Source organism: Lepisosteus oculatus, chromosome 12 (genome assembly GCF_040954835.1).
Source record: "Lepisosteus oculatus isolate fLepOcu1 chromosome 12, fLepOcu1.hap2, whole genome shotgun sequence".
NCBI lineage: Eukaryota > Metazoa > Chordata > Actinopteri > Semionotiformes > Lepisosteidae > Lepisosteus > Lepisosteus oculatus.
In genome coordinates, this window is record NC_090707.1 from 7,727,501 (window position 1) to 7,779,974 (window position 52,474).

The 52,474-nt window shown below is 45.2% G+C and overlaps 3 protein-coding genes across 6 annotated transcripts; all 3 read left to right on the forward strand.

The window, feature by feature from the left end:
* Positions 1-20,584: 20,584 nt before the first annotated feature.
* LOC107078729 (putative methyltransferase DDB_G0268948) lies at positions 20,585-28,176 on the forward strand. 2 transcript variants are annotated; one of them, XM_069196248.1, is made up of 7 exons: positions 20,585-20,779; positions 22,691-22,872; positions 23,935-24,095; positions 24,202-24,415; positions 24,884-24,984; positions 25,555-25,692; positions 26,146-28,176. In XM_069196248.1, the coding sequence occupies exons 2-7, from the start codon at positions 22,762-22,764 to the stop codon at positions 26,234-26,236; spliced, it is 816 nt and encodes a 271-aa protein (XP_069052349.1). In that variant the 5' UTR covers positions 20,585-20,779; positions 22,691-22,761; the 3' UTR covers positions 26,237-28,176. The 2 variants fall into 2 exon arrangements, with proteins under 2 accessions (XP_069052349.1, XP_069052348.1); XM_069196247.1 differs by lacking the exon at positions 20,585-20,779 and adding an exon at positions 20,794-21,829.
* Positions 28,177-32,165: 3,989 nt separating this feature from the next.
* LOC102685425 (uncharacterized) lies at positions 32,166-38,313 on the forward strand. 3 transcript variants are annotated; one of them, XM_069196252.1, is made up of 7 exons: positions 32,166-32,592; positions 33,907-34,053; positions 35,078-35,238; positions 35,352-35,565; positions 36,185-36,285; positions 37,214-37,351; positions 37,786-38,313. In XM_069196252.1, the coding sequence occupies exons 2-7, from the start codon at positions 33,943-33,945 to the stop codon at positions 37,874-37,876; spliced, it is 816 nt and encodes a 271-aa protein (XP_069052353.1). In that variant the 5' UTR covers positions 32,166-32,592; positions 33,907-33,942; the 3' UTR covers positions 37,877-38,313. The 3 variants fall into 3 exon arrangements, with proteins under 3 accessions (XP_069052353.1, XP_069052351.1, XP_069052352.1); XM_069196250.1 differs by having other exon boundaries at positions 33,915-34,053; XM_069196251.1 differs by having other exon boundaries at positions 32,166-32,588; positions 33,915-34,053.
* A 1,722-nt stretch (positions 38,314-40,035) lies between these two features.
* Positions 40,036-47,167, forward strand: LOC102685342 (putative methyltransferase DDB_G0268948). The gene is made up of 6 exons (XM_069196249.1): positions 40,036-40,686; positions 42,409-42,569; positions 44,537-44,750; positions 45,311-45,414; positions 46,001-46,138; positions 46,992-47,167. The coding sequence occupies exons 1-6, from the start codon at positions 40,576-40,578 to the stop codon at positions 47,089-47,091; spliced, it is 828 nt and encodes a 275-aa protein (XP_069052350.1). The 5' UTR covers positions 40,036-40,575; the 3' UTR covers positions 47,092-47,167.
* Positions 47,168-52,474: the final 5,307 nt, after the last annotated feature.

Consider the following 52,474-nt stretch of genomic DNA (forward strand, 5'->3'; position numbering starts at 1 on the left):
TGCCCTGGACCACAAGCTGTGCCAGAGTCCTGAAGGCAGGTACGCAGCTGATAACACAGCTTCTGCAGCCAATGTCTAATTGAATCAGCCCCTATTCATTTTGTGCAATGTGTGGTTTAATTGCATTACAGGCCAGGTCAGGAAGGCTGGTTCCCAGAAAGTGGTATTGGAGGCTGTTGACACTGGGCAGAGATTGTGTGCAGTTCGGTTGTTATAGTGATAACTGCATTATAGTGCATCTGGCCAAGGTTACAGATTGAGGAGAGGCCTGGGGGATGTGTGGGTTGAGTGTGGAGGGTTTGCGGTGGTGGGGGGGAGAAAAGCCAGGCTCACTGCAGAATCAAGAAGCGATGAAAAAGCTAGACATTCCAGCCTTTTTGAGCTGATTTGATTTGATGACACAGAGGAATATCAGGACTTTAATCGCGGTTCATAATCCTGACATGCACCAGCTTTCTCCCCTGCTGTCAGAGTGTCTGGTGCTTACAGGCTGATCATTGGCACCTCTTCACTATAAAGCACTTTTCATGGTTTCCACTTCTGCCTGCAAAGGGTCTGATTGAAATTTGCTGCAAAGTGATGGTTCTTGCATACTAAAAAGTACATTTACATGCCATTAGTTTGCATTCACTGAGGTGCGTCGTCAATTGGCAGGTTCTGGTTGAGGCAGTAACCCTTCGATGTATTTATTTTGTAAGAAAGCAGATCAATGGGAAACTGGGAATGAGCCGAGCAATTCTCCCAACAAGCCCAAAGTGCCAAAAACTGTCATATTCGAAATGAATGTGAAATTACAAGTACAGAAGTCACCAGCTAACGTTTTTTTTACCATCACGCTGAATTATCACACATTCTAGTTTTCAATGTGTTAAATGCAGAACATCTTGCTCAGTTATTTCTTTCCTTGCCTTTAAATTGAGTGGCTACCTTGATTTAACTTAGAGAGAAGTCCATGATTCTGAAGGAAGCTGCCGCAAACCTTGTAGAATAGGTTTCTGAATGAATGTGTTTCTGCCTTGAGAAGCATTTTTTAAAGTCATTTTCCAGAATCTTCACTAAAAATCTTGGCATGTCAAGCTTTAGAAAGTTATTGTAAACTGATTGTCAAATTACATATTTTCTACAACTGGGATCTCCAGTCCTGGGCCTGGAGGGTTGGTATGTTTGTAGCACTGTGGTGTCAACAGTGGCTGTTAAATTGGTTCCATTAAGCTGGTAATGAGCTTATTAAGGCTATGAAGAGCTGAGTAGGAATGAAAACCTGCAGAGACATCAGACCTCCAGGACCAGGACAGGACACTCCTGCTGCAGGCACACTGACCCTCCCTACAGGACAGGACTGGACACTCCTGCTGCAGACACACTGACCCTCCAGCACCAGGACTGGAGACTCCTGCTGCAGACACACTGACCCTCCCTACAGGACCAGGACTGGACACTCCTGCTGAAGACACACTGACCCTCCCTACAGGACCGGGACTGGACACTCCTGCTGCAGATACACTGACCCTCCCTACAGGACTGGACACTCCTGCTGCAGACACACTGACCCTCCCTACAGGACAGGACTGGACACTCCTGCTGCAGATACACTGACCCTCCCTACAGGACAGGACTGGACACTCCTGCTGCAGACACACTGACCCTCCCTACAGGACCAGGACTGGACACTCCTGCTGCAGACACACTGACCCTCCCTACAGGACCGGGACTGGACACTCCTGCTGCAGATACACTGACCCTCCCTACAGGACCGGGACTGGACACTCCTGCTGCTACACACTGACCCTCCCTACAGGACCGCGACTGGACACTTCTGCTGCAGACACACTGACCCTCCCTACAGGACCAGGACTGGACACTTCTGCTGCAGACACACTGACCCTTCCTACAGGACCAGGACTGGACACTCCTGCTGCAGACACACTGGCCCTCCCTACAGGACCAGGACTGGACACTCCTGCTGCAGACACACTGACCCTCCAGGACTAGGATTGCTACCTCTGGTCTTTTTCCCTGCTCTCCTTCTTGTTGAGGATTTTACCGTATGGAGGCTTAGAGTTGGAAGACAGATTGCAGTTTGAAAGCTCCTTTCTTCATTCAGGATATCTCAGAGAGGTAAACTGCTGATAGGAGGGAGAAGATGCCTGTGGAAGAGACTAATGTTGTAATAGGATCAGGCAGTTGTGTCTTAACATGCTGTGGTTACAATGCATGGAATCTCTTAGACAAATGTAAATGACAGCTGCCTTGACAACTGTCAAAATCTCTTCTGACAGCTGGGAAACAAATACGAAACTGCAGGAAACAGATGCAATCAACCTGCTTGCCTGTATGCAGCCTGCACAAATCCCTTCAAATGACAAATGTTCAGCAGAAAGGAGCACCTGAAATTCTAATAAATCAGATTGGTAATGGGAGCTGGGCTCTTACTGTTTATTTGAAATCCATGAGCTTGAAGTGTAATGAGAAAATGAGGATGATTAAATCGCACCTTTGCAAATTCGGCTCCTTTGTGACATAACAGTGGGCACAGAGATGCTTGTGCCATAATGCTGGTCTGTCTTATAGCAGATGTCAAAATCAATACACACAGGAGAAGGACCTCACTCTTTAATTTGAAGCTCATTAAGGCAGACAACCAGAAACCTGAGTGTATACTGTGCCTTTTATGTACACAGTTGCGGTCATTAGGAGGAGAAAAGAGGGAATGTGTGTTGTTTTAATTTCACGTTATTCAAAGACCACAATGGAAACACGCGCGCACATCCGTCAGGCGGGACGAGCCTCTTCTGGAGTGCGATTTCAGGCCCCGCAGCTGAAGCCTTCTGCTCTTAATGGAGCACTGGGTGTTCTCCCGTCTTTCATTTTGTGTGGGAATCAACCGGTCTCCAGCTCCCACATTGATGCTGCCACGTTCATGGCCACTCATTTTATTGTTATTTTGAGACCCATAAACCGATCATTAATTCTTTGTTCTGCGTGGGGAGCAGGGACTCCCCTGACCTTCACGATTGAGGAATAAACGCCCTTTCACAACCTCCTGCAGTGTGGACTTGAGATGAGTGAAATACGATACTGTTGGATGAGCTGTGGCTCTACTATTCTGTTCTCATAATAATGAATGATTCTGCTTCCAGACATCACGACATTTACGCAAGTGTGCTTAGAGCGTGTTACGGCTGAGCTAACGATGAAGCTAGAGTCTGGACAGGAGCTGGGATTATGGTTGAGGTTAGTAGGATCATGTATCTGTCTTTTGGAACAATACTCATAAACAATCAGAAAAGCTGTGAAGGTGTTTTGCAGACCAAGACCAGTGTGGGTACAAATTACTTTTAAGAAGTAATCCAGTACAGTTACAAGTTACTTGTGAAAAGGACCCCATTTTTTAATTAAAAGGAAGTCTGGGAAAATAATGCGTTCATTTTTAAAGCAATTTTTCATCCACAACATAGATCACTGTTACTGATCATGCTTTAAAATGACCCCCCCGCCCACAGCATCTCATTCAGTTTGAAAAAGTAATCCCTTGCATAAGTGACTTATAATCACAATGGATTACTTTTTTAAAAGGACTCAGTAAAACTGAGTAGACCCCTCATAAAATCAGGCGACAGCCACACCCCCCTGCACAAAACCAGAGGGGCACCCAACTCTGGCCGCACGTCGGCTCGCCTGCAAGAGGGGGGTGCCCACTGCCCCCCACCTCTGTCTCCCCCATTGTCACCTGTTGCCCTCTGCGCACCTCCTCTTTCCTGCTCCCAGTGCCCGAATCTCTCAGCCGTCCCGGACGCAGATTAATTAGCCTAGTAAATTAGAACAAGTCACCCAGCCCTTGTCATTTATGTGTGTGTGTATTTATTTTTATTATTTATTTTATATTTATTTTGTATAATTTTCCGTCTATTCTGATGTCTGTTTTTGCTCGTCTTGGGCTGGCCTGCTGTAACACATCAATTTCCCTTCGGGATCAATAAGGTCTTATCTATCTATCTATTTACGGGGATTTTATTATGTCACAAACAGAGCAGGGCAGATAAATGGCTGGCTCGTGTGTTTGAATTTCATGCGAGTGCAGAGGGTGGGAAATATCAGGCAGTAAAATGAAACAACAGTGGGGCCATCATTTTTCCAGCCTAATTGATCTAATTTTATTCTACAAATTAATTGGCCGGAAAATGTCTAATTGCTCCAGTGCATATCATAAAAAGTGGGTCAGTACTCCTGGACAGCCCAAGGCCATGTTTCACCATCCAAGCTTTGCATGAAGTCAATGCTCTATGATTCTGGCTGCCGGCCCAGTCTTGCACTGACCTACAAAGAGATACATTTGTGGAATCAGTTTCCTTAAGGTTCATTTTTTATTTCATATGCAGCGGAGTCAATTTTCTCTCGCTGTCGCGGAGAAATAAATAATTCCCCGGCGGAGGAAGAGGGAGAAAGCTGGTTTTGGTCTGGGAACAAATGCTAATTTAATCAATCTGCTATAAATCTGACTGGATGCTGACTCATGCATGTCTGCTGCCCCGCGGGGACTTGAACAAAACCCTGTTCCCGCAATTTGTTACTTCCGAATTTAAAGCCCACTCTGCCCGCCAGCACTCAGCACAGCTCCCTCCCCGACGCACACACTCACACCTGCAGACTGGCAGTGCATTCTGTGATCTGCAGGAGCGAGATGCTGAGACTGCGCCTCCGGAACAAAAGGATATTGTGCTCCATTCCCTTGATTTGCACTGAGCGAATTTCCCAGTGTGTGTGTGTACAGTACGTGTGTGTTTGACATCCGTCTCAACATCATGAACAGACTTCACTGACTATCACGATTTCCTAATAGGCTGTTGACAATGCTAACGTTTTTAGTGCTTAAAAAAAAACAAACAAGTTGGTGCCGTGGGTATGGGGAGCGACTCAGCCAGTACTGAGCAGAATAAAGTCTGGTAAAGCTGATCACAGGCTGTATAGGGGAGCCTTGCTTTCCCTTTCAGTAAATTGTCTGCTATTGTCGTTATATGAAATCTGTTTGGAAAACCTCTCCGTCCTGTAGTGCAGATGCTATTATGTGTGATTCTTGGAAAACAAATTCTGCACTTTGGTCCCAGAATCCTGTTTTTTTCCTGTTTCTTCCTTGTGGGACCCCAGTGCGGAGCTCCAAGATTTCTGCCCGAACAGAGCACAAAATCGACTGAGTTTGTAAACAGACCCTCAGCAGGAGGTCAGGCTCGAATCTCGCCCATGTCCACTCTGCTCACCTCCCGAACACAACTCTCTCACAACTCTCTCGCGGCCCTCGTCCACCCTGTCTCCACCCCTGCAGCGGCTCCCTGGCTCGTTCCTCAGGAAGAGAGGGGGGATCCTGTCAGTCTGGACAGGCAGGTGAGCTACTCCAAACATGCTCGCTACATGCCACCCCTGCAATCTCAATTAGAGTTCGATAGCACTGGTGATTATGGGATTCAGGTCCCAAATCAGTGTTTTGTTTATCAGACAAGCTTCTGTGGAGGCAGTGGTTACCGAGACACAGGAGTCTTTCAAAAAAAGAGCTTCAAAGGGGATCGTCTTATGACTTTCTGACATCAAATTTATACAATTTGAAGATTTCTCTTACTTTTTTCACACAAGGAAACTGTCATGGGACACTGTCCCACACGAAGACAAGCATCGCACAGACACACTGCATAGTTTCTCTGTTCCACCTGAGTCCTTAGGTTCAAAACCCAAGTGAATAAACAGCTAAACTAAAGCCTTTCAGTAGAACGTCCTTCAGATCCTACTGATCCTCACTTTATCTGTAACCAGCGTTAACCCTGACATAGCCTCAGGACTCCACTAGCACGGGTTACATAACCAGGATACACAGCATTGGTAGAATGAATACAGTAGTCATTGTAACCACTTTACTTTCTTTGACTCAAGAAGCAGATGAATTATGATCTTAAGGGTCAAAGCTAATGGTGTTGCTACTGTCTGCTGTCTGAGCTAGAGGGCTTTAAGCTGTTTGCTCTACATTCAGCAAATGGTTCCATCTGACAGATGTGTTATAGGCAAAAACGGCTCTGTCTGTATCAGTGAGTCCGAATGTCTGTTTGGATTAAATGGTGCTTATGAAGATGACATATTATGACAGGAAAGCACTAGCAGGAGTGATCACACCTCTTTTTCGAAAAGGGGAGGGTGGTCGTACTTCATCGGAGGCAAAGTGCTCTGGGGCTGTAAATAAGAGAGTGATGTCATGTCTGGCCATTGCTGATCCATCATACCCCTCTTCCCGGAGGCTCATTCCGATGAGGCCCAGCCCCTCCGAGCTCAGAGAGTACCGCCGCTGTCCCCGGCGCGCGGTGCAGTTCCAGTCGCCCGCCGTCCCTGCAGGCCTGCAAAACCTGGGACCGGGGACGGCCGCAGTCAGCGGGCTTCCTGCACCGCCAGCCTCTCAACACCCGAAAGAGGGCTAAACTGAACAGATCAGCGGACGGGTGGTGGGGAAGTAGCTCAGTGGGTTCCAAATGCGTGGCAGCAAACTTGGCAACCCTGGGGTGTATGAACAACCATTTAGCACGGGTGTGGGTTTGCACAATTAATCATCCTCCAGCGTCTGAGGGCAGACACAAAGCACAAACACCCATCAGCCCTCCATTTGCGTGGAGCAGTGAGTTTCTGGGCTGATCTCATCCAGAGCAGGGCAGCAGAAACTACAGGTGCCATCTGGGCACTAGCTGGTGGCATTTGCTTCGTGAGCAGGGGAGAAACCAGACCCGGAACACGGCCGTTTCCCACTAAACACGTCCACCTCTCTGGGGAAATGGGGGCTGGCGCTTCTGAAGTCTGGGGCGCACTGCTGCACTTGCGCACTTCTTCTGGGGACGGGCTCCCTGGCTTCCTCCGGGGGGGGAGAAACGTAGCTTTTATGATGGAGTGGGTTGAATTTTCAACGAGCTGCGACTGACAGCGCCGCCCGCCAGAAACTCGGGTCAGCAGATAACCGCTGCAGCGCTCATCACAAAACTGCCTCTTGGCAATTGTGTTCATCTCTGAGCTGAAATATTTAATAACGCCTCAGATCCGTCTTCCCCAGGCAGCGGCAGGCTTCCACAGGGCGTTTATACACTCTTTTCACGTGGCCCACACTGCCTCCCTCTGTTACATTGGCCAAACAGTATCTGGCCTAAGCAGGCGGGTTCCAGCTTAGGCAAAGGGAGAAGCCTTCACTCTGGGTTTGCTGTCTTCTATACTACACACAGTTACCCAGTGCTGAACCATGATGTGGATTCCACCCAGCAGATACCCAGAATACAATCGTTTGGGAAGAAAAACACTTAATAAAATCATGAATGGAGACCATTTGTAATTTGGAAATGATCGTTCTCAATGAGTTTATCCTTTCTCAGTTAATGGGAAATTAAGAAGGTTCATAGTGTACACTGTGCCTCTGGCCCTGTTTTTAAATCACTGTAAGGCTGGAACTGAAGACAGCGAATGCAATGAGGCAGGAGTACAGCAGATGTCTTTCAGGCATCTTATGCACAGCTGTCTTTCTGACTGGTCTGTGTCAGCTGATCAGATCAAAAGACTCAGGAAGAGCCACAGGTGGGAACTGGACCTTGCGGCATCAGAAACCACCACCCCCAACTTGTGTCACTCCGCTAAGAGCGGAGAAAATAATCCAGATCCCCGCTGAGGGCCGGATCGCTGGTTTGTCTTAACACAGACGCAGCTCCTGCGCGGCTGAAACACCACAGAGGCATTTTGTCTCACGGGAGGTGTGGGACGCCGACAGAAACACTCCAAAGAGCAGCAGTGTCAAAAACAGTAACGTTAGCTGTGAGCTGAACCAGGCCTCTGAAACACATCTCAGTGGCCAAGCCAGGTGCAGTAAGAGGGGCACAAGCGAAGAACGTCCGTGCTGTGTCCTGTAGGCAGAATATGGCACTAATCTCACGGACAGACTCGCTGTCTCTGTCCAATCCTTCAGAACGGCCGAGGACAGTAATTGTCATTCACATCTCATTTCAAGCAACAAATTATCTGACGTGCTTTGAGCATGCAAAAAGAATATGAAAAATAAAGCATGATACCCTTGCGATAAATTGGCCAGACAAGACGTACTTACTCACCTCACATTTGCTTTGCAGGCAAGTAAGAGGTAACACAACACATGAGACATTTAGCACAACATGAACCCATTAACAAATAAGAAACATCCAGGTATAAATCTGTCATTAGAGAGATGGGGGTTCCAAGGCAGGGGGTTTAGGGTTGGAGGGCAAATACTGCACGCATGTCTAACATTCAAATGTGAAGTTTGGTTTTCCAAAACCAAATATTAAACTAATCCATTCTCATGGAGCAGCCCGTGATGTGGTTATAAGATAGCAGCGCAGGGTCTTGAAACACCTCCTGATTGCAGAACGTCTACCGTCTTCAGGGTGATGACAAGCAACCAAACGACAAGTCATTGTTTCTGACCGAGCAGCCATCTCGCCTCCTGCCCTCACGGGCTCTCAGCGGCTGGCAGCACCCCCTGCTGGAGCTGGGAAGGGGGACCTGCGAGGGATTTGGAGAGAAGAAGCTGGCAGCAGGCCCTGACTGACTGTGCCGAGTCATGCTGACATCAGCAGCCGGCGCAATGATTATATTATTGATGATCTGTTCCGGGTGCTGAGAGCACAGCCCTGCCAAGGGATCAGCAGGCCGGGGAAGTGACACGTCTTTCTCGTCAGCGTTGCCGCCTCCCGCCTGCAGGTTTCGGGACTCGCGACCACGACATCATCAGGAGAAGATCTCCTGCGATTTGTGCGTGATGCCCGGAGATGATGAGGCTGGGACAAATATCCCAGCAACCAGCGCAGATGGGCTCTGAGGCACAGGCTGGGCCTCGGGACATGTCTTCACGTCCGCGCACAAACGCAGGGGCAGGAGAATAGCTGTCCGATGGGCCGGAGGCTCGGCTTGTTTCTCACCATGTCTCTCTGTTTTGATTTGTGTTTTATTATAGTAAACAACACGATGGCGGCATTCTTCACTTGTTACAGTATAACACCCCAAACATTTTTTCCATCTGAAAGTGAATTCGAAGCCTGGAGGTGTTGGCTCTGGCCTTCTCGCCTTGCAGAATTATCCACAACATCTTCCGATCGCTAGCTTAGGAGAAGACAGCAGGGTGTGATTAGAGCATAGTGTCTCTGCCCAGTGTTTGCCAGTGAGTCCCCTTGTAGAGTCATCGAGCTCTGGTCATGGTTATGCTCTTAACAAGCAATGATACAGAGAAGAGAGGTTGTGTTATTCACTGTGTACACAAATCCAGCAGATAATCACACACCACTTCACGAGTGAGTCAGGTTCTGTGAATCTGTGTATTGCCTACACTCCCTAAGTAAAAAGAGAGCAGTCCCATTATTAGACCACACTCCCAGCGACAGGCTTAGACAGCGAGTGCAGAGACCTATTTAAAGGACAGGGACTTTCCAGGAGGCTCGGGGAAGATCCTTCTGCAGCGTTTAAAGGGAAAAGTTAAATCACCAGAATTCCCTGCCCTCGTTCTTAAGGTAAACAGTTTCACTTCAATTGTGTGGTTCTGGGACATTCCATGTTACTTTCCCCTTTGTTTTATTATTGGAATTCCATCTTTAAGTATGGAGAATTGTTTTACTTTTCCTTTTGTTTTATTATGGGAATACCTTCCTAAGGACAAGGAATGTTTTTTCAGTTTGAACTTTCAGAGGCCCTCTATTGCTTAAAAGGATGCCCATTAAATTCCTCTATCTAGGTCAGCAAACACGTTTTTGTGGTCCACCAGCTCTCCCATTTTTACCTGCCTGGGAATCTGTCTGAGCTATTAGTTATTTTAGCCCAGCCTCTCTATCAGAGAGACTGTTTGCTTCTGTACCTGTATACTGTAGCTTGAAATAGCTCTGCCACACAGGCCTATCTCTTACCCAGACCTGTCAGGTTCCAGCGTTTCCATGGAGACAGAGGATTGTCATGGCAACAGTAGCGGATGCGAAAGAGGAAAAAAAAAATTCAATGGGAAAGTCAGATGATGGCAGTGTCTTTTCTCATTAAACGATAAAGAAACCGCAGCACCTTAATCTTGACTCCATGGCCGTTTTATCAGCAAGAAATCATTCTGCTTTCCTGGGAATAAATCACACAGTAGTGGCAGTCAATTTGGTAGTCTAATGTTGGTTGTCAATTAATACTGATGCCTGAACTCAATAAGGTCTATCCCGAAATGGGTTCGGTAAATGATAACTTGCAAACAACTCCAGTCTTGTTGAATTTTTTTCTCTCTTCTCATTTCCTTTCAGAATAAACAAGGTGCCTCGATAAGCCGTTATCAAAGGGGACTAAATCGACTTCAGAATCCCGAATAAGTGACTTTAATCTTGTGAAACAGTGAAAAGGGGGGAGTTTCTAGAACACTGCAAGCACAGTTTAAAAGGTGTCTCCAGCCTGTGGGGACGACCCGGCAGGAATAATGAAGAGGGGGCCATCAGTAATGTCTGTCGCTTCACAGTGAACACCACCTCCAGGCACCTAAGGGTGCAGCCTGTGTTACAAAGGAGGTGATAGAATTACCGTAGAATTATTACAAATGATATGCACATGGCTGTAGGTACAGTCAATGACACAGATACAGATATCATGTTTTGTTCAAATCAAAGCATGGTACTGTTAAATCCCAAAAGCACATTTAAAGCACAACAATGTTTTGTTGTCATAATCTCTTAATACATTGTGGGCCTGTATTATCTCAACATCAGTTGTGTATACTAAAATGTTTTTGCTAGGACCACCACTACATTCTATTCAAAATCCTAGAGTGTCTTTCAGACGCACAAAAATCAATCAAACGATGTTCTGTTTTCCTTGTGTTACAGGCCGCGCTCGCTTCATTTAGCCTCTTGTTAAAATGACATTGATCCAGGATTCGCCCGAGTGAATTTTATTTTTTTTCTGATCACCATTAAAGTCTGCTAAAAAGGGAATTAAGCCTACCGAACTCATAAGGTCAGGTCCCACCCATGCCTAATATGTTAACGAGGTCAGGGGGAAGGTTAAGAAAACACAGGGCAGGTTTTATTAAGTTTAAAAACACGGAGCTACTGAAGGATGTTATTGCAGTGAGTAATGGCTTCTATAGAACTTTATGGTGCTTGGGCTATTAGCAAGATTAGCTTCAGGGCAGCAGCGGTTTTTCTAGGCATACAGGCGTATATTTTGGCTGCAAAAAAATGATACGAGTGCGAATGTGTAACATTAGTCAACTTGTCATTGATCACATTGGTTCATTCACATATCTCTATTATATACTGAAACGCTTTAGAAAAGTACCGTGTATTGTAGTCCCTGAATATTAATCATGCAATGCAAACTGACTAATGTGCTTCAGTGCAGTGTCATGAGAGGCTGTGAAATGCCTTTCTAAAAATTCACATTCCCGTTTTGCTCTCCTCATTGCTCAGGCAGTACAAGGTAATTAAATGCGTGACAACACCTGAGTGATAGGAATGGCGAGCTCGAGCTCGCACTTGCATAGGTGCAGTTTGCACGTTTTTTTTTTTGCCAAGGTGCTGTTTGCACCTTGAAAGCATCCTAAACACAATTCAGTAAAGGCAAGAAAGAAAAATAGAAATCCAGCTCTGCAATCATTCAGCCTTCATTTTGATTTGTTCCATTAATACCCTGATGAAAATAAAAAAGCCTTCACCAGATTAGTTTTCATTCAACTGTCTGTTTCTCAAAAAAAAAAAAACCTTTTCAAAATGCCCTGTTTAATTGTCTGTGTTTGGGTTTTTTTTTATGAAGGAGGTTTTCCATTCATGAACCATTCTTGTAGCAGAGTGATTGAATGAATAAATTCAATTGCGTCTATATTGCACCTCATTGGGGATTTTTTTCAAAATAAGCTACATTGCTAATACCATTAATACCTGCGGCTTCCTGCTGTCTAATCAGGCATCGGAAACCAGTGATTTTTACCATGGAAACTGCCAGAGCTATATTGAAATGCTACGTGCCCTTCTAATCAAGTTTTTAATTAAAATAAAATAAGCATCCTGATTCAATTACACTTTTTTTTTCCCCTGCAATGAGGGAAGTTGATTTAACGTCTTTTACGGACTCCACAGAGAGACAGGGACCAAGGGGCATGGGTGGAAATTAATTGTAGCGAGCTGAGGATGAGCAGAGATGGCACGTCTTCCTGCGCAGGTGTAAGGAGAGCTCAGCACACCCTGCCCAGGGATGCTGAGTCACTGAGAGAAGAAAGCAATGGTCCTGTAGGGGTGGCAGCATCATTGCCATACAGCACAAGACAGGCCCCAGCGGTCTCCTGCCGCTGTGCTCTGCATTAATGTCCGGCTCTCTTTTACCTCAGATGGAAATCTGTCCCACTCTTCTCTAGTGGCCAAGCCTGATCACTGTAAACCCTCACTTCAGACATGATCCCCTATCACTCCTATCTTCCTAGTCACCCTTGAAAAGGAGTCTTCTCCTGGGGATCCCACATGGTTCAAGGTGGAGGCGGGATCGATCTGGGAGGGCACTCAGCTCCAGCAGCCAGTGCATTGATGTATTCATTGCAGCCGATCAATAACCAGTGCGTTCGTATAATGGCTCCCCACGTGGATGTGAGGTGCATGGACTGGGACTGGGTGTGTCTGGGCTGGGGTGCGAGCCTGTGTAGGGTTATGAGGCTTTTTATTGATTCAGACAAGGGCTTTGATCAGCAGTCAAGCATGCTCTTAACATGGAGGCTTCAGCGAGGGCTGATGGTAACAGTCTGTCATTTACAGTATTTGTTCGGGGGCCACAATGCTTTATTTCTTCAATGTTTTTAAAGACGTCTTGTTTTGAGAACGCCAGCCAGTTCCCCTGACAGAAAAGGGGCAGACGTTTCTGATCCCGCACAGGTGGTGTGGGGTGTGCTTGTCAGCTCTTTAGATTTGCAATGCGGGGAATGTTCTTATTTTTTTTATGTCATACAACAAAGAACATTTAAAAACCTCCAGACCAGGGATCGGTGTTTTTCTGATTCCTGTATTTTCAGAAAATGGTCTTCCAGGTGACGTTTAACTGGATGCCAGGCACTGTGGATTGGTTCAGCTGGACACATTCGTGTTTTATGTTAATTGTGGTAGAAGACCAAGGTTTCCTCTCCCCGCCCTGATTACTCTGACCTTTCCGTCTGTGTCCTTTTACAGGATTGCCAGGACTCCCAGACATTCTTTAGATTCTGGGTTTAAAACTACAATCACACCTTCCACCAGCTCTTGGTAACAGACTAGTTTCTTCTTAGAGATTCTCCATTCGCTGCCAGATTTCAGCTCCACTCAGCTCTCCTACAGTTCCCTTTCCCCCCTGTCTCTCTCTCTCTCTCTCCCTTGAGCCTGAAGAAGGCTGAGGGGCTGAAACATTGCCTTTTTTCATTCTTTCTGCTTTTGGACATGGAAATTGACCTCTTCCTGTTCCTTTGCAGCCCAGTCCACTGGTGCAGCTCCTCTCGAACCCGTTCTCTCACGGACCAGCCTTATTCTAGCTGCACGAAAGCTGTCTGACTTGATACTGCCCTGCATCCCGGCAGAAGGTGCTCCGTCAGGCTCTGCGAGGAAAGAGCTGTCTAATGGGTCGTATTGATCAAAGGGCCAGATAACCTCCCCCAACCACTTACACCAGCAGCACAGTTGCAGCCTGGAAGAAAAAAAATCCAAATATAAATAATTCGCTAGCACTCATCAGCTACATCTCCGAGCCTCTAAACAGAGTGCAATCTGCTCCCGCTTGTATCGGCTGGATCCCTGTCTGATCTGTGGGGTCAAATCAAATTGACTCACAATAGGGAACAGGGATGCAGCCCCTTAATTGCAGAGCGGATGGCCTGAAAAAGAATGTTAGTTTGATGACAAGGAAACAAACTGCACTTTGGCAGCTGCGCCGTCTTTTCCGCCATTTGGGTTTTGGAATTCTTCTCAGTCGCGAAGGCAGGTTTAGGATGTTTTGTGCTCGCTGGAGCAATACTGAAGTGCGGAGCCGAGATGTTCCAAATTGCACAGGCAGTGCCGTTCTGTGCGCAAGAGGATTCAGTTACATGGAAAATGCCTCTCCTCTACTTAAGCTGTCACTTTCAAATCACGGGCGGAAAGAGTCTTTAGTGGGGAGAGCAGCAGGGAGCCGCAGCGCACCTCCCCCGTGAATCCGGGGTCCCTGACTCCACAGCCAGCGCCGTGTTGGGCGTCCGGGGGAGGTCTGCGTCTGACTCTGCACTGCGAGCCCAGGAGGTGCTGAAATATCCCGTGGCCACGCCGCGTAACCAGCCACAAACACACCCAACACGACTCCTTCTGAACGGCCTCCAGCTTCCTTGCAAACAAAGAAAAACCCTGCCCTTCTCTTTACTCAGAAAAAAATAAAGGATTTCTCAGTCGGTCTTCACCGATACTCACAGGATTGCACAAGGAATTTCAGTCCGGCAGTCATCACAGATCTCTAAATATACTGTATCCTAATGGATTTTTTTTCCAGGAATCTTTGTGTGTGTATGTATGGGGGGGTGGGGGGGTATTGAGAATAGGAAACATCTGGAAAGATGATGAGTTTGTTAAATGGCTTTCTGTTCCACTTAACCTTTCATTAAAGACACCAACACACCCCCCTTTCCAAAGGCTTCTCTCTGCTGCTGCAGATGGCTTCATTTTCAAATGAAATTAGCAGAGGGTCATCTGCCCGACACCACACACACACAAGCAGACACGCCATGCCCCAAAACACGGACATCTCCGAATCCCCAATCAGAAGAAAACAGACCCCCGGTCAACATCATTACACCCCGCGGGCAAGACACTAACTTCCTCGGGTTTCACGGTAAGGAGGGATGCTGTTCCGTTTTAATAGCCCCGTGTGCTCAGGCAGCACCGAAAATCAATGTGGGGTCGTTTCTGCCGACGATCTCTGCAGCAGCAGCAGACTCTTCTACAAGGACCAGGGAGAGAAACGCGAGTTCGACACTGCCGGCAGAAATACTTTCCGGGGAAGAGGAGCGGGAGGAGGGAGGGGGAGAGGCAGAGGAAGAAAGAAGAGAGAACAGACAAAAGCAAGGAGCAATTATGCACTAGCAGCGCGGCAGGCAGTAGAATCCGGGGAAAGGGGAGAGGTAATCGTCTCCACAGAGATACGGCGGAGACACGATGGGGAGGAGAACGAAACGGGCATAATGATCCTTAATAGGCCGAAGACAGCTAACAACAAGGAATTCCGTGTCCTCTCCTGCAACTGGCATTAAAGATTCATTTGCTCAAACTGCCTGCAACCTGCACCGCATTCTGAGGGACGCGGGCTGGCTCAAAGAATTGGGCAGAAACTGAAAACTCCTTTATTCCTCATAATAATAATAATAATAATAATAATAATAATAATAATAATAATAATAATAATAATACAGACTTTAGGGGAAATTAGACAACGTGACATATTTCCATGTAAATCACGCGTGCTTCTGTTTCGCATTGTGTGTATTAAAAAACACACATTGTTTGAAGTTTCAAAGGTCCTCATTTTCTCCTCTTGCCCAATCCCCCGCTTTAAAATATCCAACTAGTCTCCAGTGGTTCACTCTCCCGGCGGAAACAATCGGACTAGAACCACTTTGGGCCTGTGCCGCGGCTGCTGGGAGAGTTTCCCCTTCCTCTGCCTGTGGCTGTATTCATGCCGCTGCCGACTGGTCTCCGGGACAGCGGCTCTCCTGCTCGGCTGCCGTGTCCGCCCGCTGGGGAGCAGGCAGGCGGGCTCAGAGCCTCGAGGTCTTAGCGTGACAGGTGGAATCAGTGGAACTTGTTTAGCACTTTGGGAAGGTTTTTGATTAAGCGTGCTGGCATGGTGCTGCTGTCTGAACACGCCTTTGGCCTGTACTGTACATAATCTTCCTAACAGTTCATTTGTTTAAAGAAAGGCTTGTATGTACGGTGTCTGCAGTTTATGAATACTCGCATAGACAATTGCTATAAATTTAGTTGGAAATTGTAGACTTATTAAATGCAATACAGTACAAGAGAAGTGGCGAATGGCTTAAGACAATGCTGCAGGAAACGACGTTTGTGAAGGAAAGTTTTTAAAAAGTTTTTTTTTAACTTGTCTAGTGTATTATTTTCAATCCCATGTAACACATTGTTACATAGCCGCACTTAACCATAATCGTAGTCAATTTACTTTAGAAATCTGACCCCAGGTGGGGAGTGAAATAAATATGTTACAGGTCACTTTTAACATACAGTTTCAGTGCACACGTTTAAAAACTTTATTTTTGCTCACGGCTTTTGTCACCTTGTTTCGAAATGTAATTTGCAGTGTGCGATAGCGAGCAGGAATCAAGCTGGGCAGAACGCACAGGAGTCCATTCTGATTCAGGCGCATGTTGCTTCTAGCCAGCTCAGCATGCAACGCCAAGATTAAACCTCCGCTTGGGTGCAATGTGTCCTAGAGACCGTGGGGGGCAGTGTAGAGCCACAGTTAGGGCTTTGGAACCCCATTCAGGGGGCTGTGGCTTCCTGACTCCATTGCAGATGCTACTGTTGTATCAAACACAGGTATTTCACCCTCAGTGCTCCAGACTATCCACCTGTATAAGTGGGTACCAGCTGCAAGTTTACAGCGTAAACCGTGTACCAGCGTTTACTATGGCCAAGGCAGTCTGTACATCTGATCGAGATGGACACCCCTGGGCATGGAGCAAAGATCTACAGACAGTTTCCGACTGCCTTAGCAATGATAACAACCTGATCAACAGTACAGTGAGAGCTTCTGAAGAAAATCTGCAGGAGAGGTACACGGAGAGTAGAGGGGAAGTAGACAGTCTCAGGGTGGAGTAGATGATTTCTAATAGGCCTCTGTTGGTTGAATAATGGCGAAGACTCCTTAGGACTCACAGATTATTCCAACGTTCAATATGTTGGACTGATTTGCAACGACACCTTACTGTCCCCTCTAACCTCAAACATAACTCTGCTGTTTAATGCACGTTCAGCATTCCCTTATCAATATAATGAGGCAGCTGGCCTTCAGTAAATAGGCTGCATTATTATTGAGCAGCAGAGAGGGAGGCCAGAGGAAAGGGGTAGGTCTAATAAGACTTTATAGCTCTTGATCAGTCTTGCATTTCTATCCAGACCAGGGCCAGTGTCTGACTCATTAGCCAAGCAAGGAAGGGATCCAAGTATTGCCCAGAACAGCACAGTCATTTCCAAGAAGGAGCTTTATTACTGGAAAAGCATTGCTTCGAAAAATTAATTAAAACACTGAGTGGAAAATCTCATCTTGAATTGTACAGGTCATCTATGTGCGTGGGTTGCCTTTGTGACACTGTGTGGATCCTGAGAGTTCATATCCTGATCTGATCAAACGCCTTGATGATGCATTCAGTGCTCCAGAAAGGAATTGCCGTCCTGCTGCTTCTGATTCTGTGGTTGCACCTGAGATGCCCCGAAACGCTACACTGGCTGGCAGTGATCGTAAATCCTGTCATATTAGAGCAACAGCTGCAGCTCATACACACACACACAAGCACGAGCCTGTGTGCTCAAACACACCCAGACTGACACCTGGGAAAAAGCCTGCAAAGGTATTAAGTGTCACGTATTAACAGTTAAAGGAAAGGACAGATCTCATCTGAAAGGAGCACTTCTCATTACTGCAGTTATTACAATAATGCTGCTGAAAATGTGCTTATTACAACTAGTCCTGATGTTGCCAGGCAGTTATAATTACCAGCATGGCACATACACATGTAGCTAAAGTTGGTCTATAGTATCCAGTGGCCAGCTCCATTAAACACCTTTTTATCTTAAATACCTTAAGCATAGTATATACCACTTTCAGATTGCTGGGCTAGGCACCAGAAAGTCAAGGATCGCTAAAGGATGCTCTATACAGGTGACCACAGTACAAATCAGGTAGAGCCTTTTCACCCAGACAGCTGTGTGAAAGCTCTCAATGATACTGATCGAAAGGATAACAAAACAAGTAGCAAAGCAGCTGCCAGCTAATTACAAAACGCCCCATCGAAACGAAGGCCAACATTTAAAAATATGCAAACTTTTAAAAATATATAAAGTGGAGCCACAGTAGTTGACTGAATTGCTTGTTCATTCTTTAGGTGAGTTGCACTGCGGTGCTTTGACTGAAGCCTTCCGGTTTCAGCATGAGATGCATGTTGATCAGGTCACTCTGCTGCTCTTCTGATTTTTCAGCGTCCCTACAGGTAGCCTTGTCAAACTGTCCATTAGGAAAACCCACTGGATCTGGGAGTTGAATCAGACAAAAAAAAAAATTCTCATGTAAAAAGCAGGGGATAACAAGATCAATGCATTGGCCACCTCTGTAGGCAGACTGGGGAGTCCAAGCACAAGACCTGCAGGATGTGCACAGCATGAATAAGCATTAATTAAATAACAGAGGCCTGGGTGTCTGCTCAAGGGAATTCACAATCCTATGTCTCTGTGTCCGTGAAGGCCCTCTACATTTGATTAATGTACGCGTGCTGTCTCTGCTGAAACTCAAGGTAATGCACGTGCCAGGAGAAGCAGCACAGTTATAAAGGATCAGGAAGAACCCCTGGTGTACAAGAGGAGCTGGGTGTTAGGCCACTATTCCTCTTGGAAGTCTCCTATTAAAAGAGAGCTTTGCTTACACTGCCACCAAGTGGTCGGTGTCCTCTGTGTTTTAGCTCCAGCACAATAGAACAGCAGAGAAGTCCCATATGTGGCACTACACCCATCATCGAATCTGGGTCTGTTTCTTCATACCTCATAGCCAGTGGTGGTTGTACTGGGAATACCCCCCAGATTGGGACAATCAAGCGATGTATATATGTTTTTAAAATCAAAATATACTTTATTTCCAAAAGCAACATCTTGCAATAGCAACATTCTCGGAATAAGTAAACATTCTAGCAGGGTTTGAATTTAACACGCAATATATACTTTCCGAACGGGGGTGATTGGCCATTATCGATCCATGCAAGCAAGCGATGTACATCCCACGCATAGCGGCCAATCAAACATCACCTGCATGTCTTTGGGAAGTCAGAGCAATCCAGCCAACAGCTGCGTGTGGCTGCAGCAGCCCACCCAACCGGGCTGCGGGGGCTTCAAAAGAGAGCAGAGGTGACCCTTGAACCAACAGCGTCTGGAGCAGGCGAGCTCTTGTTCCCAGCCTTCCGACTTCCTTGGGATCCGTGCAGGAGCTGTAGGATTACTGCACACGTCCTGCAGGAGCGCACCAGGAACAGCGCAGGGGAGGTCCTGCACTACTCAGTGCTCCAGAAAACTCAGAACCGATTCCCAGACGAGTCTTGTAGGGTTTGTTTTCTCCACAGGAATCTTGTGGGTTTTTTTTTAATAACAGGGAATAACCGTAATCATGTGGACAAAGACACATTTCTTTGAGTGTCGGCAACTGCAAAAGGAATATAGTGGAGTTGAGAAAGACAGGCAGCAATCAACTCCAGAACGTGTCCTGACCCTTAATAAAAAAAAAGTCCAGTTCTGCTCAGCTTCCCTCCAGTTTCCCTGACTCTGCTGTTAAGCCCCCAGAAAACATGAAAAAGTTCAGCTTGACAACAACAGCTTTATGTTGTCGAAGTGCTGAAATTCGGATTTAAAAGAAACAAGCGACACCACACACAGCAAACTCAGATGACGATCTGTGAACTTTAATAATAATTTATTGTACAACACTGCCCTCTTGTGGCTGCGCGTACAAGTGCGCTGACCTAGGTCAGGCGTCTGGGCCTTGTGTCTTTTTGTTCCAACCCTGGCTTAATCAATTAAACAATTGAACTAATTACTTTCTACATCAGACATATAAAGGCTTTTTCTTCTATGAGATTGAAGTTGTTTACACGCAACATTCACTTCAATAAAGAACAGTCACCTATACAACATCTCGGAGGCTGCTTCAAGATACTGCAATTGTTCCAGTTACTTAAATAATTAGACCAGCTTCATAACCGGGAAAATCACTGGACAAAAACCAAAACACACCGGTCCCCCTGCCTTAGACAATTGAGGACAGTATACACCACCCTGTTTAACTCTCCGTCTAAAGCACTGAGGAGTAATACCGTATCTAAGAGCACCAGGCAAAGACTAGGAGCTGCTGCTGTGTGCTTCAGGAATGCCCACATGCAAAGACGGTTTTCCAGAAATACAATATATAACCCTAGATCGCTTGCAAGCCCATTTCTTTCACAGTGGCAATAATTTTGGATGATAGCAGGAGTATGGAAGCCCGTTTCAGCCAGGAAGTAAAAAAAAAACCGCGCTATTTGAGATACTAAGTCGCAATTCTGAGATACTAAGTCGCAATTCTGAGATACCATAGCGCGTTTTTTTTTTACTCCCTGGCGGAAACGGGCTTCCATAGAAACAGGCTTCCATACAGGAGATTCTGGGAAATTTAGAAAATTGTCCTGTTATGTCGCTGCATCGCCTGGGCTCTATTCAGTGCACCCTCTCCGCCTCAACACTAGGGGACAGTCATGCTGTTTTCAGGACGAATCTTTCTGGGGGGTTAAGAGCTACCGACTTCCTGTAAGGTCGGAAGCGAGAAATCTTTAATTTTTGCGGTATTGGTATTTGTGATGTTGACTAAATCTTTTTGTGCGAGCAACTCTGTTCAACGGAACATTTCAGGGAACACAGAAACACCATATGAACATAAAGCAATATAAATGATGGAAGAATAGGCCAAAATCAGATCAGATATAGTGATGGAAACGCGACTTTAGGTCTGAGCTTGTTGCTTATTCACTGTGACGGACTGAAAAATGTCCCTTAAAAGCTTTTTCTAATTAAATATTTAGATAGTTTCAGTTTAAAAAATATTTTTGTAAATATTTTGAACCGGGATATTTTCAATTGTAAGGATATAGTCGGATCTAGATCTTGTCTTCTGATGAGTATCGGTGTGACATCAGGAAGAATATGTTGATATGTGGCTAAACTACCAGTTGTTTTGTGCATATATTTCCAGCCTTTTATCAGTCGTGTTTAACGATACTGCAGTCTTCAATATCGATCTTTTATTTTGTATTTGAAAGACATTGTGAATAATCAGATATAAAAATATAATACACGTATGTCGTTAACCCCCGTCAGTCTTTGTGAACTTCAAAATTCCGATAAGTTGTTGAATTTCATGTTTATATAAACAGCTATGTGTGTTTGCAAATCACTAGTTCCAAAATGTGTATAACATTTCACCCAAATTGCGTGCAAGTCGGTCTCAACTCATGTGTTTAAGAGAGGACTGTCTGGGTTTCATAAACAGCGTCTTGCACCAGCATCATCTGACCTGATCCGTTTTTTATCAACAGCAAACGAACCGCTACGTGAACCTATTTCGTACTTAAAAGCCCACCACCCACCTAATTATTACTGAAACATCAATGTGAAGGCGATTATTGTTATGGCACGGTGTAAGCGTTGTAATGTCAAGACGTTGAAGATGTAGAGATTTGGAAGTTGAAGGCTCGTAGGTGTTATTTCACGTTCTGATTTCTTTCATTGGAGCATTTCGGACAAGACGAAATCGACTTGTTTTGTCCGCTGCCTTGTTATATGCCCCTGGAGGGCAGTCCGGTGTTTGTAATGTTACCGGTCACTCGTCTGCGCATGACCGAGTGAGGTCACTGTACACTGTCCTGCCCGAGTGGCTCTCTGTACTGTACTGCCTCGCCTCGCCTCCCGCAGGTGAAGGCTCTCTGCACTGGTGTACTGTTCCCAGCTCTCTCCTGCGGCCTGTCAAATAGCTATTTCCGTGCCTTTTGAGTGTTCAGGTGAGGAATAGGAACCGCTCCACGACAGCTAGGGTGCGCGGAGTCGTTCAGACTCGTTTCATCGCCATGTTTGTTTTTTTGTAAACGCGAGGGGCGTTCAGAAAGATTATTTGATGTCCTGAAAATAAAGAAAAATCCTAAAATGATCGTCTGTGAAAAGAGTATAGTACCTGTGCCTTTTCCGCTTGCCGTTTTTAGGTCGCATTAACGTGGTGTGCTTCAAGCCGTAACGAAATGTAATGTGATTGTCAATGTTTGCTTTGTTGTGTTGTTGTTTTTAATAGTAATCATGTCCTCTGTGGACTGTCAGGTCTGCCTGTGTCCAGTGTTAATGGCCGGGCTGTGGTCACTGAGCCTGTCCTCTGTGGACTGTCAGGTCTGCCTGTGTCCAGTGTTAATGGCATGGCTGTGGTCACTGAGCCTGTCCTCTCTGGACAGTCAGGTCTGCCTGTGTCCAGTGTTAATGGCCGGGCTGTGGACACTGAGCCTGTCCTCTCTGGACAGTCAGGTCTGTGGGTGGGAATACACTTTAAATTATTCAGATTTTTGCAGGCATCTCGATGTTATAGGGCCTCTTTCTTATGGTGCGTATACATGGTGTTCAGTGTGAAGGGATTTGTTTTTACCTGATGCCTGCCTTTCTTCTGGAAACCCATGACTCTGGTCTTGTCCAGATTCACTGTCATCTCTGTTCCTCCACTGCCTCGCTCTGCTGCTCATGTTTATTGATATAGAAGTTGAACAGTGCTGCACTCAGACTACAGCCCTGCCTCACCCCAGAATGTACAGAATGAAGCTGGACCACTCAGAGAACACAAGGAAGACAAAGACCATCACAACCAGCTCTTTCTTTGTCAACAGAGCAAACGCTGACCGGGGCGCTTTGAAGATAGTCCCGTCTTCTTCTGCTGAGTCTCAGTCGCTGAGGAAAGATGGCCTTCCGCCTGTTCGAGGAGAAGCAGCATGCCTCTGTTTACCAGAAGTTCCGCTTCACCCCACCAGAAGAGGTCAAGACCATCATCCTCGACTACCTGGACAGAAAGGTGAGGGTCTCGGGGCCAAGCGGCTGCAAATCAGGGTGGAGATTTCAAGCAGAAGGTGTCCTGCAGTGCAGAAAGTCAGCTTCTTTCCTGGCTCTATTATGTTATTGAGCACTGCAAAGACGGACTTGACTTTATAAGAACTTAAGAACAGTTATAAACAAGTGTTGACCACCTGGCCCATGAAACTCCATTGCTAAATAGTCCCTCCCACTATTTGAGGCTTTGATGTTAAACAGGATTGGCCGTATCAAAATATTCTTTTAACAATGGTTTGCCATGTCTAATCTCTAGCTGTGGAATTAATGCTCAGCAACTCTGCTTCTAGCAAAGGGCTATCCATCTCTGAGCACATTTATCGGCAACACAACCTCTGATTTGATTGCAGACACTGATTTAATCTCTATAAAGTCTTTCCTGTCTGCCTCCATTGAATGGAAATCATGTTTGTCATGTCTCCACACCACACTCAATAATTTGTACTGTTAAATAAGGTCAATTTGAATCATACCCGCTTGTCCAGCAAGTGAATATATAAAAAGACAATAATAAAACACCCAGGTATTTAGGGAGTTAAAGAGACAGAAGATAGAAGATGCCAACATCTATTAATTTAGAAGACTAACAGATTAGAAACCACATGGACTGTTTTTACAATCAGTATGAGTACTGCCTTTTAAAAAATAAGAGAGAGAGACCTACTGTAGGTGGCTCAGTGACAGACAAGTTTCTGCACTAACAAGACACAAATTTAGGTTAAGAAATGTTAATCGGTTCTTATACCACTAAAGCCCCTACTGAGTAGATAACCGCTCTCTGAACTTATGCTAACGAGAGGGAACTTTTCTCCCTATGCCTAATGATGCATCCAAATATGATACAGAAAGGTTCCTCTAGTTTAGTGGACAGCACAAAAAGGAAATACTTCCCCAACTGTTAGAATACAACCCTTTAAGAATTTTGCCTTTCTGACAAGAATATGTTTTCTTAGCATTAACTCTCCACCCAAATGCTACTGCCTTTATCCATCTGTCTTTCAGCTATCTTCTGTGTGTCTTGCCCTAGAAAGAGAAGCCCCATGTGCTGGCTGTAGATCTGGGCTGTGGGACGGGCCAGAACACCAGGCTTCTGGCTCCTCATTTCCAAGAGGTGGTGGGTCTTGACATCAGCGAATCCCAAGTGGCAGAGGCAAGAGCCGTGCCTGGATTCTCCAACATCACCTACAGGTCAGTGCGGAGCGAGCACACTTCTGGAACACGTCTGCCAGTGTTCCACAAGACCCTCACAGGGAGAAACTATGCATGGATCTGATCTCTCCTTCTCGCCGTGCAGAGTTGGCGGTGCTGAGGAGATGCCTTTCCCAGACAGCTCAGTGGATCTGATCACAGCTGCAACAGCGGCACATTATTTTGACATTGAGAGGTTCCTGAAGGAAGCCCACAGGGTCCTCAAGCCACAGGGCTGCATGGCGCTGCTGGGCTACACTGACCGCTTTGAGTTCTACTATGGAAATTGTGAAGGACGACTCACTTCCATCTACAGAGAGGTAGGGGAGACTCAGGCAGACAGAACATCAAGGGTCTTATTTGTAACAGGACCTACTGTATATGGAAATTACATTGAATTATAACTTGCAATGAATGCATGAAGTAAACTGCTACGACTTTATAGTTAAGTGTTCTTCACCATCTTCGGTTTTCGATAGGTTTTTCATTGATGGACAGCTTAAGAATAAATCTGACAGACCGAAGTGTGAACAATGTATTTGGTTATAGTGTCATTTCTAAGGGACAGCGGTATGGACACACCAGTTCAGGAGATCTCAAGAAGTGAATCTGTAGACTATGCTTTAAACTGAACCACCTCTGAAAGCTAGATGTTAGATAGAAAGCTGCTAATGCTGCCCATGTCTTGAAAAACACTGAGTACAGATCCAAGCTGATCCACTGCGCTCGTAGGTGGATTTAAACATGTGCTCTCTTATTATACCTGAGCTCCTCGCTCTTTTTCACAGCTTGTGGATGCCCTGTTACCATACACCACCAAGCAGATCAACGTGGCCAATTCGATGTTACAGGACCTGTTTGAGGCTATTCCCTACCCTGACAAAGAAAGGTAGTGTGGAGAATGAGGTCGTGTGCTTAGAAAGTCACTGTTGAACCCTCATTGTATCCCAGGTCTGTGAGGAAACCCCCTTGTCCTGAGTTTAGTCCAGCTGTTCCCCTGTTGTTTCTACTGTAATTACATCAGCCATGAGGGTTGGCACATCAGAGGTGTAATCTCTGCGGGTGTTCTGTTGTGCAAGTAGCCAAGAGTGCTGGGATTTCAACTGAGGGTCCCAGGTCTACAAGAGAGAGTATTACTCCTATGCAAAAGTTTCAGGAAATAGTTTGCACTTCATTTTCCACTTATGTGGGCATTTTGTTTCCTTCAGAAGCTAACTCTTCCAGTGCTCTCTCCATGCAAGCATGATCATGAATCATCATGAGTGGTGGAATAGATGGCTCTGTGTTAGATTGCTTAGAAGGGGGTGTCATGTGACAAACTGCTGTGTCGTACACTGTATTGCTCACAGCTTCAGCTCTCTCTACCTAAGACCACTTCTGTCAAGAGTATAGTATTGGCTTTGAGTAGTGCACTGGTCATTTTGTAAATAAAATACAGCTATCGGTGTATTTTTTACAGGATTGAGAACATTATATTGAAGGAATTGAGACCGGTGAGCAGCGTTGTGGGGCTTTGTGAGTCCTTCTCGATGTACCAGGCGTATCAGAAGGCAGAGCCGGAGGCTGCGAGGGCGCTGCTCCAGACCACCCAGCAGAGGTAATGTGCACCCAGACACTCACACCCCCTGTCACCTTGTCACCCTCCTGCCACTCTTAGATCTGTACTGCCACAATAAAACCACAGGGGCCTGCTTTTCAAACTGAGAACAGGAGGCATGTGGGGCTGTGTGTGTCCGGATCAAGCTACACAGACACTTTGTATGAGCTGGCTCCTGGCTGACTATCATAATAGCAAACAAATGAGCTTTCTTACATTCGAGTTCTTGTGCTCATGTCTCTATGAACTGGGTACTGGAATTATATCTAAGTATATTGAAACACCTTTTCCTGTTTGTTTTTTTATCATTATTTAGAAAAGAAATGGGATCGTACTGTGTGCGGTGAAAGCTTGATTGTATTAGAACTGCAGGCAGCCAAGTGAAATGGAGAGCCCTGTAATTGTTAATGGGATTCATTCTTTCCTTGTGATCTGTGTGTGTTTTATCTGCAGGTTTCTAGAGGAGATTAAAGTCTCCTCCCCAGAGACGGAGGTGGAGGTCAGGATGAAGTATTTCTGCGTGCTGGCCAGCAAGCCGCGCTAACGAGCCAAGCAGTTCTGTTCTGAGCTCCCAGGGGCAGATTTCTTTTCTGTAACATTCCTGATTGTCTTATTTTCTTCCCAAAAGATTTGGAAAAGGCCAGATATTTATTCTTTCCATATCTTCCCCTCTTCCCCAGGGCACAGTTGCCAGCTGTACTGATGGACAAATCAGAGAGACTCAATCAATCCGTCAGTCGATCAGTCTACCCATAAATCAATTAATCTCTTCCTAAGACTTTCAATCAACCTACAGCCTTTCTGTCAGTCAGTCAGTCAGTCAGTCAGTCAGTCAGTCAGTCAGTCAGTCAGTCAGTCAGTCAGTCAGTCAGTCAGTCAGTCAGTCAGTCAGTCAGTCAGTCAGTCAGTCAGTCAGTCAGTCAGTCAGTCAGTCTACAGCCTTTAATTCCAGAGCATGCTCAAGGGTCTTATATATATTTACATAAATGTCAGAAATAGAGCAAATGAAAAATACTACAAAAAATCCATGATTGTGAAATCAAAAGAAATGGGTTAAAAATCTATGGCTGGTTCTGGGCTCCTCAGCGTTCCAAGGACTCTGCATCGTACAATATGGTACAGAGCCTTTTCAGAACATGCCCACCATCCATTAAAAATACACCCTCTGCTGGCGTTTTTAAATCTCGGCTCAAAACTTGCTTGTTTTCGTAAGTTGATATGCTGAGGAGCCCAGAACCAGCCGAATGAGTGGAGTGAATGAGCAGGGTCAGGTGGTGATACTGTAGGAAGATGCAGGCAGGCAGGAAACAGACTGTAGTGTCTGGAAGGTCAACACGACAGTGTTAAAGTCAGTGCTGTAAAAGAAAGGTAGCCATGAGAGGAGAAGGTTATTTGAGACTTTATTTTAGTTTTTTTTTTTAGTTGCAGTCAACACTGGAGCAACACAGTTCTGGACATATCGTAGATTCTGAAGTAATTTCTTGTCTAATCCAGCTAGGAAAGCATTTCAGTAATCCAGACTTCAGGAGTTGAAAGCTTGAACTAAATGGGATTTGTTCCGCTATTGGAAGAATGAAAAATTGGGGAGAGTCAGAAATCATCCCTTACCTTTTAACATATTTGATACAAAACAAGTTCTGTATCTCCAAAAGCGATTGAGACGGTCTAATTTTGAGACTTGATGGGGAGAGACTATTAAAATCTCTGTTTTATACCTGTTTAGTTGGAGATAATTTTGAGCCTTCCACAAATGTGGCCTGATGGCAACATTGAAATATTGGTAGGGTAAGGGCTGGGAGACGGCGGGGGCAGAGTCTGATTTAGTGTCTCCAGGGTGCAGTCGAAACGCGCCTAGAACTCAGGCCCTAACCATAACCAGAATCCAAGGAGGTCAGGAAATAGAGCAGGGGAAGAAAAACCCCAAAGGAGAAGGGGCTGCCAAGAAGCGTCGGCGTCCTCGCTCTCTCCAGCAGAACTCGGCAGGCGATAACGGGGTTCCCATGAGTGAGGCTCCTCCGCTCTCACTGGCGGTGCTGTGGCTTCACAGGGCTGCTGTTATATGGAGGTCCATGTGCCGGGCAGAGGATAGGGGATATTCGGGTTACTGTTCACATGGTGCTCCTGGGCTATGTTTGGGAGAATCCCACAGCTGGCTAATGACCTAAATGTCCCAGACTCTAACTTTTCATATTTTAAATAAATTGAAAGTATGAGCATATTTAGATGAAGGTTTCACATTTTTTCTTTTCTTTTTTTTTTTTAACTTTTCATCTGGGGGTTGACCACTAACTCTTCCTTTGCAGCTTGCTTACTTGTGCAGCTGTGTGCTCTAACCTCTGTACATAGGCATGACGCAGCGGGATGTGTACCTGCAGGAAAAATTCCAACTGTATACAGAACGTGTTTTTAAAACACTCGTCACAAATTGAAGTTTATTTTATCATGGGCGCCTGGTAAATTCAATTAAATGTAAATTTAACTTGTGCAGTTTTTGCTGTTTCATTCAGTATTTTCCTGTGTTAGCTGGTATGGGGGGAAACAGTGCTGGAGAGGACATACCCCCCTGTGATGGAAGAAAAAGGGAGAAGATAAAGTCTCAGAGGACCCCTCAGAGATACAGTCTGTCTGATTGCTAGAGAGATCGGGGGCTGGTGAGAGGGATCAGTTTAATACACTGATTACAATAATGAAAGTGACAAGCTGGTTTGTGGCATGGTTACCTTTTCCAACATCGCAGACAATATGTTCTACTGAGGAGGGGAGTTGATGCACAATTTATTTCAATTTCAATTTATTTTTATATAGCGCCATTCACAACAACGTTGCCCCCAAGGCCCTTAACAAAGCTGAGTGACACTATTTCATGGCATTACAATATGGAAAGAGAAAAGGCCAGAAGACAACGGAGGAGAGGAGCAAAAACTAAAGGAGGAGAAAAAACCTCTAGGGGTCCATGGTCAACTGGCTGCCCAACCCCTCTGGGCATGCTAACATTATACAATTTAAAAAAAAAGTACTAAATGTGGATTATGAAGTCTTCCATCATGTCCTTCTGTGTGCCAATACTCCATGCAGCTCTCTAGACTCGCAAACCCTTTTTAATCTGTACACAGGTTCAAAGTCCTATCTGGTGAATGGGATGTTAATGTTGTCCAGAGCCAGTCTCGCTGCTGTGGTATGAGAAAAGCCTCCTTCAGTGGTAACAGGCTAAGGTTACCCAATGTTCTGAGTTTTTGTTAGGACAAGTGTTGGGGGCAGACTACCTTTTAAAAAGTAACCCAGTGAAGTTACATATTACTTGTGTAAGGGAATACAGTTGTCAATGAGAAGTGGGAAGTAATTGCTTTTCAGTGGTAATGTATTTCTTTATGTTGTAAAGATACACACGTTGCATACATCACTTTAACAATTAACTTCTTAATATCATTTCCCCGAAACGTTTGCATTTCCTACAAGACCTAATCCTTTTAAACCATCCACCGTACGCAGGCAGTTTGAACATTATTGGACCACGTGTCAAATATAACTTTTTCCGACACTGGATTGGGACAGAAAAGAAAACTCCCAATAACTCTTGTACAAATCCAGACTGAAGACCTATTACTTCGGCCTATCCTAATGAGCGCCTTGGGGCATCCTTGCTGTGAAAGGCGCTATATAAAAATACATTGAATTGAACTGAACGAGATGGGGAGGACATTTTCCCATTTGAGAGTTGTTTTTTTAATGCATAAACAATAACAAACAAATAGAATACAAACTAGAGCACATATAACATTTCAAGCCAAAAACATCGTCAGGGGTACATATTACAAAATAAATTCAAATTGCGGAATAAAGTTTAAACAACTTAAATAAAGATAACGCCCGCACCGCTTTCATATTTTTACAGTTTGAAATAGTCTGTAGATATTCCTTTACATCCATTTTAAAACGCTCAAACGTTTTACTGTGTACTGTGTGAGAAGCTCTGCGGGAGACGCACAAGAACAGCTGTCTTCGGCTCTGGGCTGGCAGAATGTGACCCTGACAGTGCTGAGTGCGCGGGGCAGTCTAGCAGCTCCGTGAAGTTGGTCCCCCTACACACAGCACAGACCATGAAACCCACCTCATTCGTGTGCTGCTTTCGTTTCCGACATATAGCGCCTTGGATTTTCGGGTAATCACGTGAATATCTACAAGGAAGTTTACAGGTACCAACAAACTCGATACTTGAACTCCTGATTGTGACGAAAACAATGGGGGCAATTTGTTTTCCGAGTCTGTCTGCTCGGGTGGGGTGGATGTTTCCTCTGTCGCTCTGTGACGTACAGAACAGCAAAGTCACGACCACCAGATCTTTCAGTTGTGATCTTTTGATCAGTTGATCCCAGACTTTGCAGCCTTTACGCGAATAAACAGTCTTACATTTAGGGTGGAGTTACTATGTTAGTTTATTAGGTTAAGTATTTTATCTTAACCTAACTTACGTTTTCTAAAAGTTATTGTTTGTACTCTTTCCATTGGTGAAGAGACACCAGTTTCCAAATTACCGCTGGTACAACACGAGAGCCCATATTCATATTTTTAGGTATTAGTTTGAAGATCGATATAATGTAACAATAAAAAACAAAATTTAAAGCTTCGAGCATAATAATACTTTACATTTCTGTTTATTTTTTGAAGTACAAAGCAGAAGGTGTTTCCCCTACCTTAAATATACGATTAAAATTGTTCAAATACCATGTATTCATTACAGAAAGCAGCGGAGACAGTTATATTGTAAATTAAAAAATGTATTTATTTCGAAGAGTAAGGGACATTGTGAATCAATTAAGTCGATACAAAATAAAGCCGATGCATTTTAAAAATAGATTCTCATTGACAGTAAACAAGCCGATCCACCTGGCGCTGCTCGCTTGAACAGCTCTCAGACCCGTGATTGGCTAAACCCCCGAACAGCTCGGGTCGCGATTGGGTGAAGAGTGAGAATCGACACTCTGATTGGGTACAGCGCCACAGCGGAAGTTCCGAGAACATGTAGATACACAGGTGAGGATGTTCTTCTTGGTCCAAATACTGTAGCCCCGGTTAACCGTGTGTGCCGTATGAGCACGCTGGATATACAGTAACCCATCCATTGGTTTCCAATTACTGATCAATCTAAGAGAAGTCGCACTGAGGTCAAAACTGAATAGCAGACAAAGAATGTCATGGCATTTACGGTGGTCATGACTTCGATAGCATGTCACAATAGGAATGCGCGCATCACGATCACATCGCGATACCCATTGCGACTGGCGCATCACTGTCATGGCGCCACTGTCGCAACATTAAGTCCATATATCGGGATATGACATACCCCGACAAAACGCCCCGACTCCATGTCGCGACATGAAAGGCCTTATATCGCGATATGACATGACCAGCCAAAACGCCCACCCCCCATGTCGCGACATGGAGTCCATATATCGCGATATGACAAAAACCTGTCATGCCAATGTCACGATATGAAGCCCATATATCGTGATATGACATACCCTGACAAAATGCCCCGCCCCCATGTCGCGACATGGAGTCCATATGTTGTGATAGGACATACCCTGACAGGAGATGCTGACCCCATGTCGGGACACAAAGTACTATCTGGGTATATCATGTCCTGACATGAGACCTTTGTTGCGACAGAGGTGCCAGGGTAACGTGGAAGCAAGGCGCCAGTCGTGATATACACTGCCGCGCTATACATGCGATATACATGGGGTCCCTATCATGACTTGCTGCGGAGGTCTTGTCGCGATGGTATCCCACAGTTACGCGTTTGAGAACAGCGTGTCACAGAAGGGAAAGAAAGGAGACCGAGCCTCAGAAAATAAAAAGCATCGATCTTACAATTACGGTGATTTTACATACATTACAACCACAGGTTTATGTCATAGATGGTTAGTATTATTCACATCTAAGGAGGCTCATGTGTTTATAAATATTGATTGTCTTTAAAATGTTAAGGGTACGAGCTAAACTGTAACAGCTGTAACAAAAAAAAATGGACATCGTAATGAAAAACGTTCATGTTGTGTGCTGCTGTTAGTGTATGATGAAAAGTGACCAATTTACCTCAGTACTTAAACGAGTGTGTAAGAAGTCCTTTGGAGTAGACTTTTGGGGTCAGTTTTCAGAGGAGGAAATGAATTCGTTATTCCTATAGGCTGCAGTTTTTAAAGAACGCGTCCTCAATGTGTATCGCGGTACTCTAATAAGCTGGGCAGATTTTATTCGAAGCTGCTCCGCTTACTTCCTTACTTAAGAGGAGAGCGACAGCCGTCCACCAAGGCGCATCTGAACTCACAAGCTTGCACTACAGGATCGAGGCGCATGCAGCTCTCCCGGTGCGCGCAAAGACCTTTATTGGCACGACCGACGAACTGCAGTGTGGCCTACGCAAAAAACCTTAGATAGAAAAAAACATAGTTAGATATTTGAATACACATAATTATGCAAAGGAACAAGTAATAGGTTCATTCCATGCTGAAAAGAGAAGAGAGAAAACACATGGTTTCGGCTGTGAAGCCTTCTTCAGGTGTGGCTCACCTATGAACCTACTACTTGTTCTTTGGCAGACTGCGCATGCTGAAGCAGCTGCCTACCTAAACATGGTTACTGGGAGACACTCAGTTACTGGGAGACACTCTGTGCCTCAGGCTGTGACAGGAGCTCACACACTGGGCTACAGCTCTATTGAGCTCCCTTCCCCCCTCTCCCAGCAGGTTTGGGAGCTGTTCTGATCCTGGCAGTGGGAATTTTGTGTGGCTTAGTAAACAAAAGCTCACATAGTCGGCTCGCATAGTTTTGCAGAGAGCTCTCGTGCAGTTTTACAGGGCTTGCTGAGGTGCAGTTCCGGGGGGACTGGAGCTACTGTAGGTAACAAAACATAGTTTACTGATTTACATGTGAGAAACAACTGTTTTGTTTGTTTGTTTGTTTGTTTGTTTGTTTGTTTGTTTGTGATATCCTCACCATTCATAATGCAAAATGCACTCGGTTTGAAATATGGTGAGCGGCCACCATTGTTCCCTTTAAACAATTCTCTTTTTTTCCACATTTGTCCTTGAAAAACCCTCGATACTGAGAGTATCACTTAGACGAGTCATTAGTATTAAAATGCTTTAAAATGTACTGCTTTTTCAATCATATTTCAAATAATAGTGGGTCTGAATGCACCTCTGTTAGTCAAATGTGTTTGGATGTTTTGGACTAGAGTTGAAGAACCTGTGGCTACAATGTTAATGGGAAACTGGATGCAGGAGTTAAAGTTTGCTTTGGTGTTTTTTTAGATTGCTGTGGTGGTTTCTCGAGGTATAAAGTATGATTCTGTTTTTTTCTTCCTTGTTTTCAATGGATATGGTTCCTGTTGTTTGTTTAAGTCTGTGGCTATCAGATACTGTAGCCTCAGCAATATTTGTACTGGCCCCTGACTGCACACACATAACATGATGCTTGTGTATATTTACTTAAAGATAGTACTGAAAAGTTAAGATGTAGATTTATTTTTTGGAAAAAGCAGAGCTCATTTTCTGAAACCTTTTTACGTAAACCTTACAGGGTTCTTTATCTATCACAATGCATGGTATATGTTGGCATTTTTTTTTTCAGCTGTGAGATATATTTGTAAAATAAACTTCCTGGCAACTGCAAAAAGATCTCCGTCTCCTCACGCTGACAATGCATGTTAACTCATAAAGGACGCTTTCTAAAACTGCACAAACTACAACATACGGGCAGAGTGGTGGCTCTGTGGCTCAGGATCTGTGCCTGTGACTGGAAGATTGCCAGTTCAAGTCCTGCTGCTGGTAGAGGAATCCTACTCCGTTGGGCCCCTGAGCAAGGCCCTTAACCCCAACTGCTCCAGGGGTGCTGTACAATGGCAGACCCTGTGCTCTGACCCCCAGCTTCTCTCTCTGTCTGTGTGTCTCATGGAGAGCAAACTGGGGTATGTGAAAAGATGAATTCCTAATGCAAGAAATTGTATAGGGCTAATAAAGCAACATTATTATAAACATAGCATTGGAATAAGTGATGAATTTCTTCTTGTATTCACAGAAATACATGGGAGAATGAAACAAGCTTGATCAGGTTATATAAGGGAAGTGACGACACATCTTTTTCTATAAGGTCAGGGAGAATGATTAACAAGTCTGTTTAAAGATAATCCCGTCATTTTCTGCCGAGTCTCAGTTCCGTAGAAACTTTTTTTCCGAGCGCTGGGGAAAGATGGCCTTCCGCCTGTTCGAGGAGAAGCAGCATGCCTCCGTCTACCAGAAGTTTCGCTTCACCCCACCAGAGGAGGTCAAGACCATCATCCTCGACTACCTGGACAGAAAGGTGAGGGTCTCGGGGCCAAGCGGCTGCAAATCAGGGTGGAGATTTCAAGCAGAAGGTGTCCTGCAGTGCAGAAAGTCAGCTTCTTTCCTGACCCTATTACATTATTGAGCACTGCAAAGGCGGACCTGACTTTATAAGAACATAAGAACAGTTACAAACAAGAGGTGGTCACATGGCCCATAAAAACCTCTTTGATACATAGTCCCTCCCACTATTTGAGACTTTGATGTTGGCCGTATTGATATAGTTTGTCCTCTGATTCTGTTAACAATTGTTTGCCATGGCTAATCTCTAGCTGTGGAATTAATGTGCAGCCGCTCTGCACTGAGCAAGGGAGTGTCCATCTCTGAGCACATTTGTCAGCAGTGCAAGAAGCTGATACAATTCAAAATGCTTTAGTCCAGTACATTAGCATGTGCTTGCATGGCCTCCACTGACTTAATATCTTTACTTTGCTTTGTATGATGATGACCTCTTTGTCAGACGTCTCCACGCCACCTGAACATGTTTGTTAAATTAAAAAAGGCTCATGAATTCATGTGCATAAATTGTGTGGTCCTACTCTTTGGTGTTTTATAAAAATATTTTACTTTTTCTTTCTACTGTTGTTTTATTTCATGTGTTTTCTTGTGTCCCAGTGTACAAAATCATTAGATGTCTAATGTGTAATGAGGACAACGAGCACTTTAGCCCTTTAGTGCATCATCTTGCTGTCATTCTGTCCCAACATTAACACTAGACATTATGCATAATCTTGTGTACGACATGCCCTGGCTATCCGAATCCTTCTTGATTTCTGTTAATGTTAAAATTGTTAACCACACCTCCCAGTTATGTCTTTTATGTCAGGATCTAGGTTTTGTATTAAGATTATAAAGAGCAACTGTCCCTGCTGCACTGAGTAACCCTGCCTGATGATGCTGCTCAGACAAGAGTCTTTGTTTTCTTAGCAGGAGCTCCCAACCCAAATGCTACTGCCTTTATCCATCTGCCTTTCAGCTATCTTCTGTGTGTCTTGCCCTAGAAAGAGAAACCCCATGTGCTGGCTGTAGATCTGGGCTGTGGGACGGGCCAGAACACCAGGCTTCTGGCTCCTCATTTCCAAGAGGTGGTGGGTCTTGACGTCAGCGAATCCCAGCTGGCGGAGGCAAGAGCCGTGCCTGGATTCTCCAACATCACCTACAGGTCAGTGTGGATTGACCACCATCGCCCCCTACAGGTCGGCTTGTGCAGAGTCTCTCCTGTCAGTGCTCCACAGCAGCCTCACAGGGCCCTGACCTCTCCTTCTTGCCGTGCAGAGCTGGCAGTGCTGAGGAGATGCCTTTCCCAGACCGCTCGGTGGATCTGATCACAGCTGCATCTGCAGCACATTGGTTTGACGCTGAGAGGTTCCTGAAGGAAGCCCACAGGGTCCTCAAGCCACAGGGCTGCATGGCGCTGCTGGGCTTCGCTAGCAACATAGAGTTCCACTATGGAAACTGTGAAGGACGACTCACTTCCATCTACAGAGAGGTAGGGGAGACTCAGGCAGACACAGAAGATCAGAGGTCTGCAGAGGAACAGTTTATTCCAGGCTGAAAAGTAAACAGAAAAGACACAGAGTGTTTCTTTTCCTTTCAGCATGGGATGAACCTTTACCTTCTCCTCTGCAGCCTATGCATGCTGACGCAGCTCCCTATCCAAACTCAGATCAAGGGTCTTTTTTGTAACAGGACCTATGTAGACAGCTCCACTGAATCATGATTTACAATTAAAGCAAGAAGTATAATTGCTTCACGGGATATATAGTTCTATGTACAGTTATCCTTTCAGGAAAATATATAACTAGGTAAAGTTATATATTTTCCAGAAAGTATAACTTTAACTCAGGGGACATGATGTAAGAATTACATAAAGCACGAGTAAGGCCTAGTTTAGAATATTGTGTTATTTTGTTTTAAGCACAGCATTTTAGAAAAGACATTGCCAGAAGAGAAGAGCAACTACATGCTTTCTGGGGATAATGGGAATGTCCCAACATCAATATATTAAAGGGCATGTTTTTGCAAATTCATAGTAGAATGTACAGATCCAAGCTGAAGCTGCTGTCCTATGTGGATTTAAACAGGTACTCTTGTATTATTTTCCCTAGCTTGAGGACGCCCTGTTACCATACACCAGCCAGAAGGTCACTATGGCTAATTTGATGTTACAGGATCTGTTTGAGGCCATCCCCTACCCCGACAAAGCAAGGTAGTGTGGAGAATGAGGCCATGTGCTTAGAAAGTCAGTCTGGGTGCAGTGGTGTGGAGCCACTGTTGAACCCTCATTGTACCCCAGGCTCATGAACGTGTGAAACGTTGCGGTATAAAATGAGCAGAGCTGGGAAACCACTGGAGGTTGTCATCTAAGATCATTCTGCCACAGTAGTGCAGGTCTGATGTGGTAGGTTTCCCAGACCAGTGGATCTGCAGTCCTTTGTTTTGTGTGAAATGGCACGTTCAGCCAGGCCACACTTTAGCTGTGGCTGGAGTCCTGCTACATGCAGACATTCTGTAAGGCTTACAGTTCATGCAGGATCTCTGACCCCCCGAGTGATCACACAGCATCAAGCACATTGTTGTCCCGCTGAGCCCAGAACACAGCACCTCCCGCCTGCCTGATCCGTCCCTCTGTTCCCCTGTTGTTTTAACGGGAGTTTCATTTGAGGTCGGGGCTGGCTTACTGGAAGTGTGATCTTGGCAGGTTTTCTGTAGAGCAAGTATCCAATAGAAGTGGGATTTCAATTCATCTTCCCAGCACTACAAGAGAGAGTATAACTCCTCTGCAAAAGTGTCAGGAAATACTATGCACTTCATTTTCCACTTACTGTATGTGGGCATCCTGTCCCTTTAGAAGCTCCCTCTAACAGTGCCTCCTTCATGAAAGCATGATCACACGGGTGGACAGCAGAATGAAGAGCAGAGATAGTGGCTGTGTTAACACATTGCTTAGACACATGTCTCGTTACACAGTGCTGTGTCACTCACTACGTTGCTCACAGCTTCAAGTCTTATAGGACTGCCCAAGAGCGACTCTGTAAGGCAGGTTTAGTATTTGCTGTTTGCTGTTAGTGTAATGCATTCTTCAAATCTTTGCTTTTATCACAAAATAAACATGTGTCACTGTACTATGTGCATAGGGTTGGAGACATAGAAATGAACATTTTCAGACCGGTGAGCAGCGTTGTGGGTTTTTGTGAGTCCTTCTCGATGTACCAGGCGTATCAGAAGGCAGAGCCAGAGGCTGCGAGGGCGCTGCTCCAGACCACCCAGCAGAGGTAATGTGCACCCAGACACTCACACCCCCTGTCACCTTGTCACCCTCCTGCCACTCTTAGATCTGTACTGCCACAATAAAACCACAGGGGCCTGCTTTTCAAACTGAGAACAGGAGGCATGTGGGGCTGTGTGTGTCCGGATCAAGCTACACAGACACTTTGTATGAGCTGGCTCCTGGCTGACTATCATAATAGCAAACAAACGAGACATGCTCATGTCTCTATGAACTGGGTATTGGAATTATATCTAAGTATATTGAAACACCTTTTCCTGTTTGTTTTTTTACCATTATTTAGAAAAGAAATGGGATCGTACTGTGTGCGGTGAAAGCTTGATTGTATTAGAACTGCAGGCAGCCAAGTGAAATGGAGAGCCCTGTATTTGTTAATGGGATTCATTCTTTCCTTGTGATCTGTGTGTGTTTTATCTGCAGGTTTCTAGAGGAGATGAAAGTCTCCTCCCCAGAGACGGAGGTGGAGGTCAGGGTGAAGTATTTCTGCGTGCTGGCCAGCAAGCCGCGCTAACGAGCCCAACACTTTTGTCTTTAGCTCCAAGGGAAAGATGTCCTTTTCTTCTTCTTTGGAACACTTCTGATTTTAGGGAATTATTTGTCTTTCATGTTTCGCCTGTTCCCATTGCACAGGTTGTAAAACTCTTTGTCTAGCATGCTAAATGTTCAGTTCCCATGGGATTACATCACCCAGTAAGAAAACGTTTATTGAGCAATGAGGCAGAAGAAGCTTTAGCTTAATCTTTGCTGCAGAGGAGATGTGGTAGAGAGGGGATGGAGAGTTGAATGTGTGCAAGAGAGAGATTCTCACTGTGTTTTCCAGAAACTGGCATCATGGAAATTCATTTTACACACTGAACTTCCTCTACAGATATGCTCCCTCCAAGCCACGTTATTTCACCTCTAACATCCAGCGTGTGCAGACTCTCATTAAAGATTATTGTAAAGCGACTACAGCCACTTTTCTTTTTAGTTTTAATGTGTAGAGAAAAAATAGATATTTATATTCTGTCATTCTGCAAAGCGCTTTGAGAAGCCACCTTCAAAGAATGTTTGTTCTACATTCTTGATGTAGATGACATACCACGACAAAACGCCCCGACCCCATGTCGCGACATGGAGCCCGCATATCGCGATATGACATACCCCGGCAAAAATGCCCCCGCCCCATGTCGCGATATGACATGCCCAGCCAAAACACCCACCCCCCATGTCACAGAGTCCAAATATCGCGATATGCCAAAAACTGTCACCCCCATGTCACGACAGGAAGACCATATATCGCGATATGACATACCCCGACAAAATGCCGGACGTAGAGTCCATATGTTGTGATAGGACATACCGTGACAGGTCGCGACACAAAGTACTATCTGGGTCTTTCATGTCTTGACATGAGACCTTTGTTGCGACAGCGGTGCCAGGATGACATGGAAGCAAGGCGCCAGTCGTGATATACACTGCCGCGATATACATGCAATATACATCAGGTCCCTATCATGACATGCTGCGGAGGTCTTGTCGCACAGTTACGCGTTTGGTAACAGTGTCACGGTAAGGAAATAAAAGGAAAACCCTCAGAAAATAAAAAGCATCGATCTTCAATCACGGTGATTTTACATACATAACAAACACAGGTTTATGTCATTGATGGTTAACTTGTTGGTTTGCGTCATGTCTTAATTTTATTCACATCTAATCACGTCACATATCTTTATAAATATCGATTATCTTTAAAATGTTAAGGGTACGAGCTAAACTGTAACAGAGCTGTAACAAAAACAAAATGGACATCGTAATGAAAAACGTTCATGTTGTGTGCTGCTGTTAGTGTATGATGAAAAGTGACCAATTTACCTCAGTACTTATACGAGAGTATAAGAAGTCCTTTGGGGTAGACTTTTGGGGTCAGTTTTCAGACGAGGAACTGAATTCGTTATTCCTATAGGCTGCAGTTTTTAAAGAACGCGTCCTCAATGTGTATCGCGGTACTCTAATTAGCTGGGCAGATTTTATTCGAAGCTGCTCCGCTTACTTCCTTACTTAAGAGGAGAGCGACAGCCGTCCACCAAGGCGCATCTGAACTCACAAGCTTGCACTACAGCAGGGGTGGGGGACCTTTTTTCTGCCAAGGGCCATTTGGATATTTACAACATCATTCGCGGGCCATACAAAATTATCAATTTAAAAATTAGCCTGCTATATTTGGTCAAACATTTAATTAACTCACACCTAATGTGATGGCTGGAACTGCCTCTCTTTGGTGACAGGTTTTCCCTTCACCTCCCTGAACTGCTTGACTTCATCCCGCAGTTCGTAAAACACAGTGTGTTAACACTTTCGCAACGTGTACACTCCCGGCCTGCCTGGCACTGACTGCCCTCTGAGTGACCACAATACAGGCAGACGGGCCGCGGGCAGCCGGCGAGAAGCATGCGTGTCTGTCCCGTCATGTACTCGTATGTGTCCTGTCCATCCCGTAATGGACGTTCCTTGCTTGTCCCTCCAAATTAACGCTATTATTATCACTTAATATAAATGTATGTTGCTATGAAAAAAGCTCCTAGATTTATTGAATTTCAAGTCCCGCCTGCGTAGGGCTGGGCGATATGGCCCAAAACATTATCGCGATAAAAAAAAATCATATCAGTTGATATCGATAATTATCACGATAAATGTCAAAGCATTATTTATTTCAAGTTTAAAGGCAGATTTTTTTTCTCCTGAGTGAAAGTTGAAGAAACCAGACCGTTAATGGGTGAATTAAACAACTCTTCATTTTAAGAACACATCACTTGCCAAACAGCAGAAACATTAAACAAATCTGTTAGCTGCCCGGTCTGCAACACGCACGCGCACCCGCGCAGTATGTAGTGCGCAAGCGTACCACGCGTAAAAAGTTTTGTTAAAATTATATCGCGATAATTATCGTTATCGAATAATATCGAATAATAGAAAAAAACATACTGTTAGATATTTGCATGAACATAATTATGCATAGGAACAAGGAATGTGGAGGAACTGGAACTTGTTTTATTGAGTCTGATTGATGCTTGTGACCTGATTCTCTGAGAAGCAGACTTTGCTGTCTAACCTTTAACCAAAGTTAGTGCTGGGTTTTGAAGTTAATCAACAATAAGGGAGCTGAAGTTCTGGAATCGGCGAAAACTGCCGCTTCGCTGTCACACGTGTTTCTCACATCAGAAGAGCAAGATGGCTCATCGTCTCTTCGAAGGCAAGGAACATGCCTCAGCCTACAGGAAATACAGAATCTCCCTGTCTGAGGAGCTCGTAAACTGTATCCTCACCTTCCTGCATGAAAAGGTAGGACATTAACCTGGATTAACCAGGCACTGTTGAAAGCATGTGTTGTGCAAAAGACTCGCAGAGATATTAACTGATATAGTCCGATCTGTAATAATTTAAAGTAGATATAAATTGGTCCTGGGCTGTGCAGCCCTGCCAGATCCCTGCTGTCTGCCCATGTATTGTAGAAAAAGCAAATGTTTTGCCATTGGACTGACTAATACATTTTTTTGTGGTAAAGTTCACAAACATTGACAAAAGAGTTATTGATTTGTCTAATATAAGTTTTATTTCATGATAAAAGCTATCTTGCATGAATTTAATCATAGAATTGCATTGTTGTGTGTTAAAAATAGTTCTGCCCGTATTTGAATGCTCATAGAGAAGGCACTATTACTGCTTTTCGTTTTTAAGGGCGTGTTTGCTTGACTTTCAGAGATATTAGTACTACAGTATGTATCAGGAAATTCTTGATTTTATGGCTCTGTTGACTCTGGTCTCAGTTGCACTTGGTGACTTATCTTCCAGCCCTCAGCAGACAGAGCAGACACCTTAATAGCGGGTTTGTGTTACATCATCAACTTTTGGTCTAGCACAAACATAAACTCTGGATGGACCTTGGATTTAAGTGTCTTGCACTTGTTTAAATGCTGGGTCAGTGGCAGTACATTTGCAGAGCTCACTACAGGGCAAGGAAGTACACACATGCTGTGAAGCTGATCATGAGACAATTCAAAGCGTTGAGGTCCAGAATGTCTGCACACATCTGAAATTCTCACTACACAGAATCTGACTTCTGCAATGACAGTCTTTTCAGAAATTTGTTTAATTTTGCTTGTTTAACACACTTTAGTTCTACATTTTGCACAATTCTTTCTTTTTTTCTGCTGTGCATTAATACTTGCAATATTGCAGATATTATTCTTGATAGTTCTGTGAAACAAATAGTTTGTCATGGATAAATACCAAAGCTTATACATGTTCTAGAAGTGGTGAAACCCATGAATTTTTATTTTTCCTGTGTCCGTTTGGCCACGTATGAGCTCCTGTATCTTGGATGGACTCTGTGTGTTTCTGACAGTGGTTCAGTATATGCCCTGTAATGTTCTTCTGGGTCATACTGCCTACATGGCTGATGGTGCCAATCAACATATCTGTAAGCCTGTGTGCGCTGTGTGACCAAGCACCGGACTGTCTGTTTCCCAATGTCACTGTGAATCACAGCATGTCACTGTGAGTCTGTGAGTTTGTGTCCCGGAGAGTCACTGTGTGTGTCCTGTTAGTGATTGTGTGTGTCCTGGAGAGTCACTGTGTGCGTCCCTGACAATCACTGTGTGTCCCCCTGTGTCCCCCTGTGAGTCACTGTGTGTGTCCCTGTGAGTCACTGTGTGTGTGTCCTGTGAGTCACTGTGTGTGTCCCTGTGAGTCACTGTGTGTGTCCCTGAGAGTAACTGTGTGTGTCCCCATGTGTCCCTGAGAGTCACTGTGTGTGTCCGTGTGTGTCCCTGTGAGTCCCTGTGTGTCACCGTGTGAGTCCCTGTGTGTCACCGTGTGTGTCCCTGAGAGTCACTGCATGTGTCCCCGTGTGAGTCCCCGTGTGAGTCCCCGTGTGAGTCCCCGTGTGAGTCCCCGTGTGAGTCCCCGTGTGAGTCCCCGTGTGAGTCCCCGTGTGAGTCCCCGTGTGAGTCCCCGTGTGTGTCCCCGTGAGTCTGAGTGTCAGTGGAGCCATTGTCATTGCAGAAGGGGAAGCCTTTTGTCCTTGCCGTGGATGTGGGCTGTGGCTCTGGGCAGTCCACAGCCAGCCTGGCTCCTCACTTCCAGGAGGTGGTGGGCACCGACATCAGTCCGGCCCAGCTGGAGGAGGCCAGGGGACAGTCCCACCCCCCCAACGTCTCCTTCAGGTCAGAGGGAGTGGATGTGTACAGGCTGCATCGCGGTTCTGCCCCTGTATCACGCTTCACACTCAGCATCACTCAGGAATGTGAGTTACACTGCAAATACACTACACTGTACATGTAACACTCAGGTGAAGAAGGCTTCACAGCCAAAACATTGTGCTTTCTTCTCTTTTCAGCATGAAATAAACCTTTGCTTGTTTCTAAAAGAACCGTTTGCTTCTGCTTCAGTCATGTGCAGTACCCCCCCGGTTGGAACTCTGGGCTTGACCCTGCATCCCAGATCTGATGGCAAGGAATTTATTTCTTTAAAAAGAAAAAGGCCTTTCAGAGCCAAATTAATATTCTATTCTTGTGAGAAACAGCTCAATAATCAGAGGAAAGGGCATTGCTTTGTCCCTGGCTTCTTTCCATTCCAGTTTCCCACAGAACAGAATGACTGACCTTTCTCCCCATCTTCACCCACAGAAAAGAAATATTAATTGAACTAGATGTTAGGGTTAATATGAGCAAGTGATATACTGTATACTGTACTGGTAAAACGCCACAGTATCAATATAGTAGAACAGTATAGACAGTATATACAGTCTCATTACCTTAAATTGAATAAAGTTATTAGAAAATGGATAGATAATTTATAGTGTCTTTATTTCACTTCCTCACTCAATTCTAAGTCTAAATTCTAAGTCTACCCTCAACAGAAGTATCTAACCCTATCTCAAACACTCTTAACCCATAGTGAATTCTGATATAGTGAGCTGTATTCTGTTGCTCTGCATGCTGTGTGTGAGCTGTATTATGTATTGTGCTGTGTGTGAGCTGTATTATGTATTGTGCTGTGGGTGAGCTGTATTGTGTGCTGTGTGTGTCCTGTGTATGGGCTGCATTGTGTTGCTCTGTGTGCTGTGTGTGAGCTGTGTTGTGTATTGTGTCCTGTGTGTGAGCCGTATTGTGTGGCTGTGTGCTGTATGTGAGCTGTGTGTGTCCTGTGTGTGAGCTGTATTATGCTGCTCTGTGAGCTGTGTTATCTATTGTGCTGTGTGTGAGCTGTATAGTGTTGCTCTGTGTGGTGTGTGTGTGTGCTGTGCGTGAGCATTATTGTGTATTGTGTTGCTGTATGTTGCTGTGTGTGCTGTGTGTGAGCAGTGTTGTGTATTGTGTTGCTGTGTGTGCTGTGTGTGAGCAGTGTTGTGTATTGTGTGCTCTGTGTGAGCTGTGTGTGAGCAGTGTTGTGTATTGTGTTGCTGTGTGTGCCGTGTGTGTGCTGTGTTGTGTATTGTGTTGCTGTGTGAGCTGTGTTGTGTATTGTGTTGCTGTGTGTGCTGTGTGTGAGCAGTGTTGTGTATTGTGCGCTGTGTGTGAGCAGTGTTGTGTATTGTGTTGCTGTGTGACCAGTGTTGTGCTGTGTGTGACCAGTGTTGTGTATTGTGAGCTGTGTGAGCAGTGTTGTGTATTGTGTTGCTCTGTGTGCTTTGTGTGAGCAGTGTTGTGTATTGTGAGCTGTGTGTGCTGTGTGTGAGCAGTGTTGTGTATTGTGTTGCTGTGTGAGCAGTGTTGTGCTGTGTGTGAGCAGTGTTGTGTATTGTGTTGCTATGTGTGAGCAGTGTGTGCTGTGTGTGAGCAGTGTTGTGTATTGTGTTGCTGTGTGTGAGCAGTGTGTGCTGTGTGTGAGCAGTGTTGTGTATTGTGTTGCTGTGTGTGAGCAGTGTTGTGCTGGGTGTGCTGTGTGTGAGCAGTGTTGTGTATTGTGTTGCTGTGTGTGAGCAGTGTTGTGTATTGTGAGCAGTGTTGTGCTGCTGTGTGAGCAGTGTTGTGCTGCTGTGTGACCAGTGTGTGCTGTGTGTGAGCAGTGTTGTGTATTGTGAGCTGTGTGTGCTGTGTGTGAGCAGTGTTGTGCTGCTGTGTGACCAGTGTGTGAGCAGTGTTGTGTATTGTGCTGTGTGTGACCAGTGTGTGCTGTGCTGTTTGCACAGGAACTGCCCTGCGGAGGAGCTGCCGCTGGAGGACGGCTGCGCGGACCTGGTGACGGCGGTGTCTGCCGCGCACTGGTTCGACAGGCCGCGGTTCCTGCAGGAGGCGCACCGCGTCCTGAAGCCGCGCGGCTGCCTGGCGCTGCTCAACTACTCCACGGACATGGAGCTCCACTACGGCGACTGCTCCGGGCGGCTCATCGAAGTGTGCCGAGAGGTGAGCCCACTCCCGCTTCCACCTGGACCTCGCACACGAGCTCCTCTGGGGGCGTCCAGAGGGTGTGTTACAGTTAGCACCGCTGCCTTGATGCCCCTGGCTCCTGCGCGGGTGGCACCTTCCGTGTGGAGTCTGCATGCCCTCCCTGTTGTCATGCCGCGTTTCCGTGCAAAGGCAGGCTAGCTAGTTGAATTGGTACCTCTGACGCGTCCCTGTGCTTCGGGGACAGGCTGCAGGCTGCTTCCCAGAACGATAACGGACGGGGTTTCGCTGAAGGTGAAGGTAACGGCCTTGTTGTCTGAGGGTTCCCATCTGAAACGGCTGAACCAAGTAGTTCAGCCGTGAAATGTGGATAAATAGAGGATACAAGTATCCCAGATGACTCATTAATGAACTTAAAAATGCATAACGAAGCTGTGAAGTTTTAAAGGGCATCGGTCTAACACTCTCAGGAAGCCATTGGTTGTTTGTTGAGCGCAAATGCCAATAGGCATATATACTGTATTTGTAACCCAGACGAACCATGGAATAGCTGACATGCTTTTGATGGTATCCACCAGTTCTACGATGCCCTGAGGCCTTACCGCTCTCCTGTTCTGGGCTCCAACTCCAGCACGCTGTATGAAGAAATGTATGACTCTTTACCATACCCCGAGAAGGAATGGTAAGCACCGCTGAGCTCAGCTGTAACTGAGAGGAAGCCATTCAGCTCGGTGGGCTTCTTCAGAATGAGTGTCCTTCGTGTCTCTAGGAGATGAGGCCATGCAGCCAGGCGGTAGTGTCGTGCTTGTGTGAGACAGCAGGCCCGGGAGGGTGTCTACTGCATGCTGACCGCTCTCCCCTTGCTACCTGTCACATTGATACACTTGTAGCAGCCAGCGTCGAGAGGGTCATGCAGACAGTGTGGCGTAGTGGAGTAGTCTCTGGCCTTCCAGCTAACAGGTTGTGGGTTCTACCCAGCTGTGTAAGGAGGGACCATCATCACTGAGATTTATGGGGGAGCCATGAGCTTCTTCCTCTTCCTCATATCAAAGAAACTGGGATAAGCCCTTGTCCCATGAGCCAGTGAACATGGAAAATTAGAGTGGTACAGTATATAGGGTGGTAATATAACACAGGACTTGCATGCAATTATAACACTGTGTGCTCAAAGGGTTAGCACATCTGTTCCACTCCGGCCTTCTCTGTCATGTGCACTGTGTCTCTATGAGCTAGTGCTGTCACTTGGCAGGCTCTTCTTCTGTCACCAGGCTCAATGGGATCACAGTGCGGAGGTTCATGCCTCTGTCCAGCTACATGGGCTGGATTGAGTCCTTCTCCAGCTACCAGGCACTGCTGAAGGAAGACCCAGAGGCAGCCGGATCCTTGTCCAACCACATTCAGGACAGGTGAGGTCCTCACATAGTCCTACCGCTGACCAAATGAACACTGCCGTAATATTAATAACATTAATAATCACACAGTCTCCAGTGCCCTACACTGACGAGCTACAGGAGCTACAGGAACCGAATCCTTTTTAGTTTTTTTAAAAGAGATGATTGGGATGGGAAAGTATACAAAATGCTCAAATAAGTTAATAAAGCCAAACCAATGGACTTCTTCAGAATGAATAGTGAATCATGAACCAGATGGGACAAGTGGAAGCTATGTGGAAGTGTATTGAAAACCGAGAACTGATGGCTCTTCTTTACCCAAAGAGCTGTAGGAGTATGGGACAGGCTAGCCAGCCATGTTGCTGAAGCTAATACCCTGGCTCCTTTCAAGAAACGACAGGACGAGTATACCTGCATAGATTAACTACTAAAAAACAAAACAAAGTAGGTGGGCTAAATGGATGGCCACCTGGAGCTTACCCCAGAAACACAGGGCATAACGGAGGAAGCCAGGTCATCTCAGGTCACACACACAAATAGAAATTGGGTGATACCCACAAAGATAGGGCCCAGTTAGAAATAGCGCAGTATCAAATAATCCGGTTCATGTTCCTCAAACATCATCATTATCTGTCTGTGACTTTTAGACAGTGCTGACACAGAGAAAAGACAAAGGAAATGTATCAGGTCTGTAAGGGGTGGTTTAATATGTGGTCTACTGTTCTACTCCCTGCCATCTGCTCCTTTAACTCCTTTGTTACTGCTGATATGTGTCCCTCTGATAGTCTCTACAAACAGCTATGGCTCTGTTGCTCTTGCTGTCCTTACTGTAGATGCGAACAAGAGGCGGCTGTCTTTTTCCTTTCAGGCTGCTGGAGGTCATGGGAGTCTCCTCTCCTGACACCGTGGTGGAAGTGGCTGTGAGATATCTCTGCGTCTTAGCGTGCAAGCCCAGCGGAGGAGACTGAGCTGCCTCTTGTCCTGTGTCTGTGTCGCGCTGTGCTGAAATAAAGCAGGCTGACTGCGCCCAGTGGGTCCACCGTCCTCGTGTCTCCTCGTTTTCTGCCACCCATCTGCAACAGTGCACTCTACGTCCTCCTGAAGGAAAACTGCACCCCTGAAAACGTCACTGCCTGAACAGAACAATACGTGCTACACTTTTACACAGAGAAACAATAACGTTTGTATTATATATATTATATATTGAAATACGGTAACAGCTTTTTATCACAAAATAGTAGTCTGCTTTTATACAGAGAGACAGTAACATTTTAAATTTGGTAAAACACATTTTATATTCTTTATGTTTTAAGCTTTTATTACAGAGGGTCGTGGGCTTTGCAGGGTCCTTGGCACACAGCTGCTGGATCTGGTGTGAATGGGTTTGTTGAGCGTTGCTGTGTCTCACGAATGGCCTGTTTTATTGTCAGGACTGTTAATAGAAACGTGGGGCACACTACTTGTTAGGCGTCTTCTGTGTTTGAACATACGGTAAGAATATACGAAAGGCTCCAAACAAGGGATGGCCCATCTAGCTGGGCAGCTTGTTCCATACTCCCACAACCCTTTGGGTAAAGGGACCCCAAAATGTTAACGAAGAACTGCACCTCCAGATCTGTATGTGGAGCAGCATCCGTGTTGCTGTGTGAGCAGAAGGAAGAGGCACAGCGTGTGTAGATATGGAGCCCTCGGAGCTGTTAAGAAGAGACTGGAGACGCTTGCTGGATCACTCTCATCGGGAGTGTTGTTCTTAATTTCTCCTTACAGCAGGCTTTGGGTGTGCAGTCTAAAGACAGAGTTCTGAGAAACCTCCTGTACATCTTGGTTGGCCATGTAAAGAAAATACGAGCATTTCATTAAAATGATTCCCTGTTTTTCAGTTTCTTTCCCCTTTTGAAAAGCAAATGCCTCCTTCATTAGACACAGGAATGTTCAGCGAAGCCCTTTCTTTCTGAAGTCTGCAGGGATGCAGGCAGCGCTTTGTTTATCTTGGCCATCATGGGGAGATGTAGATGAGGTGAAGCGAGATGGAAAATAGCACATAATGAGCTCCAAACCATAAGAACCCAATTACTCACGAACTCATCTTTGTGCACAAGCCTGTTATTACCTCTTTCCCTGACTTAGGAGTATTTTGCCTAGTTGTCACATGCAGATGTGCTCTGAGATGTCGTGTATTTACAAAAGTGCAAGACAAGGTAAACTACAGAGGTATTTCCCTCATCTTGAAAATAGTGGATGTAAATCTCTAGAGTCTTACTCATGTCTTATCCCTCACGTGCCGGTAAAACTCTGCCTTCAATTCATCCATGTTAGCGTGCAAAGATAAATTAAAGAAACAGGTTTTTTTTTTGCTTCACAGTATAGCTAATTCCTCGTCATACAGCATGTTTCACTTTTTCAGAGGGCTGTACGGTGGGCCAGTCACACCTTTTCTCCAGTGTGCTGAGCTTTATTGAAGAAGGATGATGTATGTGGCCCTCACAAGAGGTATACGTAGTGGTGCGCAAACCCCTGGTGCATTGCTGAAGGCAACAGCTCACCCGTCTAATGTGTCAATTCAGACAGCCTTGAGGGTTTACGGGCAGTTTGTGCCAGATAGCAATGAAGCAGAAGTGCAATTCAGCCTGCAAGAAGATACTGAACTGCAATGCTCATCTAATGTGTTGGTGTTGGTGGCTGAAGGGTACTGCATTATCACAGACATATGTGCCCATTTAGAGGAACCTTTAACACAGTGTGTTACAGCGACTATCACCTCTGGAGGTGGACCAACCCACTATTAACGTATTTTGGTAGGAGAGTATATAATGAGGAATTCCAGATTGGAATGATTCAGTGTCCCTCCCCTCACCCCAAGACTGGATGAGATGATGACGTGGACATGTCTTTTCTGGTTGGCCTCAGCAATAACGCAGACACCTGGGAAGGTCATCTGCATTCTGAGCATGCCTGTGCCCTCCTATAACAGAGTTTGACATTATCTCGTGTGCACAACTCCAGATTCCTGCAGTGTGATGAAATGTGTCCAGTACTTGTGTGAGCCTGTTTTCACCAGCTTCAGATCTCTTTCCCTATCGATCCCTAGTGAGTATCCTCGGACTTTCTTTAATTCTTTTCATGCGTCTCACTGCTTTGGTTCAGCGAGGACAGAAACGTGAGTTTTCTGCTAAATCCATGCATAAAACAATCAATCATTCTGATTTTCAGCTCCTTCAGCTGTATCAGCTGTTTCAAAATCGTTTTGCTCGTGTGCCAAAACTGTGTATCTTTTTGTTGCTGTTTATTTAGCTCCAGCCCAAAGGGTTTTTTTTTTTGGAAAATGGTTAATGGGTTGTAAATACTATTTTTTAAATGTATATCACACAATAAATACGACAAAGGGAAGAAATAGCACATTTTCTCAGTTTTTCAAGACAGGTATCTCAGGTGGCTGTCACAGAACAGTAATTTTAAATTACTTCATTTCTCAAAGTAATGCAGTGCAGTGGTCTCTTAAGTTAAAGGACTTTGTACTTCAAGGCCTATTTAAACAGCAGTTTGAATGAATTATGTTTTCAATCTTTTGAGCGAATGGACAATTTCTCAGGGCTTTAAAAGTAATTTGGGCTCCTACTGCAAACCTGATTTTTATGCAAAAACGATATTTTAAATTATCTGCGAAGGAAAGATGTTCTTGGACTGAATAATATTCAGCTTTTAAGAAGCATTTGCTTTGCTACTGGTTAATACTTTTTACAGCATTAACATTTCAAGACACATCAGTCAGAATTGTCCCACAATTTCACAAAACTGCACTTTACAAGATATATATACTATATTAGCATGAGTGGGCAATTAAGAATAATTGAATAGAATAGGCCTCTAATTACTTGTAAATAGCAGCACTAGGGGTGATTGACTTAATAATTGGATAATCAGTAAGGGATTCAGCATTTCACAGTCTCATACTGGTGCAGTTAGGCCTTTGTTTGGTACTCCCAGGGCATCCACAGTGCTAGTGGGCATTGGGGGTATTTCTGTGCTGTCCTTTAGTTGGATATTAGTTGGATATTGTTCTTTGTAGGTAATTACTGTTTTCTGGTCTTGATTGTAAGGAGTAATTTGGGCAAACAGAAGTTGTGATTTTCTATAGAAATGGAGCTAATTAAAGGAAGTAACAACAGCAAAGCCTCCTGGACTTCACTCCTCATGGCCATTGTAAGTTTTCGTGTGTGCAGACTGCTGGGACTTCCCTGCTTGAGGCTACTGTCTCTCGTAACTATTCATCCATCCATTTTCTAACCAGCCCACCGTTTCTGTTTCTGTTATATCAGATTATATAAGATTGTATGTCTGTTATATCAGTTTTCCTGTCTATCCATCCATTTTCTACTTTTTTTCAGTTTTGGTGTGGGGAGGAGTTGAGCCTATACTGGCCAGCAACAGGCGCAAGGCAGGGTACACCCTGGACAGGAGGGCCCACACAGGCACAAATACACAGAATAAATTAGTAACGATATCAGAGTAAAAATAACAGAGGCATACATCTAAGTAAACACAGCAGCTACATGCAAATCTTTAAGAGCTGAGGCTCGAGAGGTCAGTTTTTGTGAGTGAACAGCAGAGGGCGCTCTTCGATCACCAGATCACAGATTGTCCTTTCGCAGAACCAGAAGCAGTGGAAAAAAATGTACAGAAGGCGTCGTAGGACCCTATGCTCTGTCTGCTGTGTCCTGACGGAGAGGAAAGGGCTGTTGGGCTGCCGAGACAAAAAAGGGCACAGCAGCCATGCAAGACAAGTTCTTTAGCTAAGAGCATATTGGGTAGCAAACAGAGGGATCTGATGGAGGTTAATGATACAGGGCCTGGAGGAGTCTGTCAATTTTTATAGGGGTTGCAGGTCTTTTAATGATCTTTTAAAAAAGTTGCTGTTTAAGACTTGGCAGAAAGATGCGTTGTTTTAGGTAAATAAGTAAGTAATTATGTCAATTAGTTGTGCTGAAATTGGTCTGCAATGAAATCCAAAGCTTTCTGTGGTGATCGTGGACATACAGTTGGTGTTTTAGTCCTGAACAGTGAGATACTATAGTCATATTCCAGCCAGATTCCCCATCAGAAACAGCTGCCATCATAAATATCTGTATCATAAATAATGGAGTTGCTTTAGCCTCCAAGTTACTTTTAATGGTTATTCTCTCTTTGCACTGATGAGGCCATAATAACTGGTTGAAGAAGAGGATTGGAGTTAACTGAATCCCACCGACTGCTTCCTTTAAATTGCACAAGTTCTTGGTTTTCATCCACTTTCAGTGGAAAAGATCCAGAGATTCAGGTTGCTGAAATAGCAGAGAACACAATTATTTCCTGCAATCAAGTCTCTGATCCTTTTGTCTCTGGGATTCACCCACAGTTGTTAAGCTGCAGTGACTGCTACCTCCCACGCTGCTGCTGAAATGAGCTTTTACACATCGGTATCTCATTCCAGGTCCGGAGGCTTGCACACATCCCTCTTCAGTCTGCATTCAGACCTGTTCCGATGCATGAAAACAAACATGAGTGTATGCTTGTTTTCTGCTCCACCGAACACATAGCATGAAACCTGCATCTATTCTGATAGGTATATTTGTGATTTCAAGTTGCTTTACAACTTTTAAATCGGCATCCTGTAATTACAATGTTCCTAGATGCGGTAGTGTCTTCATGATTTTATAAAGCATTGAGATTTCTGGGACATTTTTTGTAACTATAGCATGTTCAGCAGAGTTGCTCTGCCTCAGCAAACTCAACAACAGAGCTAGAGAGGACTGCATCACCCAGCTCTTCCCACAAGTTTGCTAAGTCCCATGCTGGAACTGCTCTCACTTAAATACTGTACGTGCTAAGTCTAGTCTGCTTTCATTACTATGTGAAATGCATGCAGTTCTCCTGCATGCTGGAAGCATTGCACTGAGCCAAAAGCCCACCTGCCTCCTTCTCCCTGGTTCTGTCTTCCTGCCCAGTCCATCTGCAGTTAACAAACCAGTTAGTGCCACACAGCACTGCAGCTCTTCTCAGCCCTGGGTCTGTGCTTGAATGGGTGGTTAAACAGAAACAGCTGAATTCAGGCGTCATGTATTCCAGATCTTCACCCCCTGTATGTCTGTGAAATAGAGCTGTCAGCGGAGTCACAAGCGATGCTTCGGGATACAAGCCTGCTCCCTCCAGCAGGGTCTGGGTGCACAGGCTGATTGGCTCTCTGACAGCCCCACGCCTCTCAGGCAGGTGTGGTTTGCAAGCTAAGAGGGAGCAGAGTACAGCCCAGCACAATGACCCTCTCCAGCCCTCCATCCCTGGATCGATTCCGCTGATTAATTCTCTTCCACCCAGGGA

What these genes read in the sequence shown, in the direction of transcription:
- LOC107078729 (XM_069196248.1), top strand. Translation starts at nt 22,762, where the DNA reads ATGGCCTTCCGCCTGTTCGAGGAGAAGCAGCATGCCTCTGTTTACCAG. An exon ending in TCACTTCCATCTACAGAGAG is followed by an intron (nt 24,416 to 24,883) that starts GTAGGGGAGACT and finishes TCTTTTTCACAG; the next exon opens with CTTGTGGATGCCCTGTTACC. An exon ending in CCCTACCCTGACAAAGAAAG is followed by an intron (nt 24,985 to 25,554) that starts GTAGTGTGGAGA and finishes TATTTTTTACAG; the next exon opens with GATTGAGAACATTATATTGA.
- LOC102685342 (XM_069196249.1), top strand. Translation starts at nt 40,576, where the DNA reads ATGGCTCATCGTCTCTTCGAAGGCAAGGAACATGCCTCAGCCTACAGG. An exon ending in TCATCGAAGTGTGCCGAGAG is followed by an intron (nt 44,751 to 45,310) that starts GTGAGCCCACTC and finishes GGTATCCACCAG; the next exon opens with TTCTACGATGCCCTGAGGCC. An exon ending in CCATACCCCGAGAAGGAATG is followed by an intron (nt 45,415 to 46,000) that starts GTAAGCACCGCT and finishes TTCTGTCACCAG; the next exon opens with GCTCAATGGGATCACAGTGC.
- LOC102685425 (XM_069196252.1), top strand. Translation starts at nt 33,943, where the DNA reads ATGGCCTTCCGCCTGTTCGAGGAGAAGCAGCATGCCTCCGTCTACCAG. An exon ending in TCGACTACCTGGACAGAAAG is followed by an intron (nt 34,054 to 35,077) that starts GTGAGGGTCTCG and finishes GTCTTGCCCTAG; the next exon opens with AAAGAGAAACCCCATGTGCT. An exon ending in CCCTACCCCGACAAAGCAAG is followed by an intron (nt 36,286 to 37,213) that starts GTAGTGTGGAGA and finishes CTATGTGCATAG; the next exon opens with GGTTGGAGACATAGAAATGA.